The 72,089-nt window shown below is 37.1% G+C and overlaps 1 protein-coding gene and 2 long non-coding RNA genes across 4 annotated transcripts; 1 reads left to right on the plus strand and 2 right to left on the minus strand.

Moving 5' to 3' along the window:
* Window positions 1–28,809: 28,809 nt before the first annotated feature.
* On the minus strand, window positions 28,810–33,194 carry LOC150036862 (uncharacterized). The gene is made up of 2 exons (XR_016529186.1): window positions 32,703–33,194; window positions 28,810–28,998 (listed from the first exon to the last, which is right to left on the minus strand). It is a non-coding gene; the product is annotated as an uncharacterized LOC150036862 (long non-coding RNA).
* Window positions 33,195–37,907: 4,713 nt separating this feature from the next.
* On the minus strand, window positions 37,908–39,823 carry LOC120075941 (uncharacterized). Of its 2 annotated transcripts, XR_005481459.2 has the most exons (3): window positions 39,683–39,823; window positions 39,086–39,290; window positions 37,908–38,590 (listed from the first exon to the last, which is right to left on the minus strand). It is a non-coding gene; the product is annotated as an uncharacterized LOC120075941 (long non-coding RNA). The 2 variants fall into 2 exon arrangements; XR_016529231.1 differs by lacking the exon at window positions 39,683–39,823 and having other exon boundaries at window positions 39,067–39,206.
* LOC120075940 (alpha/beta-Hydrolases superfamily protein) lies at window positions 38,179–40,171 on the plus strand. The gene is made up of 2 exons (XM_039029692.2): window positions 38,179–38,573; window positions 39,168–40,171. Exons 1-2 carry the CDS (start codon window positions 38,179–38,181, stop codon window positions 40,093–40,095), a joined length of 1,323 nt encoding a protein of 440 aa, XP_038885620.1. The 3' UTR covers window positions 40,096–40,171.
* The last annotated feature ends 31,918 nt before the right edge of the window (window positions 40,172–72,089 follow it).

A 72,089-nucleotide genomic window follows, 5' to 3' on the forward strand; every position in this document is an offset into this window, starting at 1 on the left:
TTGCTATGCTACATTTCTTGAGATGACTCGATATGTGATATGACCAGATATTGCTGAGTATGACTAGAGATTGGGTACATATTTGGTTAAGATTTCATATATGAACTCACTTGTCTCTTCGTTTCTTTAATTTTGTTTTCAAGCTTCTAAATGTCGTACAATCTTATGACTCTTATAGATATAAATTGGGGTCAAATTTTTTTATTAACCGATTTCTTTTCAATTCTTGATATTAAATCATATTATCGATATTTATTCTGCCATTTCAAATAAGAACTCTTGTAAAAAGTTAAAAAAAGATTTGCCAATAAGAATTGTGTTATATGTAATTCTTAAATTACCGATTATCTATGAAGAGGAAATAACATTGTAGAGGCTTAATACAAGACCTCACTGGATCACTTGTACTGATACCATCTTCAATCACTTAAGCTAATGGGTGAAAAAAAATTTAATATCATATCTGCAATCTGGGCATCAGCTGGAAGATGAAGTATTCAAATTTTCTTCTGTTGAACTAAGTCTTGACAAAGTAAATGCCAATTTCAACATGTTTAGTACGAGAATGAAGTATAGGATTTTTAGTTAAATGTACAACACTTAGATTATCATACCAAAGAGTTGGAGACTGTCATAACCAAACATGTAAACCAAAAAACAAAGAATGTAGTCAGATTAGTTCTGATGAAGCAAGTGCCAAGCTTCTATACTCAATCAGATATCATTGTTTGGTTCTTTAAAGCCCATAGAATTATATTTCCTTCAAAATATATGCATACTCTAGAGGTGGATTTTCTATCATCTGAATCTGAAGCCCAACCTGCATATGCAAATCCTTGAATATTCAGATCCTTTGGCTTTTTGAATAGTAGACCATGTTCAATAGTTCTTGCCAAATATCTAATAACACGTTTTACAACTTGCCAATGAAATTTATTTGAAGCATGCATAAACTGACATACTTTGTTGACACTGTAGACAATCTTCGATCTTGAAAAAGTCACATATTGTAATGCCCCAACTATACTCCTATATAGTCAAACATCATCAAAACTTTCACCATGGTAAGCTGATAAAATTGACCCACTAATCATTGGAGTAGAAATGGAATTTGCATCTTCCATTTTGGCTTTGTATAATAAATCTGACACATATTTCTTTTGAGAAAGAAATAATCCCCCAGCATTTGGTTATGATACCTCAACACCCAAAAAATATTACAGTTGACCAAGATCTTTAAAAGAGAATTGATTATTCAAGTTGGAAATCAATTTATCAACCATTTGAGATGAACTGCCAGTGATGATAATATCATCTACATATATTATAATATAAAAAAAGACTTAATTTTTCTGTTATACAAGTAAAGACGAGTCTGTTTTGGAGTTAACAAAGCCTAATGAGTGCAAAAAAGAAGTTAATATTTCAGACCAGGCACGTGGAGTCTGTTTCAATCTATATAAAGCTTTCTTCAGTTTACATACCATTGTAGAAGTTGAAAAATCAATCATAACTGGTAATTGGGCCACATAAACATCATGTTCTAGCATTCCATGAAGAAAAGTATTGTTTATATCAACTTTCCTTAACTTCCAACCATAGTACAGTGCCAAAGGGAATAACACTCGAATTGTTATAGGCTTTACCATTGGGCTAAACGTCTCATTATAATCAATATCTGCTACCTGATTATATCCTCGAGCAATCAACCTTGTCTTATATTGAGCTATTGATCCATTTGAGTTCCTCTTTATTTTGAAGACCCATTTGCATCCAATCACCTTCCTATCAGTTGGTAGTGGTTCTGAGGACCATGTATCATTTGCCACTAAAGCTTTATACTCATCAATCATCATTTGTATCCAATGAGAACATTTGGGTGCCTCTTTAATAGTTGGTGGTTCCACTTCAAGATACTCTACTAAAAATATTTTGGTTTAAAAATACCATTCTTCCTTCTCGCGATCATAGGATGCGCATTTACAACCTGAGATGTGTTTGGTAGTGGTGCAGAAGTGGATATTGTTTGGGTTGGTACTCTAAATCTCGTAGGGTCCTATAGTTTGTAATTGTATTATACAAACATCTTATTTAAATATGTGGTGTTTTATTTGACATTTAGTTGCATTAATCCACAAACCAATAAAATAACAACCAAGGTTATCTTGTAGCTTAAACATGTATGTAGAGACATACGGGTGGATCATGTTTAAGTGATAACCTAAATGGTCTGTAGTAGATGAATAAGGCTGGATACCTATCCTGATGACACTACGAGTATGACTCACTTTTATTGGGATTGGTGTTCTAATTCTTCCTGAGCCTCGTTGTTTTGTAAAGATACACATTGTTTAATGAATAAAATAAGTGTTATTTAATTTTGGCATTTACTCATATCCAATAAACAAAGCTCCTTGATCATACCTTAAGTGATAACCTAAATAGGTCTGTAGTATAAGGATTGAGGTGGGATATCTGATCCTGGTGACATTACGGATACGGCCCGCTTTGTAAAAGTTTGCAAGTGTTGTAAACTACTACAGATGGTAGATCTTGACCATTCATGTGGAGATGTGCGAGTGAGGGTGTCCTATATAAAGAATTTGTATAAGACCTAGACCACGAGATGATTAGACTCTGTATATAACGTCGTTGATACTAGAGACTTGCATCTCACCTAAATGACCATAGGTGACACGACCTCAATCCTGAGTGTTTTGGGAACTCCTACCTTTGAGGGCGATCCTTTGATTAGTATGGGTGAGAGTGGCCAGATTGCCAACTCAACATGCCTACCTTTTTGGGGACTTGTCTGATTTGGGTGATGGGAACTCAATCCATAAGATGGAATTCACTCCTTTTCCGAAGCAGGGATAAGTAGAGAGATTTCTCCCTTAAGGGCTGATTCTGGGGCTTGAATATAGTGGCCACAACTTCTCTTTGGAAGAGAAGACTCAGTCATAGTAGGACTATGAATTATGTTCGTTAGAGGGATCAATGGTACTTAAGGAGACAGATGTAACTACAGGGACATAACGGTTATTGGCCCAACTGTATTTACGAGCAATCTGTGAAGGGTTGTCGCACTGCTGATTGATTAAGATAGACACATAATATATCTGTGATAAGGAGAGTTCAGTTGTTGGTCTTTAGTGGAGTGCCTGGCAGTTAACGGATGGTGGATCCCGTGACTAAAGAGTTTAGTCAGTTATTCACGTACCGTTGGAGCTTCGAGCTACAGGTCTATGAGGTCCCTTTAGTAGCTCAATGGATTCAGTTGAGGATCAGTTCTTGATGTTGATTTGAAATGTTCAAATTGACAAAAGGTATTTTAATTATATATGATATAATCGATATGATGTATAAGATACATCTAGTGGAGGATTGATGTAAATGAGATTTACATTAAGTACTATGGAATAGAAAAAGAACTATGGTTTATATATTTCATGAGATGAAATATTAAAAGTATATGTTATAAATATAGTATAATAAGTTGGTTATCATTTATATTTATAATAATATTAATTATTGGATAATTAATTATTTTTCTTTAATGACCAAAGTAGTGGGTGGTTATTGGATTCATGGTAACCGTGAGTTTAAAAAGAAAATGGTTTTCTTATTTTGAAAAGAAGGTTTACAAATGCTAAAAAGTTTTTTTGAGTTTTCTCTCTTGTGCAAAAGAAACTCATAGGGTCGCCAAGTAAATATGAATTTACTAAATGATGGCTGGGCGAGCTAAACGATCATGTAGTAACGAGCTAAACGATCGTGCATTATTTACTAAATGATCGCATAATTTTACAAGACGATCGATTGCCCTAAGTAAACGATCGTGTAGTCTGTAGGCGACATACCGAGCTAAACGATGAGCTAAATGATCGCATAGCTTTATCTAGACGATCGCTTAGCTTTATCTAAACGGTTGAGTATCAACCTATACAATAGGTCTCCACCATTTCCCACTTGCCCAGTCGTGTACGCGATCGGTGTTTCCTCTTTCGTCTGCCTCATACCAAGTCCGAACAGAGCTCACCCTCTGGATTCTCACACCGAGAATACCAAGGTAGCCTTGTTGGTGGTTTCTTACTCAACTCGACACCGGCGAGGTTTTCTGGAGGCCGTTCATAGTGTTATCGAGGCTATTCGTGTTGCAGAGGAGTTCGTAACCGAGGTGATCGTTGAAGATGAGCGCGAAGTGTTCGTGTTGTGTTTTTTGCGTTCGTGTAGATCGAGCATTTGAGGTTGCTGTTGTTCGAGCGGCCGCGCAACGGAGCGTGGAGACGCATATGCAAATGTTCGTACAGTTTTCCCTTTGAGCATTTGTAGTTATTCATGCTGTAATTTATGTATGATTTGTATAACCGTTTATTTGAAGTCGACTGTAAATGTAATATTCATTTATGATTATTATTTGGAATAATCTTGTTCTGCTGCTCATTGAAATCACGAATCCGATTTCCTTCAGTAGAACTTACAATTGTTGTAAAATGCTACAAATGATTTGATCCTGATTATTCATATGGAGATATGTGAGCGAGGATATTCTATACAAATGAGTTTGTATAAGATCAGACCATGAAATGTTTAGTCTTATTATATAACTTCGTTTATAATAGAGACTTACATTTCACCAAGATGACTATAGGTAACATGACCTGAATCCTATGTGAGTTGTAAACTCTTGCCTATGAAGGTGGTCTTTTGATTTGTGTGGGTGAGAGTGGCCAGATCGCCGACTCAACAAGCCTACCATTTTGGGGATCCGTCTGATTGGGGAGTTGGAAACATAGCTACACAAGAAGAAATTCACTCATTCCCCAACGTCAAGGTAATTAGATAAATTACTCCCTTAAGGGTTGATTCCGGGGCTTGAAGTATGTGGTGCCATACCCTCTCCTGGCCCGAGAGGGGTTTGGTCATAGTTGAACTATGATTTATTATTTACTAGAGCGATCAATGGTACTTAAGAAGTTAGATGTAACTATAAGAGCAAAACGGTAATTTTGACCTAGCTGTACTTACGAACAATTTGTGAAGGGTCATCGTGACTAGTTATATCTAATGGACACAGAAATATATCTGTAGTGCGAAGAGTACATCTGCCGATCTTTAGTGGAGTGTCCGACAGTTAACAGATGGTGAATAATTTAATTAAAGGAGTTTAGTTAATAATTCACATACCATTTGAGCTTCAAGCTACAGATCCATGAGGTCCCCTTTGTAGCTCAACGAGAATTAATGAGAATCAATTTTTGGATTAATTTGAATTTTTCAAATTAATTATATGTGATATAATCATTTTAATCTAATTATATATGATATAATTACTATAATGTATTTGGTAGATTATAATATAAGTTTATTAGAGAGGAAATAAATATTTGAATATGATTCAAATATTAATTATGTGAATTGGATTCATATAATTAAATTTAATATAAATGTGATTTATATTAAAAGTCATTGGTGAGAGAGAATTGAAATTATAGGTTATATCTTATTTGATACAAAATAGAAACCATAGGTTATATGTTATATTTGATATAACATATAGTTTAATATATATATTATATAATAAGGTTCTTATATAAATATCTATATTAGTTGATTTATTATTTATTTTTAAAAAATCAATTTTGGGAAACTCCCCATTTTTTCTCTCTACATCGTAAGAGTGAGAGGCAGTTCGTTCATTTTTCTTCTTCCTCCTGGAAATTTTTACATAATCGTTCTGTGAGTTCCAAGATTTCTTTACAATCTTCATCTCCTCTCATCTCTCTCAATTCCCTCTTCCAAAATAGCCAGAGCACACACATAGTCTTGGATTCTCTCCTAGAGAATACAGTGGTTTCCATCGTGGTGATGTCTTTCGGATCGAGGGTTTTACAATTGAAAAACGGTCTTTAAAGGTAAGGGTTTTTGAAACCCATTTTATTTTTACGCAATTTCTTCCAAACATGTTGTATTTTAATTAGACATATAATCTATATGTTTGTTTTCTGTAAAATTGATGTTTTGTAAATTTAGATTTTTAGGTCCGATCTCATTTCTGCTCAAGGACCTTCAATGGTTCCTTTAATTGGTACCAGAGCAGGGGTTTTGGCTCAAAATTTTTCCAAAATTTCGGAATAATTTTACAGTTTCTAGTGGAATTTTTTCATTCTTTATAATTCATATGATGAATGTGTTGGAATTGGTGTCCTAATTCTCCTGGTAGTCTCGTAGTTTGTAAATATTCTATAAACATATTGTTATTAATAAAATAAATGTTATTTTATAAGCTTTTACTCAATCCAATAAACTAAGATCCGAGGTTATTTTATGTAACTTAATCATGTATGTGAAGACATACAAGTGGATCATGCCTTAAGTAATAACCCAAATGGTCTGTAGTATAAGGATAGAGGAAGGATAACTAATCCTGGTGACACTACGAATACGACCTGCTTTTTAGATGTTACAAGTGTTGTAAAATGCTACAAATGGTCTGATCCTGACCATTCATGTGGAGACATGCGAGCGGGGGTATCCTATATAAAGATTTTGTATAAGATCGGACCACGAAATGATTCGTCTCTATATATAACGCCGTTTAGAATTGAGACTTACATTTCACTAGGATGACTATAGGTGACATGACCTTAATCCTGAGTGAGTTAGGAACTCCTGCTCATGAGGGCGGTCCTTTGATTTGTATAGGTGCGGGTGGCTAGATTGCCAACTTAACAAGCCTATATTTTGGGGATTCGTCTGATTCGGGAGCTGGGAACTCAGCTACACAAGACGGAATTCACTCATTCCCCAAAGTAGGGATTAGTAGATAAGTTGCTCCCTTAGGGGCTGATTCCTTGTTTTGAACATAGTGGCCACACCCTCTCTTTGGAAGAGAGGACTTCGTCATAGTAAGACTATGACTTATTGTTCATTAGAGGAATTAGTGGTACTTAAGGAGTTAGATGTAACTATAGGGGCAAAACGGTAAATTGGCCTAGTTGTACTTACGAACGATTTATGAAGGGTCATCACACTGTTGATTAGTTATATCCAATGGACACAAAAATATATTTGTAGTGCGAAGAGTGTAACTGTTGGTCTTTAGTGGAGTGACCAACAGTTAATGGATGATGGATATCGTGATTAAAAAGTTTAGTCAGTTATTCATATACCATTGGAGCTTCAAGCTACAGGTCCATAAGGTCCCTTAGATAGCTTAATGAGTTCAAATTGAGAATCAAATTTTGGGTTAGTTTGAAATGTTCAAATTAACAAAAGGAAATTTAATTATATATGATATAATTAAATTGATTCAATTATATGTAATATAATTGATATGATGTATTTGATACATTATTAATTGGAGGAATTAATATAAATATGATTTATATTAAATACCATAAAATAGAAAAAGAACTATGGTTTATATGTTTCATATGATGAAATATTAAACTATAAGTTATAAATATAATATGGTAAGTTGGTTATTATATTTAGTTATAATATATTAATTATATGACAATTAAGTATTATTTTTCTTTAATAACTGACTTGAGTGGGAGGTTTTGCACAGTTATGGTAACTGTGAGATAAAAAGGAAAATGGTTTTCCAAAATCAGTGGTTGTTGATTCATTGTATCGTTTCACAAAATAAAAGACTATCGAGTAAAATAGTTTTACTAAACGATAGCATCTCACAGCCTAAACAATCAAATATCGAGTTTACTATACGATAGTTACTCCTTACTACACGATCGAGTAGTAAGTCTATACGATAGGCTTCTTCTTCTACACGATCGAGTATCAAGTCTATACGATAGATAGCTTCCTTTTCCCACTTACTCCATCATCTACTTGATCGTCTACCTCATTCATTCCTCTATCCAAAGTCACACACCACAACTCCTGGATTCTCACACCGAAAATACCAAGATAACTCTTATGGTGGTGTTCTTGTTCTGTTCGAGGGTCGAGGATCAAGTTGTATTGATATGATCAAGGATTCTTCAGTTCGTGCTCTTGGTTGTTCTAATTATTGCATTCGAGTTCTTTCTATTGAACGAGTTGCTGAACGATCGAGGGATACTTGAAGAAAGAGTTCTTCAAAGGTTTGCATACTCTATCCCTTATTCAATTAAAGAAGCATGCTTGTAATTTATTATTTATGCTTAATCTGTTCTTGTAAACAGTAATTGTTTGTGTTCTTTCTCAATGAAATTTGGAACGATCCACTTTCACTCATTGGATCTCTATTTAGAGTTCCTTTAGAATGTTGATGAATGTTGTTGGCAATTATGGATGGTTTACGGGATTGGGCATTTAGTTTATTGCTTTGAATTTACAAAATTGTTTTGTGAGAGCCCCTGTTTTGGGGCATAATTTTGCTTACGAGTTTGTACATTTAAGTTTTGAGTCGCTCGTAGTGTTCTCGACCGATTTTTGGAGAAAACAAGGCCAAAATGGAGGCGTTTCGAAGAAGTTCGAAATTGTACAGTAGTGTCGCAACGCTGCGATGCGACAGACGAAAGTCATCCCCGTAGCATCGCGACGCTAGGACACGGGTTCACGACGCTCTGAGACGGAGAGAATGTGTGGTCTGGCCCTAGTTCGCACGTGGTTTGTGGTTTGCTGGTCCGGTTCAGTTCGTGGGTTCACCGATTCGAGTTGGTTGGGTTCTTCCAGACCGGTTCATGGCTGGTTCGAGTTGTACGTGGTGTGGTTCGAGCGGTTCAAGGCTCAGTTCACCTGTTTCGAATCGAATGACTATTATTTGTAATAATTAGTTTTAATTTTGTTTTAGTGTCCAATCTCAGTCCATTAATTGCCTTTAAATTATGCCTGTGATGTATGATTTAAAATTTTATTAGTATATGCCATAATGTATGCCATATAGTATGAAATCCTACCATAGGTTATGCATTTAATCTTATGCATCATTTATATTATGAGTATTACAATATATATAATTGCATGATTTAGTTTTAAAGCATGCTCGTACATCATATAGTATAAATTTATAATATATACATGTATGCATTAATAACATAACATGCATCATTTATATTATAAGAGTTATAATATATAGCATGAATGTATGTTTGAATTATGTTTTTAATAATTTCATTACTTTAGTATATAATTGTTATGTATGTTAGTAATGAATGACATTGCATGAAGCATGACATTACCTTAGGTATTTTATAATTGTTATAATTTACTATAGTATGTCAATGGATACAATGTATGGTTTTAATTTATTTTATTTCCTTATAATTTTTATAACAAAATGAAATTAGAAATTAAAATCAATAAATCAGGATTGCATGCAAACCTTAGGTTAAATTTCATTTTTTAAAATGGTTTTAAAATTGGGGCAATTGCAACTTTAATTAAAAAAAATTGAAAATTGGGCACATGTCCCTAGGTTTTGCTTTTTTGCAAACATGTTAAAAAACTTCCGTCTGAAAATTTGATTGTTATCTGATTTCTATTTGACCGTTATGTGATTGCTATCTGATTTCTTGTGATTGCTATGTGATTGCCACATCTGCAATTACAAAAAGATTGAAGCCATGACTTTGGTTTCTTAAAATGTATTTGGCATACAATGCAATTTCACTTTAAAATTTGAATCATATAGACCTAAGATCACATTTCTAAGAGATTAAAAATTTAGTCTAATCTTTTAATCAGGATTAAATTGATTCTTATTTAAAAGATTAAATTTGTAACAAATGTATCTATAAGGGACCTTTTGTCTAAGGCTAGTTCTGTCTAAGCTGGGGTATTTAAGTTGACAGAAACGTAATACCCCGACCTGGGAACTTACTAGGGACCTTTTGTCTAAGGCTAGTTCTATCTAGGCTGGGGTATTTAAGTTGACGGAAACATAGCACCCCTACCGGAGAACTTACCTGGAAAGGTGAATTAGATAGATTTGTTACAAGCATGAAATTATTAGTTAACATTTGTTAAAGTGTTTAATGAACTTTAATAAAAAAAAAGTTGTTCAACTATCCAAAGAAAATGACAAAAACAATCACTTAGTTAAAATCGGTAGCTTTATTTTCCTAAGTTAATTAACCCTAGGAAAAACGATGAGTGGGAGGAAAATGGGTAGATGATACTTCATTTTATTCTCTTCATATTTCTCCCTACAAGTTCACACTGTGAGATCTATACTTGGCCTCGAGGCACCTTAAGTGTCCCCCTACGGATGGTGTTTGTATAGATGAATATCAAGGTGAATGAAGAGAGTATTTATTGTAAGTGGAGCGGACGTGTGACAATGCATCCCTCGGTCTCTCTCATTAGTTTGAAGTAAAGTCTCATGCATGGCCTCGTGGCACCTTGAGTGTCCCCCTACGAGTGGCATTTTTGCATGATGCTTTATTCAAACTTCAAAAATGAATAAAGGTTACTTTAGTTTTTGTCCCAATCAGTTTTTTCTTACAGTTGGTTCGTTAGGGTGAAACTTTAGAATCTAAAATAAGGGGTTACAGTTACAAGAAATGTTAAGTGAGTTTAACAATTTTTGGACCGAAAGATGGTGACTGATAGTTACAGTAATAAGGAGTTGTTTTGTCTGTCGGTTGAGATAGTCTTATTTCAGTGAAGGGGCACCTGATCACCCTACAGTGGTTTTTGGTCTGTCTCACTAAAGCATCATTGCAAAATAGATGTCACTTAGGGTATATTAGATTATTTTGCTAAAATTGATTGATTTTTCTAAGTGGTTTAATACAAATATACTAATATAAATAATTTATATGGTTTCAGCAAATTAATTCATAATGACTTCCGTGACTTTTAATTTACTCGTTGTCGACAAACTTACAGGCGATAATTACACGACTTGGAAATATACAATCAACACTATACTGATCATTGATGATCTCTGTTTTGTCCTAATGGAGGAGTGTCCTCTCATTCTAGCTCCAAATACTAATCGAAATGTTCGAGAAGCATATGAGCGATGGACACAGGAAAACAAGAGCCCAAGCGTATATTTTGGCAAGCCTTTTTAAAGTCTTGGCCAATAAGCATGAGCTCATGCTCACGACCCGTGAGATCATGGAGTCTCTGAGGAGAATGTTCGGACAATCGTCCGCACAGCTCAGGCACATTGCTCTCAAATACATCTTCAATGTCTGTATGCAAGAAGGGGCATCTGTTAGAGAACATGTTCTCAACATGATGGTCCACTTCAATGTGGCGGAGATGGATGAGCCTGTTATCGATGAAGCCAGTCAGGTTAGCTTTATCCTGGAAACTTTACCTGAAAGTTTCCTACAATTTTGTAGCAATGCTGTTATGAACAAGATTGAGAATCAATATTTGGATTAATTTGAATTGTTCAAATTAATTGAGGGAATTAATTATATGTGATATAATTATTTTAATCTAATTATATATGATATAATTACTATAATGTATTTGATACATTATAATATAAAGTTTATTAGAGAGGAAATAAATATTTGAATATGATTCAAATATTAATATGTGAATTAGATTCATATAATTAAATTTAATATAATTGGATTTATATGAAAAGTCATTGATGAGAGAGAATTGAAACTATAGGTTATATTGTATTTGATATAATATAGAAACCATAGGTTATATGTTATATTTGATATAACATATAGTTTAATATATATATTATATAATAAGGTAGTTATTATATAAATATATATGTTAATTGGTTTATTAAAAAAATTATTTTTATTTATTTTTTAATAAATCAATTTTGGGAGGGAGTTGTAACTCCCTCCCCCTTTTTTCTCTCTACATCATGAGAGTGGGAGGCATCTCGTTCATTCTTCTTCTTTCTCATGGAAATTGATAGAAATGTTCTATGAGTTCCAAGATTTCTTTACAATCTTCATCTCCTTTCATCTCTCTCAATTACCTCTTACAAAATAGCTAGAGCACACACAAACTCCTGAATTCTCACTTAGAGAATATAGTGGTTTCCATCATGGTGGTGTCTTTCAGATCGAGGGTTTTACAATTGAAGAACGTTCTTCAAAGATAAGACTTTCTGAAACTCATTTTATTTTTCTGCAATTTATTCCAAGTATGTTGTTTTTAATTAGATGCATAATTTGTATGTTTGTTTTCTGTAAAATTAATGTTCTGTAAATTTTGATTTTTGGGTCCGATCCCATTTTCGTCATCAATGATTCCTTCAAGAATATATCCTCATTATTGTTAGGATCGGACAGAGATTGATTTGGCATGGGAGGAAGTGTTTAGAGAGGACGATTGAGGAAGAGATGTAAAGGAAAAGCTGGATGATGAAGTATGAGATATAACTTGTGAAGGAATGAGATTAAGATGAGCTAAAGAAGATGAAAGACTTTCAATATTTCATTTGTACAAGGTGTAATAGGACGCAAAGGAGCTGTTGTTGTTTGATTTGATAGGTTAGGATTGATTGAAGAAGAAACAGGTACATTTGGCTGAGTAGATATAGGCTGATAACACTGCAAGATAGATAAATGTTGAGTAATAGAACATGTATTTGAGGTTGACTAATTTGGTTGAAAAATTTGAAAGGCTGGAAATTGAATTTCATCAAATAGTACATGTCTAGATACATACATTCTACCACTTTTAGATAAACATTTATATCCCAAGAAGAGATAAGGAACTAAACGAGGATCTAGTTTATGTTTGTTATAGGATCTCAATGAGGGATAACATAGACACCCAAAAGTTTTTAGAAAGGAGTAGTTTGGTTTAGTTCAAAAAATCTTTTCTAAGGAAGATATATTTTATTGGACTAATGCAAGGAGTCTATTTATCAAATAGACTGCAAGAGAAAAAGCATCATCCCAAAGATCTAAGTTTAACCAAAAATGGGATAGTAAAGCTAAATCAATTTCTACAATGTGTCTATGTTATCTTTCTACAAGACTGAAAAAGCGTTAAACAGAAAGCATTAACAAGTATTGTAACAACAAAATTCTAACAATAATAAAGATAAATGAACTTGGGAGTTGGTAACCCAGATCGGTTATAAACCACCTTCGTCTAGGGGGCTGTGTGCCCAGGAAAGAGAATCCACTAATAATGATGAGTTAAGTAATTTACAATGTAGTACTTATCTATAATACACAAATTACTATAGTGTCTTCGTAGAGCTCAACTCCCAGATCACCTAGGCTCCTCCTAGATGTGAAACTCCCTCTTAAATGTACTTTGATTCCCTTTAAGCTTGATATTAGTGATGAGACTCCTCTCACTACGATATCTTCCTCTTAGGTTAGTGAACTCCTTTCATTGATGAATTTTAGGATCTCCCTTAAATGGAGAACTTTCTTCTTTGAAGCTGAGTCTTAGGTTCCCCCTAAGACTGAGAATACCTTCTCTGGTAACTAGGGTTTAGGCTCCCTTTAAGTCGTGATAATCTTCAAGATGTTGTAATCAACAGATAAAAAACTTGTACAATAGAATGGTGAGCAAACGAGCAAGAACACGATGTATAATAGTTTGGCCGAAGTACAACAGTAGTCCTGCTCTCAATAACCAAATTGGTATAATAAACACTCTCCACACATTTAAAATCTTACCGAAACACCCTTTTTAATAGACGATCCAAAAAAGAAAACATCTCCCAAATAGGAGGAAAAAAAAAGTCGTGCCGCAATAAAGAAAAATATCGGACAAAACCAATCTGCAAAAAATTTCTAGATTAGGAAAAAAATATTATGATATCTAAACCCGACGTTAAGACTTTTGATGCAACAACTACAAAAACCAAGGCTTTGAAAAATATAAAGCCAATTATAATGAAATCTCCAACAAAATCCCCCTTTGGCTTATATTTTTATGGCTGAATAAAACTAACAAAAGTTAGTAAGTCTGAAATATCAAGAACAAAGTCTTAACAAACATAGTAACAACAAGTTCAGTCAAAATAGCCAAAATAAAACAACATAGTCTTCAAAAAATAAAAAAAACATAGACACAACATCAAAAACAAATCAATAAGTCATCAATAAGGAACCACTAAACCAGAAACTCCAAACAATAAAAGAACCATAACCATCATAACCATTATCAACAACATCCAACATTATCTCCCTCTTTCTGGCTTAAAAACGAAGACTAAGCATGAGAACAAGATGCCTCAGCAGGACGTGTCAAGGTTGCACGTATTGTTTATAACAACCTTGCCACAACTTCTCTTTGGTTCTGTTGCTTTAGTAGCTTATCATCAATCTCTTTGAGTTCAGTAGATAGATGTTGTAGAACACGACTTCCAAAAGAAGATTATATGAACCCCTGACTCATTCCATCAACTTAGGTTGCTGTAGAAGGAGCAGCAAGGACAAGCACGTGAAAGTTTTGGAGAAGATTTGAATGAAATTTGTGTAAGAGCAGGGCCAATAGCTTCGTCAGGACCAATAAAATCCGATTTTTGCGCCAACAAAACACCACATATCAACCGAGGATAGCAGATGTGTAGTTTTAAGGCTTGTGACCCAATGTGCCTTTTGATCTGATTGAGTGCAAAGGTCCCAAAATCAATTGGAACACCAGTACCAATCTGGAATAACAAAGTAACAAGAGAAACTAATAACCCAAACTTGTGAGAAGAGGGACACCAGTTGAAGATCCCAACTTTGTGAAGAACAACATACTTGGAGCTCAAGATTGTAGTAGATAGTTGCCCTTTCTTAGGCAAGCTTTCTCCAGGAAGGCTATTTCTCAAGAATACCGACAGACACTGTTTGATTGAATAACTTATTAATCAGATTAGTAGTGAAGACAAATGGATGACAATGAACCTTTTGAAAATCTGGACTAGTTGGATCATCATGTTGGGATTGGTGTCCTAATTCTCTTTGAGTCTCGTAGTTTGTAAACTTTGTACATATTGTTATGAATAAAATAAGAGTTATTTTATTTGCATTTACTCATATCTAATAAGCAAAGTTCTGTGGTTATTGTATGTAAACTTAAGCATGTATATAAGATTTACAAGTGAATCATGCCTTAAGTAATAACCTAAAAGGTCTGTAGTATACGAATTAAGGAGGGATACCTTATCCTAGTGACACATGGATATGGTTCGCTTTGTAAAGTTTTATAAGTATAATGAAGTACTACAGATGGTCTGATCTTGACCATTCATGTGGAGACATCCGAGCAGGGGTGTCCTATACAAAGAGTTTGTATAAGACCAGACCACGAGATGATTCGTCTCTTTCGCCGTTGATACTTGAGACTTACATCTCACTATAATGACCATAGGTGATATGACCTTAATCTTGAGTATTTTGGGAACTCCTACTTATGAGGGCGGTCCTTTGATTAGTATGGGTGAGAGTCGCCAGATTGCCAACTCAACAAGCCTACCTTTTTGGGTATTTGTTTGATTGGGAAGCTGGGAACTCAGTTACACAAGACTGAATTCACTCCTTCCCCGAAGCAGGGGTAAGTAGATAGATTGCTCCCTTAAAAGTTGATTCCGGGTCTTGAACATAGTGGCCACATCCTCTCTTTGGAAGAGAAGACCCAGTCATAGTAGAACTATGACTTATTGTTCATTAAAGGAATCAGTGGTACTTAAGGAGTTATATGTAACTATAGGGGGAAAATAGTAAATTGGCCCAACTATACTTACGAGCGATCTGTCAAGGGTTATCACATTGTTGATTGGTTGATATGGACACAAAAATATATCTGTAGTGAGAATAGTATAGCTGTCGGTCTTTAGTGGAGTGCTCGACAGTTAACGAATGGTGGATCTCATGACTAAAGAGTTTAGTCAGTTATTCACGTACCGTTGGAGCTTCAAGCTACAGGTCCATAAGGTCCCCTTGGCAGCTCAATGGATTCAAGTTGAGAATCAATTCTTGGGATTAGTTTGAAGTGTTAAAATTAACAAGAGGATATATGATATAATTGGTGTGATGTATGAGATACATCAAGTGGAGGATTAATGTAAATATGATTTACATTAAGTACCATAAAATAGAAAAAGATCTATGGTTTATATGTTTCATGAGATGAAATATTAAAACTATAGGTTATAAATATAATATGGTAAGTTGGTTATCATATTTATTTATAATATATTAATTATATGATAATTAATTTCTTTTTCTCTAATAACTGGTTAAGTGGGAGGTTATTGGTGGTTTTATGGTAACCGTGAGATAAAAGGAAAAATATTTTCCTAATTAGAAGTTGTTCCATTCGGATAATACTCACGGATAAGCTATCATGAAAGAGTTTCACTAAGTAATAGTAGTGTAGAGACTAAACGATCGTGAGGCTTTGACTATATGGTAGTCATTCAGCTAATCGTAGCTACACGGTCGCATGGCTAAGTTTATACGATAGGCTGCCATTGACTACACGATTAAGCATTTCGTCTATACGATAGACAACTACTTATCTCCCACTTGCTCGATCGTCTACACGATCGTTGTCCTCCAGTCTCTTCCTCAAGCCAAGTTCATACAGAGTCCACAACTTCTGGATTCTCATACCGAGAATACCAAGGTAATCATTGTGGCGGTGTTCTCACTCACTTCGTGAATCGAGTGTGACTCGATTGGTTTTGAGGAGAAATTGGTCGATCATTGTGTTCATGCTGTGTACCGGTCATTGCGTTTGAGTGTTGCTGTTCTTGGACGCTTGGAGATTGATCGAGGGATTCGTGAAGAATGTTTCTTCAAAGGTATGCATCCTCTATCTCTTGTATCATCCTAAAGCATGCTGTAATTTCATTTTATGCATGACCTGTTAGTTTTCGTTTTGAGACTGTGATTGTTGAGGATGATGCCCTAAACTCTCGTGTTCTATAGTTTGTAAACACAGTTTTGAACATTGGATATTTTTATTTGCTTTGCCACAAACCAATAAATTAAAATCCATGGCTGTCATTATGTAACTTATGCATGTATGTGGAGATATACAAGTGGATCATGTCTTAATTCATTACCAAAATGGTCTGTAGTATTGGATATCAGAGGGAAACCTTATCCTCGTAACGCTACGGATGCAACCCGCTTTGTAGAATAGTTACAAGTGTTGTGACTTGCTACAGATGGTTTGATCCTGATCATTCATGCAGGGACATGCGAGCGGGGGCAACCTATAGAAAGAGTTTGTATAAGACCTAACCACGAAGTGTTAACGTCTCGTTATATAACGTCGTTCATGACAGAGACTTCACTTCACTAAGATGACCATAGGTAACATGACCTCAATTCTAAGTGAATTGGGAACTCCTGCTTTTGAGGGTGGTCCTTTGATTTGAATGGGTGCGAGTGGCCAGTTCGCCGACTTAAACATACCACTTTGGGGATTTTTCTGATTTGGGAGCTGGGAACTCAGCTACAAAAGATGGAATTCACTCCTTTCTCGAAGCATGGGTAAGTAGATAGATTACTCCCTTAAGGGCTGATGCCGGGACTTGAACGATGTGGCGCCATATACCTTCTCTTGGCCCGAGAGGTGTCCATACATAATAGGACTATGTTGTATTGTTCATTATAGGGATCAGTGGTACTTAAGGAGTTAGATGTAACTACAGATGCAAAATGATAAATTGGCCCAGTTGTACTTACGAGGATCTATGAAGGGTGATCGTACTATTGATTGGTTATATCCGATGGACACGGAAATATATCTGTGGTAAGAAGAGTTCAGTTGTCGATCTTTAGTAGAATACCTGGTAGTTAATGGATGGTGGATCTCATGGCTAAAGAGTTTAGTCAGCTATTCACGTACCGTTGGAGCTTCGAGCCATAGGTCCATAAGGTCCTCTTGGTAGCTCAATGGATTCAAGTCGAGAATCAGCTTTTGGGTCAGTTTGAAATGTTCAAATTGACAAGAGGGAGTTTGATTATATATGATATGATTGAACTGGTTAATTATATATGATATGATTGACTTTATGTATGAGATACATTAATTGGAGGAAAATTGAATATATATATGATTTATATCTAGTAGAGGAGAAAACACTATGGTTTATATGTGATATTAAACTATAGGTTAATGAATATAATATGATTATATTTATTATTTTCATTGGAAAATTATGGGATAATTGGTCGCCGTTTTCTCCGTAACCGTGTGTTAATTGGAGGTTTGATTCAGTTTTCATAACTGAAGAATAAAATGGAAATCGTTTTCATTTTGCAAAAGATCACATAATTCGCTCAAGCAAAGAGTATACTGTCAAGCATTTAGCTAACCGAGAGATTATATGATAGCTTGAAGTTACTACACGATCGTATACACGTGCGCATCTTCTAAACGATCGCTACGTTTTACAAAATGATTTTCTAGCACCGAGCATTTACTAAACGATCGTCTATACGATCGCAGCCTTTTTACTGCACGATCATGTACCTTCTTCTAAACGATCAAACATTGTCTTCATATCCTCCTTCCCTCTTACCAAATTCCAACAGAGCCCACTATTTGGATTCTCACATCGAGAATACCGAGGGTTCTAAGTGGTGGTGTCATCCCCATTGTTGCAGTGTTCGTGTTAAGGCTGTTCGTGCGTAAACGACCGGGTGTTAGTGAACGATTTCCTGACGTTCCAACGAGAGCGAGAGCACTAGTTTTCTTGGGGAGAACAAGATTTTATGTGGAGAAAAGTTCTTCAACTAGTATGTTTTCTGTTCTTTTGTTAATTTTTGTTTGAAAGCATGCCAGTAATTTTTAGTATATTGCATAACTTATCTGCTAAATTGTAAATGTGGAAATTCTGTCACAATGTATTTGGAACGATCCGCTTCCGCTCAGAGATACTCTTGTATAATTGTTCTCACTATCTGAAGGAAAATGAGGCAGCCAAGGCTAACGCCAAGACAAACAAAGGTAAATATGATTTACTGGTATTATAAACTTGTTTAGTGGAGAATGATGATTCTGTCTAGATAATTGATTCGGGCGCCACTAATCATGTTTGTTCTTCTTTTCAGGGGATTAGATCCTGGCGGCAGTTGGAGGCTAATGAGATGATGATGCGAGTAGGCACCGGGCACATCGTCTCTGCTGTGGCAGTGGGAGGAATCCAGTTGACTTTATAGAATAGATATCTTGTTTTAAAAGATGTATTTGTAGTTCCTGAGTTGAAAAGGAACTTAATTTCTGTAAAGTGCTTGTTACAATGTAAATATACTCTTTAGTTTAATGTGGATAAAGTTCTTATTCATTAAGATGGAGTAGAAATTTGTACAAAACTGGAAAATAACTTGTATATGCTAAGACCGTTAACCTTAAGTTCCCTCCATAACATGGAGAAAAGTTCTTCAACTAGTTTGTAACGACCCAACCCCCTAGGACGCAAGTTAGGCCGTTACAAAACACATGCATGCATGGAACTTAAAACGACATCCTTTTATAATGAAATAAATGCTAAATAAATATGTTGAACTCAAAATACCTTCATTAAATTTAACAGACGATAGGGTGCCTATAAATTATAAATGATAATAAATAGGTCTGAAAACAAATCGAAATAGTAAGTTTCGAACATCAAATTGAAAGTTGAAAAACATGGAAAGAAATCTAAATATCATGAACGGAAGCATTAAAGCTGGTCCCAATGTCTCGTTCAAGGATTCCTCTTGTCATTCGCCAATACGTCCTTGCCCTTACCTGAAACATAAAGATGAGAAAGGGTGAGTATAAAATACTTAGTAAGTAACCCCACTACTAGGGTTGACCTAGGCATCTATATCCTCTAGATGCCTACCTCTGGTAGAACATAAAAATTGCTCTAGTCCTCATGGGACACATATATACATGCAAAACTGGTTTCTATCCTACTGTAGTTAAGTATGCCCACTACCTCTGGTGAATCCCGAAGGAAACACAATACCTGGTGAATCCTGAAGGAAACACAATATCTGGTGAATCCTGAAGGAAATACAATATCTAGCGAATCCTGAAGGAAACATAATCTGGTGAATCCCGAAGGAAACACAATCTAGTGAATCATAAAGGAAATACAATCTGGATAATCCCGAAGGAAACACAATATCTGGTGAATCCCGAAGGAAATACAATATTTGGTGAATCTCAGAAGAAAGCATAATTTGGTGATTCCCGAAAGAAACACAATATCTGGTGAATCCTGAAGGAAACAATATCTGGTGAATCCCGATGGAAACACAATCTGGTGAATTCAGAAGGAAACACAATCTGATGAATCCCGAAGGAAACACAATATCTGGTGAATCCCGAAGAAAACACAATCTGGTGAATCTAGAAGGAAACACAATCTAGTGAATCCTGAAGGTAACACAATTTGGTGAATCTCGAAGGAAACACAATACCTAGTGGGCATCTAACTAATCGGTAAAGACACTATCACAGTCTCAACATCACAATTATTACAATATGATTTTATAATATACATATACACCTCAACATCATGGCTATACAACATGCATATATGCCTCTATATCCTCATATCAAATACACCCTCAGTGAATCAAGTATCACCTCTTACTAGCATGCAAGTCTCTACGTGCACAAATAATTCTTTCAAATTCTCATATAAGAACATATATCGGTCATATTATACTATCCATCTATCATGTTATCGTTCTGTCATAACATTCATCTATCATGCTGGCATATATCTAGTGTCTGGCCCGTGGACAATTCCAGTAGTAAGATTACTTACTTTGATATTAGGTTGAACCAAAAAGCAATTGAATCTTTGTGAAATTCTTGAATCCTTAATCGAGCCAATTATTTGAGCAACTAACTCTCTTCTAATCTTCACAATCTTTGAATTAAGTCCCAGTACATAAACTAAAATAAAATTTAACCTTTAGGTTCACACCTAAGCGTTTAATCACGCCAAAATCAGCAACAAAACTTAATAACTTAATTCATATAAATTACATTCAAACTGAACAAGTCACAAAGCCACAAATCTTATCAAAATTCTTACCGAAATAACCTTAACTCTGCTTGACAACATGCTAACGACCTTTTAAACTCCTTCCAACTTTCAAATTCAACCTCTAAAATCATGATTGAAATGATAATTAAACACGTTATTTATTGAGTATTCAAGATCCTCAACAAAACCATGAACTCTCTTCTTATCCTAAAACTACAAACCTCACGATGACGTTCGACAGAGGACAACGACTGGAAGAGAGGAGGATCAACGATGAGCAGATCCGGCGACGTGAAGGTCAGAGCGGCACGGTTGCAACTTGACGAAGGAAATGATGTGGACATCGGCGGTGCGGCAGCCGAAATTCATCTAAACTAGAGAGAGTGAGAAAGTGGAGGTTTGAAAATTCCATATTTCTTTTCTTTTTAATTCTCCACCACACAAATACACACACACACACACACACATATATATATTTCCTTTCCTTAATAAATATGTCATATCAAACTCAAATCTTTCACCTCTTCTCCAATTAATTAAATAAACCTAAAAATAAATTCACCAAGTTTAAATCACTTCTTTCCAAAAATTCTAAATCCCAAAATTAAATTCTAACTTTCCAAATTAACTTGAATCTAAATTTACAAATATTTTTAAGTACTTGATTTAATTACTTCCAAATAAACCAATTATCTTTTCCTAATTCTTTACTTAAATTTTGGATCCAAGTTCTAAAATTAAAGAGGGTAAAATCTTAAAAGCACAATTTCCTCTTTTCCCTTTTAAATTTCACAAAAACTCAAAATTTCTTATACAAATAATTCAATTATCCCTTCCAATTAATTTAAAACTCACACTAAAAAAATCCACATTAACCAATAAAACTTCTTCAACTGTAACAATTTGTTTCCAAATTCCAAAGATTAGGAAACTAAAACTCAGCAATTTGAGATAATTCACTTAAATTTTCCTAAAAAAATCGGGATGTTACATGGTATGTTTTCTGTTCTCTTATTAATTTTTGTTTGAAAGCATGCCGGTAATTTTTAGTACATTGCATAACTTGTCTGCTTGATTGTAAATGTGAAAATTCTGTCACAATGTATTTGGAAGGATCTACTTCCGCTCAGAGGTACTCTTGTATAAGAGTTCCTTCAGTAATTGTTTATATTCAACTCGAATGGAATTTGGAACAATCTTTTTCGTTACTCATGGAAATCCTCATGCTTGATTTCCTTCACATCAAAATCTGGAGAAAGATTGAAAATAAATTCTCGAACAAGTTGACGATAGAAAAGTCCCAAATTTAACACAGTCCTATTTAGTTGAGCTTGTAAGATCAGATTGACTTGGTCAAAACATTCATGAATTTGGTCAAATAGTTCCTTTTCATTAACAATCTTCCTTTGAATCACATATTTTCACAGGCTGGCTCCCAACTAGTGTGAAAGGACACACCATTTAAAGGAGTAGAAGACACGTTCAAGGAAGTAGGTCTGAAGGTGGCAGCTTTCTGTCCACGGGTCTGATAGAAGCACTGGTAGCTCGACTAGGAGGAGAATTATTATTATCAGAAGGTTTCTTCAAAACACTATCCTCGGGACAATCATAAATATCCTTAGACTTCTCTTGATCAAATTCAGACCTGGTTGTCTCAAAGGAATCATCACAGCCACTTTTAACAACTTCAGATTTCTTGGACAAGTTCTGAAAAAGGTATATTATCATCTGAATCAAATTCCTCATCTTTCTAACAAACATCTCCCTTCTCAATACTAGTTTCAGGAGACATGTGATTAGCAGTTGGACGAACACCAACATCCACAGATTCACCAGTGTGAGGCACCACAGGAACACTTTCCTTTCCACCATCCTCAACCCCCTAATCAGCCACAGCAGCTGTCTCAGGAATGAAGGAACTCTTATACAAGAGTGCCTATGAGCGGAAGTGGATTTTTCCCATTTCATTATGACGGAATTACCACACATACATTCTAACATACAGATATGCAATGTAAACATTAATTACTGGCATGCTTTAACAACACGATACAAAAGATCGAGAGACTTACCAGTTGAAGATAGTCTTCACAAGAACTCGGTCCAACGGAAGCAAACTCCTCATGCTTCTTATCATCCAGTAAGAAATCGCTTAACAGCACCATGGTCATCTACACGATCAGCAACGCATGAACAAGAAGCAATCGGGGATGACACCCCCATTCATAGCCCTCGGTATTCTCGGAGTGAGAATTCAAAGGGTGGACTTTGATGGAATCGGTAAAGGGGAGGAGGAAAAGTGATCGTGCAATACGAACAAGCAAGTGGGAGAAAGTAATGACTATTATATAGTCGGGTGTTTGTTGTTTAGGTCGGGGTACAAGACCGTGTAGGTATAGCTAAGCGATCGTTTAGTTCTGCTCGGCGCACTAGGCGATCGTATAGAAAACGTAAGCGACCATTTAGAAATTGCGGGCGATCGTTTAGTACACAGGTGTTCTATCATTTAGGAAGACAGGCACTATCGTATAGGCTCTCAATGCTGTGCGATCGATTATTTTGTCACCGTGAGCAATTTTTTGGATCCCCTAGAAAATGAAAACTATTTTCATTTTTATTCTTCAGTTACAAGAACTAAATCGAACTTCCCACTTTCGCACGAATCCGGAGAAAAACTCGGCCAATTATCACATAACCGTCCAATTAATTAATTGATTAATATAATCATATTATATTCTTAACCTATAGTTTGATATCATATATCTTCTATAGTGTTTTCTCGTCTACTTGATATAAATCATATTTATATCCAATTTCCTCCAAAATAATGTATCTCATACATTTAGTCAATCATATTATATATAATTAAACAGTTCAATTATATCACCCTCTTGTCAATTTGAACATTTCAAACTGGCCCAAAAACCGACTTTTATCCAAGCTACCAAGGGGACCTTATAAACCTATGGTTCAAAGCTCCAATCGTACGTGAATAGCTGACTAAACTCTTTAGCCACAAGATCCACCATCCATTAGCTACCAGGCATTCCACTAAAGACCGACAGTTGAACTCTTCTTACCACAGATATATTTTTTTGTCCATCGGATATAACCAATCATGAGTACAATAACCCTTCACAGATGCTCGTAAGTACGGGTGGGCTAAATTACTATTTTGCCACTGTAGTTACATTTAACTCCTTAAGTACCACTAATCTCTTTAATGAACAATACAACATAGTCCAACTATGTGTGAACACCTCTCTGCCCAAGAGAAGGTGTGTGGCACCACATCGGTCAAATACTGGAATCAACTCTTAAGGGAGCTATCTATATACTTGCCCCTGCATCGGGGAAGGAGTGAATTCCATCTTGTGTAGCTGAGTTCCCAGCTCTCAAATCAGACGAATCCCCAAAGTGGTAGGTTTGAGTCAGTGGCCTGGCCACTCGCACCCATGCAAATCAAAGAACCGCCCTCAATGGCAGGAGTTCCCAACTCACTCAAGATTGAGGTCATGTTCCGTATGGTCATCCTAGTGGAGTGAAGTCTCTGTCATGAACAGTGTTATATAATGAGACGTTAACACTTCGTAGTTAGGTCTTATACAAACTCTTTGTATAGGACGCCCTCGCTCGCATGTTTCCTACATGGATTATCAGGATTAGACCATCTGTGACAAGTCACAACACTTATAACTATTCCACAAAGCGGGTCGCATCCATAGTTACCAGGATAAGGTCTCCCTCCTATATCCATATACTACAGACCATTTTGGTTATCTCTTAAGACATGATCCACTTGTATGTCGGCACATACATGCTTAAGTTACATAAAGACAACCAGGGATTTTAGATTTATTGGTTTGTGGTAAAGCAAATAAAACATTCAATTGAGAAAAATCAAGAAGTGAAGTAAATATCATATATTATACATCACAAGCATTCGTACAAACTATTTACAAACTACATGACAGGAGACTTTAGGGCATCAACCTCAATAAGGAGAGACACCTGAACCCTCTTCAACAGGGTTTTCAACAACTGTATTCACATTTTCAGATACAATTTCAGGTTCATTGCAAATGGGTAAAGAAGAAATAGAGACTAGCGTTTTAGAAACAACTCTGTCAACAAAATCATTTAAAGCATTAACATCAGAGTCAGACAGTAGTACATTTTCTGCAACAATCAAACCAGAGCCGAAAACAGTATAAGATATATTATCTAAACCATAAATAGGTTTTTTTTATCAATCATAGCCCTATCCTCAGACTCTTTATCTTCAGTTTGTTCAGGGACAGACTCACTAGAGACAACCCTAGGGTTATTAGGTAAAATTATGAACTCATGCATGCTTTTAGGAGAGCCGTCAGAAGAACACTTTTCCTTTTTAGGATAAATTTCATTACCCTCACCAACCATATTAGTCAAAGTTCGATGATGTACTTACTTTTTCTTTTCCCTTCGTCTTACTAGGTTGTCCTGCACTTGAACGCCTGTGTTTAGCCATCAGAGAAGGAACACCAACTTTACTCTTTGCAGTAGATAGGCCACGAACATGAAAACGAACACCATACTTGTTCATGGAAACCAGAGGAGGATCCTTTTCAACATCCTTTTTCTATTTTGCTTTCTCTTTGTAGCACACCATCTTTTCACCAGACGTTTGTGTGTCTGTTCTAGTATTGACCATAAGGGAAACAAATATACCAAGCACCAGTAAATAACTGCTTTGTGATGGTTGAATACAGAAGACAAACACAAAATTGAAAGAACTATCACGATCAGATCGAAAGTAATTCAAATTTGAAAGATAATTTGAAATCCAGGAACATTTAGACTTCTTCACCCAGTTACCAACCTTAATTGATATGATTTGATCATTTATTAACCACTTCACCTTCCACGCTTGATGAGCCACAAAAATTTGAACAACAACCCAATATTATAGTCGCTAATCCTTTAGAATGCACAGCCCAAAGGCAGTATTCAGAACCTTCGTGAAGATGTCAGCTAATTGTTATTTTGTGTTGACATGCACTAACAAAATCTTCTTACTTTCTACAAGATCATGAATGAAGCGATGTCTGATGTCCATATGTTTAGTTCGACTGTGTTGAACAGGATTCTTTAATATATCTATTGCACTCAAGTTGTTACAATAAAGAGTCATGACATCTTGTGAAACATCATACTCTTGTAACATGTATTTCATCCAAATCAATTGTGTACAACTACTCCTTGTAGCAATATATTTAGCCTTAGTTGTAGACAAGGAGACACTATTTTGCTTCTTGCTGAACCATGAGATTAGATTATTTCCAAGAAAAAAAAAACACCCTCCAGAAGTACTCTTTCTATCCTCTGAACTTCCAACTCAATCAACATCACAATAGCCAACCAGAGAGCTATTAGTGTCAAATGAGTATAGTAGACCATATCCACTTGTCCCATTTATGTACTTGATTATCCTTTTGGTGCTCAGTAAATGACCGTCTTTGGACATGATTGATACCGTGCACACATACCAACAGCAAAAGCTATATCTGGTCTACTAGCTGTTAAGTAGAGCAAGCTTCTAATAATGCTTCTATATAGACTCTCATCAATTGTGTTCCCACCAATGAAGAAAAGGGGAAGTATGAAGGTTTTATTGTGGGAAAAAAAATTTAAAATCATGTCTCCATCCAATAGTTTTTTTATGATAAATTGATTTTTTGTAAGTTTGCGGATGTTTTCAGGTATGATATGTTTTTAAAATGTTTTATGTAAGGGCCAGGTTTACGATAGAATCGAACAAAAGGGTTTTTTCTGAACTAAGGATCAGACCAACTATGTTCCAAAAATATTATGTTTTTAAAAGTTATGCACGAATGTTTGCTTGGACAGTTTTTAGTTTCAGTTTCAGTTTCCAATTACCAGTTTCCAGTTCAAGCATGAGATTTATGTTTTAAATTTAGTCACTCATTGGGCTACTAGCTCACCCCATTTTTTTTAAATGTGTTCCTTTCCAGGTAGCGGTCATGTCCCCAGAGGTTAACTGCGCTGCTGCTCTGCCACTTAAAGATTAATTGAAGGAAACTTAGGTGGATACTTTGTAAATATTTGTACACATGTCATGGATTATTGGAATAAAAGCACTTAGCTCCTTGCTAACAAAGAGGAAAATAAAGGTTGATAATAGGCCACCTTGCCTAATTCCCCTAGAAGCATGAATTCTTCTTCTTGGTCTGCCATTTGTGAAAATTAAGAATCTTAGATTATCTACACAATTCATTATCAAAGAGATCCACCTAGAGCCAAAGTTTTTGCCTTTCAAAACTTTCTTGAGGTAACCCCAATCCACTCTATCGAAATCTTTTCTAGATCAAGCTTTACAATCCACCATTTTTTCTTCTTGGAATGATAATCCTCCACAGCTTCATTAACAATAAGCACGGGGTCGAGGATTTTCCTTCCTCCTATAAAAGCATTTTTTGCGTAAGGGCAATTATACTAGGCATTATATTTTTTAGGCGCTTGGTTAACACTTTTGCAACTATCTTATATATAAGAGTGGTTAGGCTAATAGGCCTAAAATCCTTTACTAAACTAAAACAACGTCCTCATTTTTCTAAATCAAACATATGAAATTTTCTTTGATACAAGAGTTTAGCTTCCCATTTTCATAGAATTCCTAAAAAAGAATTAAGAAATTTCCACTAAATTTTCCCCAGAATTTGATTAGAAAAAAACTATGCTTTAAAACCATCTGACCTAAGAGTTTTATTCTTCCCCAATGACTTCTATGCACTTTTAATCTCAACTTGAGTGAGTCTAGCCATGAGCAATATATTTTGGTCTCTTGTTAGAATAAGCCACTACAAATTAAGGGGAATGGATTTTACTGCATTTGCCTCGTAATAGAGAGAGTTGTAGAAACCCAAGATGAGAGATTCAATTTCCCGAAAAGATCTAGTTCGATTTCCTTGATCATTTATCAACTCTAAAATCGGATTTTTTTTTTCTTTTTTGCTGCTAAGAAATGATGGAAGAACTTGGAATTCTTATCTCCCAAGTTTAACCAATTTAACTTATTCTTTTGCATTAAGTTCCTTTCCTCAATGTAGTATAAAGATAATAAATCTTGTTGTATTATTGCTAGCCTAATACATTCAGGTCCATTAGTAGTTTTGGACCAGATTCTATTAGCTTTATCTTCTTTGTTGGGCTTGTATACTCGTAATAATTTGCAGAAGAAGATTGGATCAAATGTTATTTGCCTTAAGCCCATTTGAGCGGGAAGAAGCTGAGTTGGAAGAATAGAATCTTCCTCCACTAAAACCATTACATATGCCATGTGTGCATTGGGTCTTTAAGCGTGTAAAATCACTTGAAATCTATTAGAAAATACATAAAGCAATTTGTATGAAGGATAATGACTCACTGAAGGGAATTTTGAGGGAGAATATAAACCAATTCATTCTCCTCTTCTTCTTCGAGTAACAAGCACTGTGAAATTCTTTTCAAGATTGTTATTCTTCATCTGGTGTTGTAGAAAAAAGAGAGTGAGTGATATACTCTATAATCTTTCATCTACAACCTCGATTCTTCTCTATATCTTTATTATGAAATCAGTAAAGGATATAAAAAAGGCCTTCTACAGTGGATGTAAATTCCTTTTTATGGGATTGAACCACTATAAATTTTGTGTGTTGAGTTATTTGCCCTTATTTCATCTTCTTGCTATTCATTTTCTTTTATCTCTATTTTCACCTAAAAGCTTATTAAGCTTAGAAAAGAGATAATAGTTTTGTCACAGCCCACCCCAGACTAACCTCCGAGCCTGGGAAAGGGCGTGATCGCAACAGTTATCAACCCTTTCGTTGACACTTACTGCCTAAAAACTCTTGCGGAAATAACTCGGATATCAGTGTACAAATTCAAAAATCAACTGATTAAGTAGGCCCATTTTATTACAAAAATATAACATTTATACAACTCCAAGACTTAATTTCAAGTTTACAACGACAATTGTAAAACCCTCCAGAAGTGTAACTATGGTACGTGGCAAACCTTGTCCTTAGCAGCACCCGGAACTCCTCACCTTTCGCCACCTAGGGGGGGTGTAAAACATAAAACATGATAAAATATGAGCTATAAAGCCCAGTGAGTGGTGCCTTTAGATAAACAAATAACTTTGTCAATAGAAATATACTTTTGGGAAAGCAATGCATAGTCAACAAGAACATTACCACAAGTTCAATATTATTTTCCAACCAAACTACTGGACAATCCCCAGCTCGACCGCTGGTTAAAACAATCAACCCCAGCTTGACCGTTGGTTATCACATAATAAAAACATCCCTAGTACTTTCACACATATACTAAGACAACAACAATTCCTGTGGAAACTTTCCCTGTACCCTACTATCCCGCCAATGTGCACATCGACTATTTTCCCGCTAGCTATGCTTAGGTAACTTGACTATATTTCTTGTTGGTCGTCACCGACTATTATTTTCTACCGACCGAAGTCGACTATATTTTCCCGTCAAGTACCCTTTTCAAGCATGCTAACTATATATCCCGGGTACAATTTCAGTTTCCAAAACAAACGTACAAGCAATATATCAACAAGTATAGTAATAAGATAAACATATATCCCCGATCATACCAATTTAACATTATCCCCTATATATATTTACCTATATATAGAAATTATATCAATAATACAACACACAATAACCCCTCACCTTGGTTGGTTAGGAACTTTCCTTTCCGAAGTTCCTTAGGTTTCCTTGGTTCCCTTTTGAACCCTAAATTCCATATTCAATTATCAGCTTATATTAATCATAGTTTCAGAACTTAGTTTAAGATAATTCCTTCTGAAAACATATTCTGAATGTCTCAGGAAGCTTACCATAAAATCTTAGCTTAGAACTCCTCGCGGTTTAGCCGAAATCTTCAAAACATCAATACTGGCCCAGCTTACTCGACAGCCTGACCCTTCTGGCTTTGAAATCACATCAAACGCATGAGTATTCTGGGAGAACTCCTCGTTCAAAATTGATGCTACTTCCTGTCTTTTCTGCTCGACAGCATCTCCCCTCTTGGAACTTCTTGACCAACGCATGATCTTGCTACCAACGCATGGTCTTCTCCCAATTAGTCCTCACACACTCTTCTTTATGTCCTTTGAATAGAATTTATGTTTTCATTTGAAATCCTTGGCCCTATTTATAGGCGTCCAAGATTGCTCCACGGCCGACACCTCCTATTTGGCTGCATGTCCAAGTGTTTTTTCTTCACACCATCAATGCATTCTTACATCAGCGTAAGCCAAAGTGTCTTCTTCTCCTTTCATCAATGCATAGCCTTCATCCTTTACATGTTTTCTTATGCATCCACCTAATTTGCTTAAGGTTTAAGAATTCCTCCTAACAAGCCACATGTTCGGATGACATACTTCATATGAGTTCATCCTTCTTATGCATCCACAAACCCTTGGATGTTCAATGCATAGTTGGCCATCAACGCATAGTAGGCCATCAACACATAGAAACCCTTGGTTCCCCTTGGTTTTCAACACAGCACCATCGCAACCCAACTCACTCAGTCATCGCAAACCTTAACCAATGCAAGGGCCAACCACCATATGTCCAACCTAGCCCATCGCATGGCCTTTGTCCAACACATCCATCGTGCAAGCCATCGTCAACCTCCAACGCATAGCAAGGTCGCACGGCCTCGACATATAGGATGGTTTCTTAGCATCAATTGCATAGCTCGCTCGTCATCAACGCATCGCTCGCATGAGTCACTTGGCATGGGCAATTGGCCGGCAACTTGGCATCGACGCATCACTTGGCATGGTAGCTTGGCATCAATGCATCGCTTGGCACGGCAGCTTAGCATCGCTTGTAGGGCTCGCTCGGTCGCTCGATGCATGGGTGCTAGCATCGACGCATGGGCTCGCTCAGCATGGGCGCTTAGCATCACTCGCAGGGCTCGCTCAGCCGCTCGACACATGGGCGTTGTGCATCAACGCATGCCACCCTCCAGTGCATGCCCTACCCGCATCCTCGCTTACCCTTGCGTTCATATGCCTTATGCACAGCCAACCCTCGTGCCATCCAACCTTCCAACGCATCACTTTTAACTTTCTTCCTTCAGTCGTATAGACGCATACCACCCTTCCAATGCATCCCTCACATCCAACTCATCCATCATCCAACACATCCAACGTATCCATCAATTAGTTTATGCTTAGCCAATTTTCCCAAGTTTTTCCCCAAAAGTCAAGCTTCCAGATTCACACTTTTTCTTCTCCCTTTGCCCAAGTAATCTCTCCAAGATCTTATGGCCAACGCATAGTAATGCCTAGTCCAACACTTAGTCAATTTTTCATCAATTTAAGCTTAACTCAAAACTACTCAAGGAAAATCTATTTAACACTTAGAAATTTCCTCCTCTTCAACATAGGATTTAACTTTCACTTAGTTAATTTCCACCTGCTTAAGTAAGGAAAATGAAAATTTGGGTTTCACAAGTTTGGTATTAGAGCCCTATGTATTTAGACGCCTGGATTGAAGTCGAAACTGGAGTCCATGACCACGAAGTTTCAGATCGATCGTTTTTTATGGAAAGCCCTTATATGCATGAATAAGTTTGATGCATGCATAAATATAACTCTTATATTATATGATGCATGGGCATGCTCTCAAGTAATTTAATCATGCAAACTACTATATCATAACTCTTACAATATAGAGATGATGCATGACCAATGTATAACCTAAGGTGGGATTTCAACTATATGACATATAATAAAGCATACATCTCATGTACATTCACAAAATTAATTGACCGGGATGATTAGCCTAAAAAACCGAAAATAAATTCTATCTATTACATAAAACTATCGAGCAAACTGGTTCACACGCGAACCGGGTCTTGGACTGCTCGGACGAAGACTTCTTCCTGATCGTTTAGTAAATTGGGCGAGTAACTACGATAGCTTAGCTACGATCAAGTACCTTTGACTATGCCATGAAACATGAAAACTACTCGATCGTTTAGCACACTAAATTTAAACAGCGCAAGTCTAAACAATCGTCTAGACGACTACTATACTATAAGGCATGATCATCTAGATAATAGAATAACAAGTGCTCGATAACATCTACCCTGCGATCGTGTAGTCAGTGACTATATGATGAAGCATGCTGACCTACATAATCGTTTAGTACGCATGTGTCTACCTTGCTACCGAGTATCCCATACTCAACGATCACTTACCCCATCGTTTACACAATCTGACCAATGTTTGGTCTTCTTCTTCCTCGAAGTAAAATGCATCACCATACCTCGAAGCTTCATCACGAGCGACTCAAACTGATTTAAACGCTTTGAATTACAGACTCGATAGCAAGTTAATATGCTAAAAAACACAAGGGCCCTTACAATTAACTTTGAAAATGTAAAAGAATTCAACAACCAGAGGAAATCGTCCCAGAAGCTCCATTAATCCACACCCATAAACATATTTAACACTTAAACAGAATGCATACATGCTTTACCCACCAATAGTGTAAAAGCAATTCTATACATTAATGGATTTGGAATATCAGAACCTGGCTCTGATACCAATTGAAAGAACTCTTATCAAAGAGAACCCATAAGTGGAAGCACGATCGATCCAAATCCATTGTGACAGAATTAAAGGCATTCACAAACAAACATAACAGTTATGCAACATTGAACAAATTACAGCATGCTTTAGAAATTAAAAAAAAAAAAAAAAGAACAAGAGACATACCTTTGAAGAACTTTTCTTCTACGGATCTCTCGCAGTCGTGAAGAACTTGGATAACATTATCTCGCTCTCGCCCATATCACCAACCCAATCGTCTGGTCAATTTCTCGTTGTCGCTTAGATCACGAATAAACTTCTCCACGAACAAACACCCTCTTAGACACCACCACTCGGTGACCTTAGTATTTTCGGAATGAGAATCTAGGAGGTGTGGGCTCTGTTGGATTTGGTAGAAGGATGGAGGAAACAACGATCGAACTATACGACCAAACAAGTGGGAGAAGGAACTGTTTATCGCGTAGACTTGTATGCTTGATCGTAGTAAAACTCATCAGGTACACGATCGTTTAGAAAAACAGGCTTGATCGTTTAGAGAATCTCACTAGGCTAGTAAATTAATTTACACGATCGTTTAGTCAAAGGTGTTTTACACGATCATTTAGGCTCTCACTTAGAAGGCTATCACATAGTCTCTAATCCACTAAAATGAAAACATTTTTCATTTTATCCTTCAGTTATGAAAACTGATCATAACCTCCCACTTTCATGCATAGTTAAAGGAGAAAACTACTCACAATTATTATATAATTTTTTTAATTATAAATAAATATAATAACTAACTTATCATATTATATTTATAACTTATAGTTTTAATATCACATCATATATAACATTTAAACCATATTTCCTTTCTCCTTTATTCAATATAAATCATATTTATATCAAATTCCTCCAATTAATTTATCTCATACATCATATCAACTACATCACATATAATTGAACCAGATTAATTATATCATATATAATCAAACTCCCTCTTGTCAATTTGAACACTTCAAACTAACCCAAAAACTGATTCTCGACTTGAATCCATTGAGCTACCAAAGGGACCTTATGGACCTGTAGCTTAAAGCTCCAACGGTACGTGAATAGCTGACTAAACTCTTTAATCACGAGATCCACCATCCATTAACTTTCGGGCACTCCCCTAAAGACCGACAGCTGTACTCTTCTCACCACATATATATTTCTGTGTCCATCGGATATAACCATTCAACAGTATGGCTTTGAACAGAATATTGACGAGCCTTGTGTTTACAAGAAGATCATCAATTCTACAATAGCATTCTTAGTTTTATATGTTGACGATATTCTACTCATTGGAAATGAAGTAGGTTACCTAACTGACATCAAGAAATGGCTAGAAATGCAGTTCCAAATGAAAGATTTAGGAAATGCGCAGTATGTTCTCGGGATTCAGATTATTCGGAACTGCAAGAACAGAACACTAGCCATGTCTCAAGCAACTTATATAGACAAAATATTGTCTAGGTATAAGATGCAGAATTCCAAAAGAGGTCTGTTACCTTACAGATATGGAATTCATTTGTCAAAGGATCAATGTCCTAAGACACCTCAAGAGGTTGAGGATATGAGACGCATTCCCTATGCTTCCGCAGTAGGGAGCTTGATGTATGCAATATTATGTACTAGACCTGACATATGCTATGCAGTAGGGATAGTCAATAGGTATCAGTCCAATCTTAGATATGATCATTGGACTGCCATTAAGAATATCCTCAAGTATATTAGGAGAACGAGGAACTACATGCTCATGTATGGTACTGAGGATTTGATTCTTACTAGATACATTGACTCTTATTTTCAAACCGATAAAGATACAAGAAAATCTACATCGGGATCACTGTTCATTTTGAATTGAGGAGCAATAGTGTGGAAAAGTGTGAAGCAAAACTGTATTGCAGACTCCACAATGGAAGCTGAATACATAGCTGTGTGTGAAGCAACAAAGGAAGTAGTATGGTTGAGGAAATTCTTGACAGATTTGGAAGTCGTTCCAAATATGCATCTGCCTATCACCCTATATTATGATAATAATGGTGCAGTTGCAAATTCAAGAGAACCAAGAAGCCACACGGCAAGCATATTGAGCACAAATACCATCTGATCCGATAGATTATACATCGTGGAGACATTGTAGTAACCCAGATATCTTCTGAGCAAAACATTGCTGATCCTTTTTACAAAGGCCCTCACGGCTAAAGTGTCTGAAGGTCACCTACAAAGTCTAGGTCTACGAAGTTTGTAAACTAGGACAAGTGGAAGAACTTTTGGGTATATGCCCTAGTTTATTATATTCATATGTTTATTGTACTCATATGTTTCTCACTTAAATTCAACATTGTGATGCTCCACTAGAAGTTTTAGTCCAAGTGGGAGTTTGTTGAATTTTATGTCTTAAAACTCGTAGTTTGTAAATTAATAAACATATTCTGTTTTGTTTTTCGATAAAGTTGTTATTAAAATTGTAATCTTGAATCCAATAAACTAAGGTCCTGAGGCTATTTAATGTAGTTTGAACTTTATGTAGTGACATAAATGTGGATTAAGTTCAAATATAGCCAAAATGGTTTATAGTGTATGAATAAGGTTGGGCGCCTTATTCTGGGGACACTATGGATGCAACCCACTTTGTAGTTAATACAAACGATGTGATCCTGAATCGTTCATATAGAGATATGTGAGTAGGGGCATCCTATGCAATGAGTTTGCATAAGACTGAACCATGAAATAGTCACTTTTTACGTTCTAAATACCGTTGTATGTACAAACCTGACTATTTCGTTAATTGATGACCTAGGTAACTTAATCTTAATCCTGAGCTAACTATGAACTCCTGTTCACTCGGAATTATCCTTACATCTACATAGGTGAGGGCAGCTCATCATCGCTAGCCCAATAAGCCTCCCATTTCAGGGGTAAGATCAGGTGGATAGCTGGGAACATAGGGTACAAGATGGAATTCATTCCTACCTGTTATAGGGATAGTAGATAGGCCGTTCCCTTTAGTACTGAATCTAGGTCTTGAACAAGGGGCCCCACTCTCTCCTTGGCTCGAGAGGGTTCGGTTTATAGGTTAGATCTTAAACCAATTGTTCATTAGAGGATCAGTGGAACTTAAGGAACAAGATGTAGTCGTGGGGGTAAAACGGTTTTTATAACCCAGCCGAGATTACGAACAACCTGTGAAGGATTAGCTTACTAGTCATGGTTATATCAAATGGACACAAATATATCTATAGTGAAGGGAGCGCAACTACGGGACTATAGTGGAATAACCCGTTAGTTAATGAATGTTGATTAGCTCCGTCTAAAGAGTTTAGCTAGCTAATCTTGGATCATTGGAGCCCATGATCTGTAGGTCCATTAGGTTCCCCTACTAGCTCATATGGAATAAACTTAGAACAGTATGATAGAATAATTCGAATTGTTCAAATTAGGTGAAGAGAGAGAAACCGACAAGTATATGTGATATAGTGATCGGGGTTTTCAGTTTAAAGATACAGCTTTAATATTTAAATGTGATTTAAATATCAAGAATATGAATACGTTCATATTCGGAAGCTCGGAAATAATAGAAATGGTCAAAGATGTAAAAAGTCAAAGAGATGACTTTTGACTTTGAAAAGTCAAACTTTGATCGACCTTATATTCAAATGTGATTTGAATTTTGAGAAAATGAATGCAGATTCATGCTTGGGAGGTCAAAATTAGTCAACACGAAAAAAAAACATAAAAAGTCAAAATGTTGACTTTTTGGTCAAAGTTTGACTTTGACAAAAGGACTATTTTGCTGTTTGACTAAAGTTAGTGGGAAAATCCAAACTTTTGTTGGATAATTCCACTAACAAAATAGTGGGCTAGGTGTTGGCTTATAGTGGAGACATTAAGCTCACTTAGATAGTGGATTCTAGATGTTGGGTTTTTTTGGATTTGTTTCATGCAATTGTTGCATGGCTTTTTTCTATAAATTGGACTTTCAATGATGAAAATGGTGCGAGCTTGGCCAAGAGAGAAACTGATAGTCTCTAGATATTTGTTTTAACTACAGTGTAATTACGAATATTTCTCAATTGCAATGTCAGAGGATAGTTTAGACTTTTATAAATTTACTTATTTTTTATTTTTAATTCGTTTGGTCATTTTTACGAATAAAATATTGATTTGTTATTTTGTTAGTCTTGAAATAAAAAAGTGCCTACTTCGAGGATGCAATGAACTTCCCCCAACCGCTGAACCAAGTTCATACAGTGTGATAAATATAATAAAGTTTAAAACACACTAAAATATTTTTATATATATTGAATTAAAAACAACAACATACATATGTAGAGTGTTACCATTTAGTGTAGGCATGTGTGAGATGGTTGACAGAACCTCACTGACAGATCGTTTAGTCTGCACTTCGAAATTCATTTTAGTCAAAACTTCTTCTTCAAAAAGGGATAAAATTTATAAGGCGGATAAGGAAATCTACTCCAACCAATCCTAAGCACCACGAGAGGATAGCGTTGTAAAATTTCTCCATGTTTCTTGGACTAGGGCCATTAAGACTTTGCACGCCTTGTTTTTAAAGAATGACTAAAAAAAAAATTATAAAAATATTAATTAAAATTCAACTCTCAAACTTATATAATTGTAAAAAGTAGAACCATTTTGTATAAGTTTAAAGGTTTAATTTTCATCATTTAGGGTTTAATTTCTCTATTATAAGTTTAAGGGTCCAATTTTTACAAAGTTTTTAAGATCCAATTTTTACAATTATAAATTCGATGGTATAATAGCAACTACCGCCATACTTTTGGATTATTTTCACCATTTGCCTAACAAAAATGTGCCTACCCTCGTCTCTACTAGCTCTCTAGTTCTAATAGTTTCTCTAGTGGTGGGCCATGGGATGGATTTTGGATGGGAGATTCTATAGAAAAAAACATCTTAAAATAATATATATCAATTCTAATTTAAGAGGATTTGATAGTAAATATCATAATCTAAGTATAAATGCAACACAATAATTTCATACACCTTCCTTACAATCCAATCGAGATTTCCTCCTCTTTAAAAAACCAAAATATCAATTATCAATCTCAATCGACATCTTCTCAACAACACTTATAACTTGAGAATTTCTCATTGTTGTGCATTTTTTTTTTTTTAATTATTCCTTATGACTTTCCATATTCTTTTCACGTCGATTGGTACATACATTGGTTAAAATATAGGAGCAATTGTAAATATAACAATCATACTCAATATATATATAGATATAAAACAATGCAAAAGAATTTACAAATATAGTAAAATTAAAATTCAGTTCTTAATGATAGACGATATCACTAATAGGAGTCCATCAATAGAGTCTATCACCGATAGATTTTGCTATATTTGTAATTATTTGAAATGTTGCTGCACCAAAGTCCTATTCATTACAATTATACACGAAATTATATTGGGTCAAGGCCCACAATGATGGGGATTGCTATCGTTGGACTTTCCTTAGAGAAAGTAAACTATTGTGCACCACAAATGGAGAAGTGATACGTCATCGAGTTCATAAAAACCATGGGTGGAATAATTATGGAGATGAAAGACAATTTTACAGTGACATGGAAAGAAGATGAAGATGAAGGGTGGGTTGAAGATCATGGCCATAGTTTCAATGGCTATGGTGCATCAGCTGTACATGTGTGAATCAAGCAACTCCCTCCACCCTCTCATCCTCATCCCCGGAGCTGGAGGGAACCAATTGGAAGCTCGCCTCACCAGAGACTACAAATCCTCCACCTTATTTTGCAGCCGATGGAATCCAATCATGAAGGACTCACAAGGTTGGTTCAGGCTCTGGTTCAGCCCCACTGTTCTGTTGGCTCCTTACACAGATTGCTTTGCTCGGCGAATGACCCTTCATTATGACAAAGATTTGGATGATTACAGAAATGAAATTGGCGTTCAAACAAGAGTCGATCAGTTTGGATCAGTCCAGTCTCTTCTCTACCTCGATCCCAATCTCAAGTAAGTTTCTTTCTAATCTATGAGCACAAACACAAACACAAATACAAGATACGATTAGGTACAACGATGCGTCAATTTCTAAAACAAATCAGAATACAGACACAATATGATAAAAAAATCTAGATATATATAAATTCAACTTAAAGATATTTGATGCAATCCATTCGAAAGCATAAAATATTAAGTTAATGGCAATAATACAAAGTACAATACAAACACCGAAATACAATACATATGGCAGCAAAATAGAATGGTTAATAGAAAACAATACAAAAGGTTGGTGGCACATTGGAGTTAGATCAATTAGGTTTGAAGAAAATTAGAAGGGAATGGATGAAGATAAATGAAGAACTTTTAGTTTTAGGCTGGCGCAATAAGCTTTTTTAATAGGTTGCTGAGTTCTGGTGAGGACATGCATATCCAATAATTAAAAAGAAAAAAAATGTATATCAAATACGTATCTAGGAAGTAATATCATAAACTTATTCTCTACCTCACATTTCTAATATTACCATTTGTGTGGGAAAAGGTGGATTATGTGTGTTTTGAAAGATTCCAGCTACTTGTGGTTAGTTGCCTTTGTTCTTTTGGCAGGAAGATCACAGCATATATGGCCCCGCTGGTGGATTCTTTAGAAGCAATTGGGTATGTTAGAGACAAGACCTTGTTTGGAGCACCCTATGATTTTCGATATGGTTTGGCTCCAGAAGGCCATCCCTGCGAAGTGGGTTCCAAGTTCCTTAAGGATCTAAAAGAATTAGTGGAGAAAGCAAGCAATTCAAATGGAGGAAAATCAGTAATACTCATGACTCATAGCCTAGGGGGACTCTTCGCCCTCCAATTTCTCAATCGAAACTCACCCACTTGGCGTAGGCATTTCATCAAACACCTTGTGGCCTTGTCTACACCATGGGGTGGATCAGTGGAGGGGATGCGCACATTCGCATCAGGGAACACCCTCGGCGTCCCATTAGTGAATCCATTGCGCGTTAGAACAGAGCAACGGAGTTCTGAGAGCAATCTATGGCTATTACCCAACCCCACAATCTACGAACACAATACCCCGATAGTGATTACTCAGAATTCTAATTACACAGTGGATGAAATACCTCGTTTTCTCAAGGATATTGGATTTGAGGAAGGCATTTATCCCTACGAATCTCGGATTTTGCCTCTCATGGAACAATTTCAAGCACCTGGTGTGGATTTAACTTGTGTAATTGGAGGGGGTGTGAAAACGCCGGAGACTCTGTTATACGGTGAAAAGGGGTTCGATGAACAGCCGGAAATGGGATATGGAGATGGAGATGGGACGGTGAATATGGTGAGCTTGCGGGCACTTGAGAAATTATGGGCGGAGGAGAAGAATCAAACGCTCGAAACGATTGAACTTTCTGGCGTTTCTCATAAATCCATTTTGGAAAACAGAGATGCTTTGGATGTAATAATTAGAGAGATTTCTCGCATAAATTCTATGGCCTATCGGCTGCGGGCCTGCGGCCATACACATGTTGAGGCTTGAGATTTGAAAATCTATACAAACAAACATTTTTCTTTTTAATTTAAAAAATAACATAAAATAAGCCTATTTTGTTAAATTATATTTTATCCCATTCTATTCTTTATACAACAATTTAGGGATGGAATATTTGAATTTCCGACCACTATATTATTACTACATACATTAAAACATAGTTCTCGTAAATTAGAGTATAAATTTAGTTTTTGACTTTTGTGTATATGTAAAATACTAATATCTTGAAACCAAATTAAGGAGCATATGACATTAGGCAAAATCATAATCAACTTTCATTATCGACCTACTTATTTTCATGGTAGCTTAATAACAATCTAATGCCATAAGTTTAGTTAAATTACAATCTTTTTAATTGAACATCTAATTTAACATGCATCGATGATCAATCAATGTAAAAGAAGCACTATAATATTGAAAAATCATCAATTCCACGATAACCATACAAACATTAAGAATTAACTTAAATTCATAAATAAACTCATCAATAACTAATAAGCTTAGCCACTCATTATTGTAGTTTAACAAGCATAAAGAGAAAAGAAAGTGAAAAGACAAAGGAAAAATTTAATGTTGAAGCAATTCTCCATCGTCAAAAAACACTAACCAAGCCTGAATTCACACCTCGGGGCCACGGCACCACCCTGAATCACCCTCTCGAGTCAGAGCACCGTGACCCCCGGTTGGGCTTTTCTTTTGCCTTATTTTCTTCCTACTTTGAAGAATTAACCCCTTCTTGATTTTATTGGGCAAAAAATTGATATTTTTTCACTTCGTAGACCCTTAATCCTCGTTCTCTTGCTTAAATTCTACGTTTACTAGCAAACGACATCAAAACTAATAATATTCAGTAAAAAAACCCTAAATAAAAAGTAAAGAAAGTACTTTCCGAATGCTTTTCAACTTTATAACTTGTTCTCGAGGATGATTTATCTCAAGGATTTCGCGGTTTATTCTCGAGATTGATTTGTCTCGAGAACCTTACAAATTGTTGTCGAGGTTGATTTATCTTTAGAATTTTGCAACTTGTTGTTGAGATTAAATTGTCTTGTGGACTTTGTAACTTCTTGTTGAGGTTTGTTTGTTTCGAGGACTTTGCAACTATTTCTCAAGAATTTGGAAAGTATCCTGCTTTCTATATTCTTTCTAGATTTTTTCTAGAGACTTCTGCCTTGGATCGCTTATGGGGTTTTTTACTCCAAGAACTTTTAGAAGTTTTATGATCTTTTTAAAGTCTTTTGGGGCTTAGTCTTTAGATTTTCAGGAGAGCAAAAAGTTGATCTTTGAAGCTTTAGTTGATCTTTGGAGCTTCGATTTTAGGAGCTCGAGAGCTTCGGTCTTTCAAATTAGAAAGTTTCACAGCTTTGGTTTTTAACGCTTCAATCTTTAGAAGCTTTAGAGCTTCGGAGCTTTAATCTTCAATTCTTCCAACTTCTTCGAATGAGGGTAAGACCTATATTTATAGAGGTTTTTATGGCCCTCGCATAAGCTTGGGCCCATCTGCTTTTGAGCCCAAATTGGGCTTAGATTTGGACTTGGACCCAATATCTTCTTTGGCCCAAAGTTCCTTATGGGCTTTAAATTGGATTGGACTTTGAACCCGAGCAATATTAATTACTTGACCTGTTGCAATTTATTATTTCAGGTCTAATCATATCTCTAGCCAAATTTATTGAGCGTGGTCCAAACTTAATTGAATTCAACAAGCATATCATTATGATTAGATGACCAGAAAGGAGACTCATGACATTTTTTTAGTTTTTTATTTATTTGTCTCTAAATTTTAATTTAGGGGCACAATAATTTTTTATTGGCCCTAAATTCAGTAAAATGAACTTTCATTGTGATAATGTGGCAACTTGTGACTATCGAAAATCTCTCATTTAACACAAGGTTCTATTAAACACCATCAATTCAATTAATGAAAGCTAATGGGTATATATTACACAAAAGGTTAAAATATCATATTAAATAAAGTTCAAAACATTTAGAAATATGTCATGTTATAATTCAATTCAATTTTTAAAAAATTAAAATATTTATTATGTAATATATTATAAATTAGGTTAAGTTCTAAATTCAGTCCCTATAATTTGGATAAAGTTAAAAGTTAGTCTATGTGGTTTTAAAATTTAGATTTTAGTTCATATGGTTTAATATAACTTCATATATAGTCTCTATAGTTTGTTAAATCCTTTTAAATCCCTACCATAGGACTATTTATGAAGCTTTTATCAAATCATAAGGGGTAAATTCTAATTAATCATAGGACCTAAATTCTAACTTCTTCTAAACTATAGAGATAAAAAATTCTCAATTTATCCTATAAATTATATATTATTGCAAAATAATATTTTTATAATTTTTTTTAACATAAACTATGTTCATAAATAAATTATTAATAGTTTATTATCAACTAATATTTAGTGGGTAACTACAACTAGTTTGCAATTGTTTAATTAGAATCCAATTTCTTAATTCTGCTACCAAACACATATCTGAAAACATGAAATATAACTCTGTTTTCATTAACTCATTGTTTTCAAATTCTCTACCAAGCAGACCCTTAATTTATTATTTTTTTTTTATTGAAATCGACTCCCAAGTCCCTTGTTAATGCTATTCATGCTAACAACTTATATGATTCTCCTCGTGGCATTATTTTGGAAGAGATTAGATGGTGGATGGTTAAAACTCTTGTTCGTTGGTTTAAATTTATTCCTAGGAATATAACTGTATGGCTCATATGTTAGCAAGGTGCGCTTTGTCACATGTAAAGGGTGTTGATAACTTGTGGTAGTGAGTTATTTTGGCACCTAAAATTGGACTAATATTAACCTCAATGCATTAGAAAAAATCAAAGTTGTAAACAATTCTTGTAGCAATACTATATAAAGACCATGCATCAAAATTCTGCTGCAGCATTATGCTACAGCACCAATAAGATTTTGTTCTTATTTTCTTCTCTTCTTTTCCATAGTGTTTGATATTTATGTAAATCTTACTAAAATTAGGAAAACCATTTCACTTTTATCTCATGGTTACCATGAATCTAATAACCACTCACTCAATTGGTTATTAAAGAAAAAAGAATTAATTATCCAATAATTAATATTATTATAAATATAAATGATAACCAACTTATCATACTATATTTATAACCTATAGTTTTAATATTTCATCTCATGAAACATATAAACCAGTTCTTTTTCTATTCCATGGTACTTAATGTAAATCTCATTTACATCAATCCTCCACTAGATGTATCTCATACATCATAACAATTATATCATATATAATCAAAATACCTCTTGTTGATTTGAACATTTCAAATCAACACCAAGAACTGATCGTCAACTGAATCCATTGAGCTACTAAGGGGACCTTATGGACCTGTAGCTCGAAGCTTCAACAGTACGTGAATAACTGACTAAACTCTTTAGTCACGGGATCCACCATCCTTAACTGCCAGGCACTCCACTAAAGACCGACAGCTGAACTCTCCTTATCACAAATATATTATGTGTCCATCTTAACCAATCAGCAGTGCGACAACCCTTCACAGATCGCTCGTAAGTACAGCTGGGCTAATAACTGTTATGCCCCTGTAATTACATCTGTCTCCTTACGTACCATTGATCCTTCTAATGAACATAAGTCATAGTCCTACTATGAGTGAGTCTTCTCTTCCAAAGAGAAGCTGTGGCCACTATGTTCAAGTCCCGGAATCAGCTTTTAAGGGAGCAATCTCTCTACTTATCCCTGCTTCAGGAAAGGAGTGAATTCCATCTTGTGGATTAAGTCTCCAACTCCCAGATCAGACAAGTCCCTAAAAAGGTAGGCATGTTGAGTTGGCAATCTGGCCACTGATAACTTGTAGAAATACAAGTTATTTATCCTGCCTTATTTAGATATTGCGGCCAAAAGAGAAGGAATATGCGTCGATTGTATGAAAAGTAGCTCAAAAATACAATAATTAAGAATTATCGCAATTACACCCACTAACATCATCAAGATGGTAGAAGTGGATATTTTTACTCTGTTTTGCAGGAAACCAAGTCACCGCTTGCTATCAAGGCTCAACGAGAAACTGATCAACGTATCTCTGTCACATTGCATCCGTCAATCAACAATGAAAAGACGATTAACGCAATGACGGCGCAATGCGATAGTCGATCCAGATCTGAATTTCAACCGCATACGGTAATAAAAACAACACCGTATGCGAGCAACCGATCGAAATATGCAGCTGAGCAATGCAAATGCGGAGGATTGTGACACATGTACAACTAACCGTTGTGCATATTTGACGATCTGATTACATAACAGAAGGAATATTTATTCCTCCATCTTCGAAATTTCCATAACAAGAAGTGAGGTGCACAAGCCAAGAGTCAAAGCTTTTCATCTATAAATACCCCCATAGAATTCAGAGAAGATATATTGGATACGGGTATAACTAATACAAGGGTTAATTAATGCTGGATTATTGAGAGAAAGACTGAGCTGAGTACTGATCGGAAGAAATCCGGGAAGAGAAGAGACAAGGCCGAGAGGTGAGTCTCAGTGCGAATCCGCCAGATCCCGATCTTGAAGCTCTGTGCCTAGATCCCTGCTACCGGTTGAGCAAGCCTGAGAGGGAAGCTCATCCATCCGTTCACTCCATCCACGCCGGCAAGCAAATCTCCATCCAGATCGGTGCTAAGACGTTGGCGCTTATTTGTATTTGTTTCTAACTCTATTTCATCAAGTGTATTTCATCTTCTTAATCTCTTCATTCACAAATCATGTATCAGATGCTAAATAGTCTTATTGAATGTCTCGATCATTTCCATTCCCACTCCCCTGTCTATTTTTGTTCCTCAATCAATCGTTTTCTCCATGAAGTTTTCTTAATACCTTGGTAATTAATATGGATTAAACGAGTAACTTAATCTGTGCTAAAGAGATAAATGCGTTTAGCTAAGGCATGTTAGACGGTATCTTCACCTGTGAGAGCAGAAGTGAAGATGTCATTCTGATCTGTCGAGAAAAGGTTAGAAGAATGCGTTAACTAAAGCGAGTAGTGCTTCTAGAGATGGAAGCAACCTTGCGTTCATTACGTTCATCCCTGTTTCACCCTAGAGATATGGGAATGTGGCCGATCATCGAGAGGTGTACGCTTAGGGAAAAGTAGAATAGTACTTATATCTATAACGCAATTAAGGAATTTGCGCTGTTTATATTAGTTATCTTTTCTGTTTCTGCTTCGTACATAAGACTTATCACCGCATTACATGATCTTTGCATAATCTTCACAGCCAGCCTTGACCTCAGTATCTTGTATCATGAAACATGTATCTTGTATCATCTTAGCTTATATTTACTTGAACGCAATTTATGTTATTATCGCATTTTTACCGCTTTACTTTACTTTATCGCATGTTTAATTTCTTATACACAAATTATTTTATAAATTGAAAAACCTCTGGTCGCATATATCAAAAACATAACGCAATAACCTAAAACAGTCCCTGTGTTCGACCTCGGATTACACCGAGAAACTTACGTGAAATTATACTTGGTTTCAACGTAAGGAAACTTGTGACAACGCACAACATACTACAAGAACATTCGTTAATAATGCACATCTAGAAGTAGTATCACATATCATCGCATAAAATCTATGTCATCAAGTTGATGGTATGGACTTGCATTATAGTACAAAACCTGCGTTTACAAGTTTATGGCACCGTTACCGGGGATTGGTTAATGGTTATTGTTTGAATATGTTTGTGGTATTTTGCAGGACAGATATCTTTGTACTGGTTGTTCAACGCAAAGAGTAGTCTGATGGCTTATGAATGCTGGAGTGATCCAGAAATTCTAAGTGGACCCAGAGATCAAGTGTATTATTCGCACAAGAGTTCATCAGGGTCGAATTAAGTGGTGAAGAAGCATGGCTAATAATAACGAGGCTCCCGTAGGGAATCAAAGGGAAAATGGGCCAGCGCAAGGCTTCATATTTCTTGATGCTGATCATGACGTCCCAATGAGAGACTATGAGGCACCGGATTTCTATATATTCTCACCACAAGACAAACGGTTGAGGAGAATGTAAGCGTTGAAATAAAACCAATTATGCTGCAGATGATTCAGAATATGGGTCAATTTAGAGGATTACAAGGAGAAGACCCACATGCGTATTTGACGAATTTTGTAGACATGTGCAGCGCATTCTCCATGCATGATGTGACTCAAGAAAGACTTAAGTTATATCTTTTCCCGTATACACTGCGGGATGAAGCAAAGAGGTTGGCTCAGTCATTAGAGCCAAATGAGATTAAAGCATGGGAACAGTTGGTTGATAGGTTCATGAACAGATTCTTCCCTCCAACTGTCAACGGAAGGAGACGGAGGGATGTGATGAATTTTGAGCAAAAGGGTTATGAAACCTTAAGCACCGCATGGGTGCGATTCCGATAGTTAGTGAAGAGTTGTCCGCATATCGGGATTCTCGATAATATTCTGATGAAAACCTTTTACAATGGCTTAGACCAATCAACGCAAGCAGTTATCGATGCCTCCGCAGAAGGAGGATTAATGAACAGATCATATACGGAAGCAAAGAATATCTTGGATCGCATCTCGCGACATTCTGATGAATGGATTGATATCGGGCTTAAGGTAAGAGGTCTAGAGCAAGAAATAGTAGAAAGTGTCGATGTGTCAACTAATACAATGAGCGCACTGGTCGATCAAATGACCACTGTGACCTCACTCCTCCAAACGGTGGCTAACCAATAGAGAACTCTTTCTCAAGGATCAGCGCAAGTTGATGCAGTGACTCACATGGCCGCGATGAATTGCGTCCAATATGGAGAGGGACATCCATTAAAAGTCTACCCATGGAATCAACAACCCATATATTCTGTCTACGATGAATCGGTTGGCAACATCTACAACCCTGGTTGGTGGGATCACCCAACTTCAATTTAGGACGGGAATCACAACCAGAGGAGCCATAGTTTCTATCAGAACAGTTATCACGGGGATAGAAGCAACCCTCCGGTCTTCATTACTCCAGACTGTAACCCAGGTAATTCTCAAGGATACCACCCTGTGTAACACCCCACACCTTTTTATTTATTTATTATTAATATAAAACTTTTCCCCTTTTCAGTATTTGTCCTTAGTTGAAGGGCATGTTTGGAATTCCGAATTTAAAGTATGAATGCGAGGATTTAAGTGTTGTCATGGAATTTATTCACAAACTTTTCAATTTTCAAATGCAATTTAAAAAGTTATGGCAGGAATTAATTATTTTTGGAAAAAGGAAAGGGATTAAATAGTGTAAAGTAGGTTAAAGAAAGGATTTAATTAAAAATATACTATTTTCCTTTTTATTATTATTATTATTTTTATTATTTTATTTTTATTAGTTTTTCTTTAAAAATAAAAAGGGCACCCCCCCATCTTCATCCTGAGCCGCTCCTCACAGCCGTCCCTCACAGTCGCCGCCCCTCACGTCCGTCGCCAATCACGAATCACAGCTGCCCAGATCGGATGCTGAACGTCCGCCGCCAGCCACGAATCCCAACCGCTCGCATCCCTTTCTCTCTCGGCGACCCAAACTGCGTGACCTCTCCCTTCTCAGTCGTGTGTCCACGCCTTGCCTCGTCGCTGGCCCTTCGCACGCCTCTGCTCACGCTGTGACGGTCGTCGTTGACTCTTAGCCGTCCGTGGGTGCCAAATCGAAGATCGTGGGTTCGACGTCGTTGCTGATTCGTCTTGTCGTCTGACATTGCTTCTTCGTTCGGCGTCGCTTCTTCGTCTAACGCCGCCCAGCTCTTACCGTTGTCATGGTTGTTGTCACACCTATTTTGGGTAAGTTATGGCAGGAATTAATTACTTTTGGAAAAAGGAAAGGGATTAAATAGTATAAAGTGGGTTAAGGAAAGATTTATTATTATTATTATTATTATTATTTTATTTTTATTAGTTTTTCTTTAAAAATAAAAAGGGCACCCCCCCATCTTCATCCCGAGCCACTTCTCACAGCCACCGCCCCTCACGTCCGCCGCCAGTCACGAATCACAGCTGCTCAGATCGAACGCTGAATGTCCGCCGCCAGCCACGAATCCCAGCCACTCGCATCCCTTTCTCTCTCGGCGACCCAAACCCCGCGACCTCTCCCTTCTCAGTCGTGTGTCCATGCCTCGCCTCGCCACTAGCCCTTCGCACTGGGGCTTCGCACGCCTCTGCTCACGCCATGACGGTCGTCGTCGACTCTCAGCCATCTGCGGGTGCCAGGTCAAAGATCGTGGGTTCGACGTCGTTGCTGATTCGTCCTTTCGTACGACGTCGCTTCTTCGTCCAACGCCGCCCAGCTCCTACCGTCGTCGCAGTTGCTGTCACATCTCTTTTGGGTAAGATTCTTAGTTTTAGGTGTTTTCCTGGGGGTTTGAGTGTGGTTTGTTTTGGAATAATTTTGGATTAAAATCCGTTAAGTTTGGACTTGTAGAAGCGTTATTTTGAGGATCTTGAGGACGTTGCTCATCGAGGAGGAGACTGATTTTTCGTCAGGAATTGTTAAGTTTGGGTGAGTAGTTGGGCTGTTTGTCTTTTGGGTTAAGGGTACCTATAAGAAAATTAAGTTACTAATTTGGGACTAAAATCATGTTCAGATTAGCGTTTTGGTATGAGTTCTAAAATCTGCTACGAGGAAATTTTGGAGTCGAAATCTTGCGAGTTTCGTTTGGGTAAGTTTTGGTGACCATCTGATTTAAATTTTTATGTTGGGTCCTGATTCCAAAGACTGAAATTTAGTATTATGTCTGTATTAGGGGACTTAATTCAAGGTTTATTTTGTTGAAGAGCATTAGCTTGGATTAATATCTGAACTTAACTTCGAGGTAAGTAATCTTATCACTGGAACTGCCCACAGGCCAGGCTCTAGTTGTATGCTCATATGCTAGCATGATAAGTGTATGTTATGGTAAATGTTAGCATGTTGATTGACAGTATGACTTGAATCGAAGTATGTTCTGGCACAAATTCTTATTTATTTACATGCACACCTGAGTGCTTAATCGTTAGTATGTGATAGTATGTGTTTTCATATGTCGATGTCTAATCTGCTGGCGTTGAGGCATACTTGTATGTTGTGGCTTTATGATATAAGTTATACATGGATGATGTATAATATGTTGTTAAGAATTATGGGTATGTGATACAGCCATGGTGTTAAGGATTTTTTTTTTTATGTATGCTTTAGAACCGTACCATGTTGAATTTTAGCACGTTAGAACTGTGTGAATATCCTTATTGATTAGTTAGATGCCCACCAGTTTGTGTTCCTTTCGGGATTCACCAGTTTTGTGTTTCCTTCGGGATTCACCAGTTTGTGTTTCCTTCAGGATTCACCAGTTTTGTGTTTCCTTCGGGATTCACCAGTTTTGTGGGCATACTTAACTACAATAGGATAGGACTCAGTCTTTTATATGTTACATGCATTTATGTGTCATATGTGGGTATCTAGAGCATATAGATGCCTAGCCTGACCCCAGTGGTGGGGTTACTTACTGAGTATTTCATACTCATTCTTTCTTATGTTGATGTTTCAGGTAAGGATAGAGATGCACCGACGATGGTGCAACGAAATTCGTGATCGGGCCACTGGGATTACTTTTTACGCTTCTGTATCATGAGTTTAGAGTTCCTTTCATGTTTCCCTTAATATTTAGTTTTGATGTTTGAAACTTAGTATTAAGAATTGTTTTTCATATGCACTTATTAACCTTTATGATTTATGGGTACCCTACTATTTTTTTTAACAATTGCATTTATTAAATGTCTTTTGAACATCTCTTGTTTTTAATTAGCATTTATTTCAAATAACTGAGTGTCGTTTTAAATTATTTGCATGCATTTATTTTAGTAACAGCCTTACCTAGGTCCTAGGGGGTCGGGTCGTTACACCCTATGACCAACCGTTCTTATACGATACCTCTTGCAGCACCTCGACTCTGAAGACATCGTTAAAACATTACATTGAAAAGAGTGAGGCAATGAGACAATCGAAGCTGACTCCCTTAAAGAATTAGAAGAGTAGATAGATCAGTTTACGAGGGAATTAAAGAAGAAAGCGTCTGATACGCGGCACAGCAACCCAAGAGCATCGGGGAAGCGAGGTAAAGAATAATGTCACGCAGTGACATTGAGAAGTGGCAAAACAACAGCCCCTATGCCATCAATACCAGATACGACAACAACACCAGTAGATTTGACTGTTGATGATGATCAATCAACTAATAGTGGAAAAATTACCAGTTCAGAAGCAAGTTCACCTACAAAATATAAAGCTCCTCAAGGCTTGAATTCTCAACTAATGCAACCTTCAGATAATGAAACACAGCAAGAACAGGACCTCAACAAACAGTCAACGCAACAAGAAGTAAGGCGGGATCCTCCACCTTTCCCATCCAGGCTGAAGAAGAAAGACGATAGTAAGCAATTTCAAAGGTTATTGGACATTCTCCGACAGTTACACATTAACATTCCCCTAAGAGAAGCACTAGAGCAGATGTCGAGTTATGTAAAATTTCTCAAGGATATCCTTGCCAATAAAAGAAAGATCGGGAAAAATGAAACAGTTGCACTAATATATGAATGCAGCACACTGTTTCAAAACAATATCCCCGCTAAAATGAAGGACCCTGGGAGTTTTACATTACCCTGCACGATAGAAGGGAAGATGGTCGGGAACGCACTATGCGATTTAGGGGCAAGCATAAATCTAATGCCCTTGTCGATTTTTAAGAAGTTGGATATCAGCAACGCAAGACCAATTACGATCACTTTACAGTTGCCCGATAAATCAATAAAGCATCTTAAGGGCAAGATAGAGGATGTACTCGTGCAAGTGGACAAGTTTATCTTTCTGGCAGATTTTGTCATATTGGATTACGAAGCAGACAAAGAAGTCCCTATCATCTTGGGTCGCCCATTTCTCGCAACGGTGCGAGCACTGATCGATGTGCAGAAAGGGGAATTGACCATCAGGGTCGACGATCAGGAAGTAAAATTCAACATGTTCAATGCATTGAAATACCCCGGTGACATGGAAAACTGCCAATATATTGAGGAACTATAGGAAGAACGTTGGCACGAACCCCTGAAGGAGCTGGAGGAAGAAGATCTTGAAATCGACACAATGTTGGAGGAGGACTGTGCCGCAATTCATAATGAATCAAATTTTGAACTGCTCAAGTTATCTGAACAGACCTCGCAACGCATTAAGACATCTTTGGAAGAGCCACCTGTGCTAGAGTTAAAGCCATTGCCCGTGCACCTTAAGTATGCTTACTTAGAAAGTAACAACACGTTACCGGTTATCATTTATGCATCTCTGAGTAAAGAGAAAGAAGAGGCGCTCATACAGATCCTAAGAAATAATGCAAAGGCCTTAAGATGGACCTTGGAGGACATTCGAGGAATCAGTCCCTCGTATTGTATGCACAAGATTCTTCTGGAAGAAGGAAAGACAGGATCAGTAGAAAGGCAATGTCGCATGAACCCGGCTATGAGGGAGATCGTAAAGAAGGAAATAGTGAAGTGGCTGGACGTAGGAGTCATCTACCCGATATCTGATAGCAGCTGGGTAAGCCCAGTGCAGTGTGTTCCAAAGAAAGGGGAGATGACAGTTGTCACTAATGACAAGAACGAATTAATTCCCATAAGAATGACTACAGGGTGGAGAATTTGCATGGATTATCGCAAGTTAAACTTGGCGACTAAAAAGGACCACTTTCCACTCCCGTTCATTGATCCGATGCTAGACAGACTTGCGGGGAATGAATTTTTCTGTTTTCTTGACGGCTATTCAGGGTACAATCAAATAGCAATTGTGCCGGAAGATCAGGATAAGACAACATTCACGTGCCCATTTGGTACGTTTGCATTTCGATGCATGCCATTTGGACTCTGCAATGCACTAGGCACTTTCCAACGATGCATGATGGCAATATTCTCAGATTACTTGGAGAAGTCAGTCGAGGTATTCATGGATGATTTTTCAATCTTCGGCAATAATTACGACTCCTGCCTATCTAACCTTGAAAAGGTCTTAAAGAGATGCGTGGCAACAATTCTTGTTTTGAACTGGGGAAAATGCCACTTTATGGTGGAAGAAGGAATAGTTCTGGGTCACAAAATCTCTAAAGCAGGATTGGAAGTTGATCAGGCAAAAATTGACGCAATTTTCAAGTTACCCCAACCAGTGAACGTGAAAACACTTAGGAGCTTTCTGGGACACGTTGAGTTTTATAGAAGATTTATTCTCAACTTCTCCTAGATCACAAGGCCCCTAAGTGCGCTCCTTAAAGCTGACCGAGAATATAATTTTGATGATGCGTGTATCAAAGCATTCAACACATTGAAAAATGCGCTCATCACTGCACCTATTTTGATTGCACCGGACTGGACGCAATCGTTTGCGTTAATGTGCGACGCTAGCGGATATGCTGTGGGTGCAGTATTAAGTTAGCGCAAGGACAAGGTATTGCATCCTATTTATTATACGAGTAAAACATTGAATGATGCGTAGGAGAACTATACAACCACAGAGAAGGAAATGCTCGCAGTGGTATTTACACTGGAGAAGTTCCAACAATACTTAATCGAAAAAAACATTGTGGTGTATACGGATCACTCCGCAATCAAGTATTTGATGACAAAGAAAGATGCAAAACCAAGGCTTATACGGTGAGTATTGTTACTACAAGAGTTTGACCTAGAGATCAAAGACCGAAAGGGCACCGAGAACTAAGTCGCGGATCATTTATCAAGATTGGAGAATTACGAGGTTTAAGGGAAGGAAAAAGATATTGAAGAACGATTCCCCAATGAGCTGCTGATGACAGTAGGCATTAATGTTTCCTGGTATGCGGACATCGTGAATTTCATTGTTTGCGGTCAAATACCAGATGACTATACTTACCAGCAGAAGAAGAAGCTAAGACATGATGTCAAATTTTATTTCTGGGACGACCCATTCCTATATCGACTTGGTCCTGATCATATATTACGTTGATGCGTTCTTGAGCACGAAGTCAAGCACATTCTGGAGATGTGTATTGAGTCCCTTTATGGAGGACACTTTGGGGGCAGTGGACTGCCACAAAGGTTCTATAGTGTGGCTATTTCTGGCCAACACTATTCAAGGATGCCCAAGCCCACGTTGTGTAATGCGACAGATGTCAGAGAACGGGGAATATGTCAAAGAGAAATGAAATGCCATTGACATCAATCTTAGAAGTGGAATTATTTGATATTTGGGGAATTGACTTCATGGGCCCGTTTCCACCATCAGAAGGTCATTACTATATCCTGGTCGCGTTGATTACGTGTCAAAATGGGTTGATGTCATCGCATGCGCTAAGAATGTTGCGACCACAGTGGCGAAGTTTCTGAAGAAAAACATTTTTGCTCAATATGGGATGCTACGGGCCTTAATCAGCGATGAGGGATCTCACTTTATCAACCGCATAATTGCCAGCCTGTTGACTAAATTTAACGTCAGCCATCGAGTTGCAACTGCTTATCACCCACAGACTAATGGGCAGGCAGAGATTTCTAACTGAGAAATCAAAACTATCTTGGAGAAGGTAGTCAATACTTCGAGGAAGGATTGGTCACCCAAGCTTGATGAAGCACTGTGGGCATACATAACTGCATATAAAACAGCAATTGGCATGTCCCCGTATGCCTTGGTCTTTGGAAAGGCTTATCATCTGCTACTCGAATTGGAACATAAAGTGATGTGGGCATGCAAAAAATTGAAGTTTGATTTAGCAAAAGCGGGGAAAGTCTGGAAGCTATAATTGAATCAGTTGGTTAAATGGCGAAGGGACGCCTATGAAAATGCCAAGATCTATAAGGAGAAAACCAAAAAGTGGCATGATGACCGCATAAATGACCGGACATTCACCGAAGGTCAACAGGTATTATTATTTAACGCTCGTTTGCGATAGTTCCCAGGAAAGTTGAAGTCTCGCTGATCTGGGCCGTTCAAAATCAAGACTTTCTTTCCTCACGACACAGTGGAACTAACAACTTTAGATGGGAACAACGCTTTCAAAGTCAATGGTCAATGGATTAAGTCTTATTATGGAGGCGACTTCGAATAACGCATGGACACCATTGACTTGGGCAAGCAGGATTAAAACGATTACGGGGGAAACGATTGCAGTAATTCTGAGAACTTCTTTCAATCAGCATCCCTATCTATGTTTACGTGCTTTCTTTACAGTTTTCTTTTACTGCTTCCTAAATCTCATTATTTACTATTTTTAGAAGTAGCATTCAATGCTTTCTGTAATTTAATTTAATTTAATTTTTCATGTCATGTTTAAATTCTTTTAATTTGTATACATTAGTAGCGTTGTTCTTTAATTTCTGTGAATGATTGGATGAAACATTAGACACCGCAAAGTCTTTTCGACTTGCGTTTTTTATGACGTAAAAAGAAGAAAAATTGGTATATAACGCGATGATGGGTGCATTGTGTGTTAACAAAAGACACCTTGCGTCCATTAGACCCAACTGCATTACGTTGAGGGGTGTGTTGCGCACGTATGTGTTCTTTGCTTGTCCTAGGCTAAATGCACTATGTTGAGTAGTGTTGCGCTGATAGCAATATCGTGCGCCCGATCCTCCAGAAACGTGTTTAATTAAGGGGTGTGTTACGGGAGTGCATGCATTGTTGCCCGTCCTCAGCAAAAATGTATTTGCGTTATTAGAAGCGCGGTGTTAATTTTTAGCATGCACCCATCTGAATCAAATTCAAAAGGTTAATTAAATTCTTTGATTCTTTGTATAGGCAACAATTTTTGTATTGCGTTAATTTTTAATTATTTGTATACTTTGTTAATATTCAATACAATCAAAGTAAATATTCTCTTCTCTTTGCCTGTGCCTTTTTCTTTATCATCCTTTGTCAATATTTGCGATGTTTTGATCTTTTACTTTTGCGTTATTTGTTGCGCTGCCATGATGTAATATATGTTTATACTTAGAAACATTTTCCATACTTTGTAAATTCTGACAGACACTTAGTTAATACTTAGTTTAGCAGTACTTTACCTTTTATCTTTCAAAGTTCTGCTCAAACCTTCTTTTTGATATTTTTATTCTAAGTGTTTGTCTAGTCTATCCAAACAACGCAATGAGGACCTTACTCATCTTTAAATTTCGGGGTGGGGAAGGTCTAAGCAGATAAGATCAAGAATATGTGATCTTCAAGTAAATGCGTTCATATGTCATTCCCAAAAAGAAAATACAAAAAACAATTATACAAAACTCCAATGTCAACGCAAAGGAAAACTTCAAAAATGTCTCAACCTGATAAGAGTTTAGTTGTAAAAGGAGCCTGCTCGTAGTTGGATGTTCGTATGACACCCGTAGAAGCAAGCCAAAACGAAGGTGGGTTTCCAAGAACAACGGAATATGAAAAAAAATAAAAGAGTGTAAGAGACAACTCCTCGAATACCATGAGTTAAAGTTGAAATTAGCACACAACCGTAGTTGGATGTTCGTATGACACCCGTGGGAAGAAACCAAAACAAAGAGTGTAATCATGACCAACAGTCTCTAATAAATAACGCAAAGTTTGACCACTGCATATAGATATATCAAGTTGTTTTGACAAAGAAGAGATAAACGTTCTATTTTAAAAACTAGAAAAACATCATTGAGCAAAATTTTGTTATATAGAAGAATAAAGTAGGGCTTTGTTAAGAATTAGCAAGGATAGAAGGAAATTGCATTGTTAAGAAATGTGCCTAACTGTAACATTTAGAGTAGCCAATCGACGCAAAAATATAGGAGCAGAATTTAGCTTTATTGCCTTAATAGAAGATATGCTTGAGGACAAGCATATATCTAAATTTGGGGGTGTGATAACTTGTAGAAATACAAGTTATTTATGCTGCCTTATTTAGATATTGCGGCCAAAAAAGAAGGAATAAACGTCGATTATATGAAAAGTAGCTCAGAAATACAATAACGATGAATTATCGCAATTACACCCACTAACATCGTCAAGATGGTAGAAGAGGATATTTTTACTCTGTTTTGCAGAAAACCAAGTCACCGCTTGCGATCAAGGCTCAACGAGAAACTAAACAACGCATCTCTATCACATTATGCCCATCAATCAATAATGAAGAGACGATTAACACAATGACGGCGCAATGCGACAGTCGATCCAGAGCTGAATTTCAACCGCATACGGTAATAAAAACAATATCGCATGCGAGCAACCGATCGAAAGATGCAACTGAGCAGCGCAAATGAGGAGGATTGTGACACGTGTACAACTAACCGTTGTGCATATTTGACGGTCTAATTGCATAACAGAAGGAATATTTATTCCTACATCTTCAGAATTTCCATAACAAGAAGTGGGGACCACAAGCCAAGAGTCAAAGCTTTTCATCTATAAATACCCCCTAGAATTCAGAGGCGATATACTGGATATGGGTATAATTGATACGAGGGCTAATTAACGCTGGATTATTGAGAGAAAGGCTGAGCTAAGTACTGATCGGAAGAAATCCGGGAAGAGAAAAGACAAGGCCGAGAGGTGAGTCTCAGTGCGAATCTGCCAGATCCCCGCTGTGAAGCTCTGTGCCTAGATCCCTGCTACCGGTTGAGCAATCCTGAGAGGGAAGCTTATCCATCCGTTCACTCCATCCACACCGGCAAGTAAATCTCCATCCAGATCGACACTAAGACGTTGGCGCTTATTTGTATTTGTTTCTAACTCTATTTCATCAAGTGTATTTCATCTTCTTAATCTTTTCATTCACAAATCATGTATTAGACGCGTTTTAATGAATGTCTCGATCATTTCCATTCCCACTCCTCTGTCTATTTCCGTTCCTCAATCAATCGTTTTCTCCATGAAGTTTTCTTAATACCTTGGTAATTAATATGGATTAAACAAGTAACTTAATCTGTGCTAAAGAGATAAATGCGTTTAGCTAAGGCATGCTAGACGGCATCTTCACCTGTGAGAGCAAAAGTGAAGATGTCATTCTGATCTGTCGAGAAAAGGTTAGAAGAATGCGTTAACTAAAACGAGTAGTACTTCCAGAGATGGAAGCAACCTTGCGTTCATTACGTTCATCCCTGTTTCACCCCAGAGATGTGGGAACGTGGCCGATCACCGAGAGGTGTACGCCAAGGGAAAAGCGGAACAGTACTTATATCTTTAACGCAATTAAGGAACTTGCGCTGTTTATATTAGTTATCTTCTCTGTTTCTGCTTCATACATAAGGCTTGTCACCGCATTACACGATCTTTGCATAATCTTCACAGCCAGCCTTGACCTCAGTATATTGTATCACGAAGCCTGTATCTTGTATCATCTTAGCTTAGATTTACTTTAACACAATTTATGTTATTATCGCATTTTTACCGCTTTACTTTACTTTATCGCATGTTTAATTTCTTGTACACAAATTCTTTTATAAATTGAAAAACCACTAGTCTCATATATCACAAACATAACGCAAGAACCTAAAACAATCCCTGTGTTCGACCTCGGATCACACCGAGAAACTTGCGGTAAAATTATACTTGGTTTCAACACAAGGAAACTTGTGACAACGCACAGCATACTACAAGAACATTCGTTAATAACGCATATCTAGAAGTAGTATCACATATCATCGCATAAAATCTATGTCATCAAGTTGATGGTATGGACTTGCATCATAGTACAAAACCTGCGTTTACAGCCACTCTCACCCATACTAATCAAAAGGCCGCCCTCAAAGGCAGAAGTTACCAAAACACTCAGGATTGAGGTCGTGTCACCTATGGTCATTTAGGTGAGATGTAAGACTCAAGTATCAATAGCGTTATATACAGAGTCTAATCATCTCGTGGTCCAGTTCTTATACAAACTCTTTGTATAGGACACCCCCGCTCGCATGTCTCCACATGAATGGTTAGGATCTACCATCTATAGTATTTTACAACACTTGAAAAACTCTACAAAGCGGGTCGTATCCGTAGTGTCACCAGGATCAGGTATCCCACCTTAATCCTTATACGACAGACCTATTTAGGTTATCACTTAAGGCATGATCCACTTGTATATTACATATACATGATAAAGTTCATATAAGATAACCAAAAAGCTTTGTTTATTGGATATGAGTAAATGCCATAATTAAATAACACTTATTTTATTCATTAAACAATATGTTTCTTTACAAAACAACGAGACTCTGGGAGAATTAAGACACCAATCCCAACAATCTCCCACTTGTCCTAATGACTCGAGAGACTAATGTACAATACAATATAAAAATGTACAATAGACAATAAATTGGGGCATACCCCAGTATCATCTCCCACTTGCCCTAGACAAGATATCGCATGTCCCACAGACCCAAACTCTCCAAGTGACCCTCGAACACTTTAGTCGTGAGGGCCTTTGTAAAAGGATCAGCAACGTTGTGCTCCGATGCGATCTTCGTGACTATCACATCATCGCGATGCACAATCGCCTTGATCAGGTGATATTTCCGTTCTATGTGCTTACCCCGACAATGACTTTAAGGCTCCTTCAAATTTTCCACAGCCCCGTTGTTATCACAATACAGTGTGATCGGCAAATCCATATTTGGAACAACTTCCAAATCGAAAAGGAACTTCCTCAGCCAAACAGCCTTGTTAGCTGCTTCACAATCCGCTACGTATTCGGCTTCCATAGTGGAGTCTGCAATGCATCCTTGCTTGACGCTTCGCCAGACTACAACCTCTATATTCAGAGTAAACACTGACCCTGATGTCGATTTGCGAGAATCTCGATCGATCTGAAAGTCAGAGTCTGTGTATCCTGTAAGGATTAGATCCTTATCTCCATACACAAGCATGTAGTCCTTCGTTCTCTGAAGAAACTTGAGGATCATCTTGACCGCCGTCAAGTGATCAAATCCTAGATTGGACTGATACCGATTGATAATCCCTACTGCATAGAAAACGTCGGGTCCGGTACACAACATTGCACACATCAAGCTTCCTACAGCAGAAACATAGGGAATCCGTCTCATCTCCTCAACCTCTTGAGGTGTCTTAGGACATTGATCCTTAGACAGAATGATTCCATGCCTGAAGGGTAACAAACCCTTCTTGGAATCTTACATCCTGTACCCGATCAACATTTGATCAAATGTACGATGTCTGAGATAGGGCTAACCATTTGGTCTTATGATCCCGAATGATCTGGATCCCGAGAACATACTATGCCTTACCCAAATCTTTCATTTAGAACTGGGCAGCTAGCCACTTCTTAATGTCAGTCAGATACCCTACATCATTCCCAATGAGTAGGATATCATGTAGGGTATCATCCACATACAGTACCAGGAAAGCTACTGAGTTGTTGATGGTCTTCTTGTAAACACAAGGCACATTAACGTTTTGGTCAAAGCCAAACGACTTGACAACAGTGTTAAATCTGATGGTCCAAGATCTAGATGCTTGTTTCAGCCCATAAATAGACCTATTAAGCTTGCAAACTCTTTGCTCTTGATCTGGAACTATGAACCTCTCTGGTTGAGTCATATAGATGGTCTTCTCAAGATTACCATTAAGAAAGGTAATCTTGATGTCCATTTTCCATATTTCATAATCATAAAATGTGGCTATGGATAGGAGAATCCTGATAGACTTTAGCATGACAACAAGCGAGAAAGTTTCCTCATAGTCAACTCCCTCAACTTAGATATAACCCTTTGCCACGAGTCTAGCCTTAAAGGTTTGCACCTTTCCATCTACACCTCTCTTTCGCTTATAGATCCACTTACACCCAATAGGTCTTACCCCATCAGGTGGATCAACAAGCTCTCAGATGTTATTGAAGTACGTAGACTCCATTTCCTGGTTCATGGCCTTAACCCATTCATCTTTGTCAACATCCTCCATTGCTTTCTTAAAAGACAACGGATTCTCAACCCTATCATTCGTAATGACGTTTTGAGCTTCAGTCAAATCAATGTAGCGATCCGATGGGTTCATAACCCTCCCTGTAACGACCTAACCCCCTAGGACTTAAGTTAGGCCATTACTAAATACATGCATGCATGGAACTAAAAACGACACTCGGTTATGGCGAAATAAATGCTAATTAAATAAGGTAAGTTCAAAAGACTTTCATTAAATTCAAATATTAAAACAATAGTAGGGTACCCATAAATCATAAAGGACAATAAATAAGTCTAAAAAAAATTCTTAAATGTAAGTTTTAAACATCAAAACTAAAAGTTAAGAGAAATATGAAATGAATTTTAAATCTCATGATACGGAAGCGTAAAAACTAGTCCCAGTGGCTCGATCACGAATTCTGCTTGTCCATCGCTGGTGCATCTCTACCCTTACCTGAAACAACAATATGAGAAAGAATGAGTATAAAATACTCAGTAAGTAATTTCACTACTAGGGTCAGGTTGGGTGTCTATGTCCTCTAGATACCCACCTCTGGTGAAACATATAAACTGCTCTAGTCCTCATGGGACACATATACACATGAATCAAGAAGGAGACAGAGTCCTATCCTACTGTAGTTAAACATGCCCACTACCTCTAGTGAATCTCGAATGAGACACAAACTGGTGAATCCCGAAGGAAGCGCAAACTGGTGAATCTCGAAAGAGACACAAACTGGTGAATCCCAAAGGAAACACAAACTGGTGAATCCCGAAGGAAACACAAACTGATGAATCCCGAAGGAAACATAAACTGGTGAATCCCGAAGGAAATATAAATCTAATGGGCATCTAACTAATCAGTAAGGACATTTGCACAGTTTCAACATCATAATCATCACTGTACGAATCTATGGCATACATATAAACCTCAACATCATGGCTCTACAACATACACATATACCTCAACATCATGGTTCTATAACATACATGTATACCTCAACATCATCAGATCAAATACAACCATGGAAGCACATACCATCTCATACTAGCATTCAAGTGTCTATGTGCATAAATAAATAATTTAGATCTCGTAACAGAACATACTTTAATCATGTTATACTATCAATCTTTCATGCTGTCCTTCTGCCATAACCTTCATTTAACATGCTAGCATCCATCTAATGCCTGGCCCGTGGGCAGTTCCAGTAGTAAGATTACTTACCTTAAATTACGCCTAAGTGGCAAGCAATTTAATCTTTCTCCTTGCTTAGATGAATCTTGAATCAAGCCCAAAGTATAGCTTGTTCCAAAACTGCCTTCGATCTCTCAAACAAATGCCTATATCTAGGCAATTTAATAATAATGGTTAGAACTTAAAAACCCAATAACTATATTTTAATTTAATCCTTTGAAGGCTTAATATACTTACCAAAACATTGCTTAGTCCAAAATAGTTTCGAACTTAAGTTCGTTTGCGAACCCAACTTAATGGGTATTAATAAATGGAAGCCAAAACTTGATGGATAATAAAAATCTTCAAGAAAACCCATAAAAGTAACACCATCTTAGGTAGACGGAACGACGATTAAGTGTCACGGCTGTGCAGATGCGAGCGGCTGGGATTCTGCAGAGGCGCGGTGCGCGGCGGATGCTTAGCGTCCGATCTGGGCGGCTGCTAGGGTCTCGGCTAGAGGAAGAAGAAATTGAAAGGGGGGTGCCAGCGGGTGCGTGGGGAAGGAAATGAGGGTGGGGTTTGACTTTTTATAAAAAAAACAATAATAATAAAACAAAAAAGGAAATAAATATAATTACATTTAATTCCTTTCCATTTTATACTATTAAATTCCTTTCGTTTCAAAAGGAAATTAATTCCTGCCATAAATTTCCAATTTGAATAATTTCACGCCAATAATTAAATTCCCGCACTACACTTGAAGTCCAAAATTCCAAAAATGCCCTCCAACTATTAACAATTACTGAAATTCCAAATAATAAAGTTACTGAAATTACATTATTACTAAAAAATGTGCGGGGTGTTACACTCCCACTATGTTGAGGCAGTCTCAACTCTTGAGCTGGTTAACTAGACGTTCCGACCTCAACAACTCTTGTTGATCTGCGGCCTATACAACAACTCTTGTTGAATCCTCAACAGTCTCAGTCTCACTAGAGATTTCACGTAAAATGAGCTTACTTCGTGGCTTATGATCCCTCATGTGATCTTCTTCCAAGAAGATAGCATTAGTGGAAATAAACATTTTGCTCTCACTCGGATCATAGAAGTATCCTCCTCTCGTTTCCTTGGGGTAGCCCACAAAGAGGCAAACCTTTGAACGTGGTTCCAACTTCTTTGGGTTAGTCGCTAGCACATATGCTGGACAGTTCTAAATCTTGAAGTGGTGTAAACTACCTTTACGGCCTCTCCATAACTCAAAAGGTGTTTTAGAAACACTTTTCGAGGGAACGTTGTTCAGGATATAACATGCAGTCTGCACTGCATAACCCCAAACCAAGTCTGGAAGATGAGCATAACTCATCATAGACCAAACCATGTCCAACAAGGTCCTGTTTCACCTTTTTGATACACCATTCTGCTGAGGTGTACCAGCGGCCGAGAGTTAGGACGCAATCCCATGTTCTATCATATAGTTATGGAATTGGAGGTCCATATACTCTCCATCACAATCAAATCGTAGTGTTTTTATCTTCTTACCTAACAAGTTTTCAACTTCAGTCTTATACTCCTTGAACTTGTCAAGGGCTTTAAACTTACGTTGCATTAGGAAGAGATACCCAAACCTTGAATAATCATCTATGAAAGAGATAAAATATCCATACCCACCTCAAGCTCTAACTTCATCGGACCGGAAAGGTCTGAATGTACAAGCTCCAAGGATGCCTTGGCTCTGTAATCTTTTCCAGTAAAAGGTCGTTTGGTCATCTTACCTTCGAGGCATGATTCACATACCGACAAAGAGTTTTCTTCTAAACTCTTTAGAAGTCCACTTTTCACCAACTTCTAAATCATATTGAGGTTGGTGTGACCTAATCTAAAATGCCAAAGATGGACGTTTTCCTTTGGAGAAATCTTTGGTCTTTTAGCTATTGTTGCAGTACTGAATATTTCAGTGTTAAACAAGGCTTTTATGACTAACGACCTTAGTACATATAAGGAGACGGTGTAGCCTTGTTCAATGAGATAAGAAACCGAGATTAAGTTCTTCTTAATATGAGAAACTACAAAAACATTATCCAGTAACAAATAACGTTTCTTGTCAACAAATAACTTCAATCTGCCTACAACAACAACTAAAAAAACCTCACCAGTACCGACTCGAAAAGTCATCTCTCGCTGTGGCAACGTTTGCCAGGAACTAAATCCTTGGTAAGAGGAACTGACATGATTGGTAGCACCTGAATCAAGGATCCAGGCAGAATCATCATTCTCTAACAGACATATCTCCAAGACCAATAAATCATATTTACTGTCTTGTCTCCTCTTTTGAAGAGTAGTGGGATCGAGGTCGTTTACCACGAAATTTGTTTCACATGATTCTTTCCACTGTAAGTAATCGGTCATTTAAATACTTTAAAGGAAATACTAACGAGTTGCTGAAAAGAAAAAACACATTGACCTACGTTAGGTTTTAAACAAATACCCGTTGTAAAACAAAACAACATCCAATAAGGTTTTAGCAAAACTAACATGAACCTCGTGTGACATCTAGTTTCGCAATGACGCTTCAAAGATTTAGGACAAAAGCCACCAAAGGGAGGTTAATTACCCTTCCTCTGAATTGAGAAGTTCTCAACCAATCATTAATACCAGAATAACTCTTGCTCCTATAACGACTAGCCATCATTAATTTGGTCAAGAGATCATTAACTTAATAATCTCCTGTAAGTGTGACTCGCCATTTTAAGCCCTAGAGGTCCATCCCAAAAGGCCAATCCGAAGGGAAAAAAATCCGATTGGGGAAAAACCTAAAGCGACCTTATCCATTTCTAGAGTTCACCTTGATATTGACCAACGACACAAAACCCATTTGAAGGGGGACGCTCCAAAGGCAACACGAGGGAGTACAGAATGATCTCACAGTGTGAACCAATGACAGAGACCATAGGACGTGTTGACACACAACCTTCACCCACTTATTATATACACTCTCTCCATTCACCTTGATATTGACTCATGCAAACACCATCCGAAGGGGAATTCATTCTGGGCACCACGAGGCCAAGCATGAATCTCACGATGTGAACATACAGGGAGAAACATGAGTGGAATCATAGACATATCTGATACGCCTCTTCCTCCCACTGAATATTTTATAACCTAGGGTTTAGCTTACTTAGAAAAAACATGGCTAAGGATTTTAACTAAGTGACTTTTAGGTTTGCCCAAGAGTAACATTTACCTTGGATAGTGGAACAACTTTTGATCATCATCCATAAAATTCTTTAACGGAATCTTTGACCAAATCGTCGTATGCTTGTTGAAAATCTATTTAATTCACCTTTCCAGGTAGGTTCCCAGGTAAGGGTGTTACATTTCCGTCAACTTAAGAACCCAGGCCTAGCCAGAACCCACCTTAGATAGGTTTACAACAAATTTAATCTTTTATTCAACCAATTTAATCCTATTAAACCGATTTTAAAAGATTTATCTAGGTTACTAAACTCTTTAGAACTACTTGAACTTAGGTCTATCTCAATCCAATTTTAGAACCCTTTTAAAAAATGGAGTTCACCCTAAGTCCGCATGCAACTCTGAATTATTGATTTTAGGTCTAATTTCCTTTATAACACTTATAAACGCAAACAACCACAATGCTAAGCTAACACATGCAAGGCATTCATAATACTTATAAACAGCCTAAGTGTCATGCTCAATGCATTGTCCATTCATTGCTACTTCTTTTTATATAACGCTTATACAAAACAGCAATAAAAACAAGCAAAACATGCTTCCATTCACTAGACTATAATATTTATAATAAAAGGATGATGTATGAGAATGCTCACTGCATGCAAAATATAACTCTTATATTTTATGATGTATATGCATGCTTTTAAGTAATTTCTTCATGCAATATTATAACATTTATAATACATGATGCATGAACAATTGCACAACCTAAGGTGGATTTTTAACTATATGACAAACACTTTGGCATTTAAGTACTATATATCACATGTATAAACAACCAATGTTGATGACCCGGGTAAAATTGCCTTAAAAACACAAAAGGAAAGCTAACTATTACAAAGACAAGGAGTCTCCGGTTCAACAGGTGAACCGGGTCTTGAACCGTTCGGGCAAAGCATTGCTTCTCCAACCATTGTGTACCAAGCACCTCACGATCGTTTAGCTAAAGCTATGCGATCGTCTAGCAAAAGCTATGCAATCGTTTAGCTTATCGTTTAGCTCGGTGTCTGTCGCCTACAAACACTACACGATCGTTTACTTTGGGCAAGCGATTGTCTAGTAAAAGCTATGCGATCGTTTAGCTCACCACTGCACGATCATTTAGCTCGTCCAAGCTATCGTTTAGTAAATCTATATTTACTTGACGACTATCGTGAGATCCTTTTTGCAAGAGAGAAATCTGAAAAAAAAAAAATAATGAAAACTTTTCAATAGTTTATAAATCTTACTAAAATTAGGAAAACCATCTTCCTTTTATCTCACGGTTACCATGAATCCAATAACCACCCACTCAATTGGTTATTAAAGGAAAATAATTAATTATCCAATAATTAATATTATTATAAATATAAATGATAACCAACTTATCATACTATATTTATAACCTATAGTTTTAATATTTCATCTCATGAAACATATAAACCATAGGTCTTTTTCTATTTCATGGCACTTAATGTAAATCTCATTTACATCAATCCTCCACTAGATGTATCTCATACATCACACCGATTATATCATATATAGTCAAAATATCTCTTGTAATTTGAACATTTCAAATCAACAGCAAAAACTGATCTTCAACTGAATCCATTGAGCTAGCAAGGGACCTTATGGACCTATAGCTCGAAGCTCCAATGATACGTGAATAAATGACTAAACTCTTTAGTCACAGGATCCACCATCCTTAACTGCCAGACACTCCACTAAAGACCGACAGCTGAACTCTCCTTACTATAGATATATTATGTGTCCATCTTAACCAATCAGCAGTGCGACAACCCTTCACAGATCGCTTATAAATACAGCTGGGCCAATAAGCCAATAACCGTTATGCCCCTGTAGTTACATCTGTTTTCTTAAGTACCACTGATCCCTCTAATGAACATAAGTCATAGTCCTACTATGACTGAGTCTTCTCTTCCAAAGAGAAGTTATGGCCACTATGTTCAAGCCCTAAAATTAGCCCTTCAAGGAGCAATCTCTCTACTTATCCCTGCTTCGGGAAAGGAGTGAATTCCATCTTGTGGATTGAGTTCCTAACTCTCAGATCAGACAAGTCCCTAAAAAGGTAGGCATGTTGAGTTGGCAATCTGGCCATTCTCACCTATATTAATCAAAGGACCGCCCTCAAAGGCAGGAGTTCCCAAAACACTCAAGATTGAGGTTGTGTCACCTATAGTCATTTAGGTGAGATATAAGTTTCAAGTATCAACGGCATTATATACAGAGTCTAATCATCTCGTGGTCCAGGTCTTATACAAACTCTTTGTATAGGACACCTCTGCTCGCACGTCTCCACATGAATGGTCAGGATCTACCATCTGTAGTAGTTTACGACACTTGCAAACCTCTACAAAGCGGGCCGTATCCATAGTGTCACCAGGATCAGGTATCCCACTTGAGTTCTTATACTACATACCTATTTAGGTTATCACTTAAGGCATGATCCACTTCTATATCACATATACATGCTTAAGTTCACATAAGATAACCAAGGAGCTTTGTTTATTAGATATGAGTAAATGCCAGAATTAAATAACACTTATTTTATTCATTAAACAATGTGTATCTTTACAAAACAATGAGACTCCGGGAGAATTAGGACACCAATCCAAACAATTTATTCTTATGAACTTTATATGCATGATATTTCTTATAGATTTTAAAATGAGTTAAGTTCTCTTCAAGGCTTGATTTATGTCCCTAAATTGTAACCATCCTTATGTTTTAGCCTAAGCTTTGAATCTTTTTCTCGAGAGTTCATGTTTAAATTGCTTTATCCGTTTAATGAGTCGACACAAAGTTGTAACATGTTTTAGACACCAAAAGGTTCGAAATATGTGCAAATACTCAAGTTGAGTAAGAGTGAATATAATTTAACTAGGTTGTTATTAGGAATGATGCAAGAACTTGTAAACATTTAGAAAGAAAGGGAGTGAACGCATTGAGTTAACATAGATGACCCTCAAACTAATTCGATGTTCTACATCGCATCAAAAGATGGGTGTAGTAGGTTTTCTCACTTAAATTTGTTGAGTTGTATGTCCTAAAACTCGCAATTTGTAATGTTAAACATATTCTATTATCAATAAAGATGCTATTAACGTTTATGTTGGGATTGGTGTCCTAATTCTCCCGGAGTCTCATAGTTTGTAATATGTACACATTGTTATGAATAAAATAAGCGTTATTTTATTTGGCATTTACTCATATCCAATAAACAAAGCTTCATGATTATTGTATGTAAACTTAAGCATGTATATGAGATATACAAGTGGACCATGCCTTAAGTGATAACCTAAATAGGTCTGTACTATAAGGATTAAGGAGGGATACCTGATCCTAGAGACATTACGGATACAGCCCACTTTGTAGACGCTTGCAAATGTTGTGAACTACTATAGATGGTAGATCTTAACCATTCATGTGGAGACATGCGAGCGGGGGTGTCTTATACAAAGAGTTTGTATAAGACCGGACCACGAGATGACTAGTCTCTGTATATAATGTCGTTTATACTTGAGACTTACATCTCACCTAAACGACCATAGGTGACATGACCTCAATCCTGAGTGTTTTGGGAACTCCTGCCTTTGAGGGCGGTTCTGTTGGGGATGATGCCTTAAACTCTCGTGTCCTGTAGTTTGTAAATACAGTTTTGAACAAACCCTTGTGATGTATAATATATGATATTTTCTTCACTTATTGTCAATGAACATTGGATGTTTTATTTGCTTTACCACAAACCAATAAACTAAGATCTCTGGTTGTCATTTGTAACTTAAGCATGTATGTGGATGAAGGAAAGTGAACATGAGGATTTCCATGAGCAGCAGAAAGATCTTACCACAAACCAATAAACTCAGATCTCATACGGAGGAGCGCCCTCCTATTCAACCTTCTAACGTCGCTCGAAATGTTTGGAGGCTTATGAGTGCTGGACACGGACGAACAAGAAGGCCCGAGCCTATATCTTGGCCAGTCTTAATGACGTGTTAGCCGAGAAGCATGAGCCCATGGTCTCAGCACGTGAGATCATGGAGTTCCTGCAGGGATGTTCGGATAACCGTCTTCATAGCTCAAGCACGAGGCTTTTAAACACATCTTCAACTCCAAAATGGAGAAAGACACCTCTATTCGTGAACACGTGCTTAACATGATGGTCCACTTCAATGTGGTAGAGATGGATAGGTCTAGGATCGATAAAGGCAACTAGGTTAGCTTATCCTGCATTTGTTGCCGGAAAGCTTCCTGCATTTATCAGCAATGCGATTCTGAACAAAATGGACTATACCCTTACAACTCTCCTCAACGAGTTACAGACATATCAATCCTTACTAAAAAGTAGGGAGAAGAGTGGAGGTAAGGCAAACGTTGCCTCATCTTAAAGGATGTTCCATCGAGGTTCGACCTCTGGAACAAAGTCCGCATCTTCTACTTCTAACACTAGAAAATGGAAGAAGAAGAAGGGTGATAAGGGGAAAGGGAAGGCTCCTGCTAACCTGCCACCTGTCGCCCAGCGGAATAAGCGTCTAACGCCGATTGATAAGGAAAAGTGTTTCCACTGCAACCAAGATGGACACTGGAAGAGGAATTATCCTCGCTGGCTCAAGGAGAAGAAGGCGGCCAAGGCTAAGTCCAAACAAGATAAATATGATTTACTAGTTTTGTAAACTTGCTTAGTGGAGAATGATGATTATACCTGGGTTATTGATTCGGGCACCACTAATCATGTTTGCTCTTCTTTTCAGGGATTAGATCCTAGCGGTAACTGGAGGCTGGTGAGATGACGATGCAAGTAGGTGATGACGGGCATAAATGCACGTCATCTTAGGCCTTTTATTTAGAATTATGAGGATTGTTAAGTGAAATATGTGGCGAATATGATAGGAATTCATGAGAAAATGAGTTTGCGTCGTTCGGCATTAAGAATCTTAGCTAACCCACTATTATGCGTTATTATACGTTCAATTGTCTATCTTTGTAGCTAACGCAGGAAGCGGACGCATACGCAGAAGCCAGGCTATCGCAAAGACGGCCACATGCGGAGAATTTCTCCATCGCAAAGGCGAACACATACGTTCGACGCATGGATGTTGCAGCCATCAACTGCATGCGTCCATCACATAGAAGTTGCGGTCGTCAAGCGAAATGCGGCCATCGCATAAAAGTTGTAGTCATCAAGCGAATGCGTTGATCGCATAAGTGTTGCAGCTACAGAAGAATAACCATAATAAAGGGATGATCGCAAGGTTGGTAGAACCTAATGGTACATCAGAAACCAATCACGAATGCATATATTGAGAGTATCAAAAAGGTGATGTTGACATCCCACCTACCATGCCGCGAGTAGCAGAGACTCAGAAAAGGACCATCGTACCGCGAATGTCAGAATCAAAGCAGGTCCATTAATATTACCGGTGATTCAGCTCTATAAATAGAGGCCGGTGAGCAGAATTTCATTTCATCCAAGGTTCTTCGCCCGAGGCTCGCCTTAGGGCGAATCCTTGTGATCCAGACGAAAGCTTGAGAGTTCTTCATCTTCTTCATCCATTCCGAGTGATGACCGGAGCCTTCGCCGGAGTTAGATCTCGAGAGAGTCAGCTCTACCACCCTTCCATGGCACCACCAGAAGCCTTGACACACATCTGCTGGAAGCAAGACATTACTTCTAGCTCGCCTTTCCATTTCTCTTCTTTTCTTTTATTGTATTGTATTACATTTTGGCTTAAGAAATTAATACATTTTGTGATCAATGCATTTCTGTATTTTCCTTCGACTCCATCTCCATCTTCATTTACTTAGCATCTTTAACTTTCATTGCATCACTTAGTGAGACTGTTAGAGTATCGCATATTTAATCATGTGGCATAGGAATATGAAGTATGTAGCAAACCATCAGGAGGTGTGCGTTGTGTGAGTGTTGTGAGAAAACCTTATTTGCTTAGTGTGAAGTTGTAGCAATGCTTGTCTATGAGTAAAGTCAGCAACAACCAACTGCCCAGGAGGGTAAGTGGTTGGTCACATTAAGCAATATAAGCAAGTGTTCACTAGAGATAGGAATAATCTTACGTCAGCCAAGCTTATGTGGTTACCATGTCTTATGAGCACGTCATTCATCATTTAGGCATTCTTGAGAGAGTAGTCTAAAAACTAGATCTAAGACTCGTGAGAGGAGATCGGATCGCATAAGCAAGAATGGGAAACTTAGAGATAAGCTCCGTTTGCTATTACACAGCGTATACACCCTACGGAGAGGATGATGCATGCGTCCAAGAAGTAGGATACGGTGGTATGTGGTCATCTTGTTTATGTATGGGAGTACATGAGCAGGAATAGAGACTTAAGAATAAGGCCTCTCGACACTTCGCATATACATCGCATGCGTCTTAGAATTAGGCACAAGAGTATGTAACATGATCGCATAGCTTACGTTGGTTGAGGTTGCCCTTGCAGTCAATCTTAAGGGTTGCAATGAAGACATCCTCACATTTTATCTATTTTTCCATGCATTTTACTACTCGTCAACAGTTGTCGTGTCTCTACCTCTCATTCATTCTTCCGCTGCTTTGTCTATTAGTTAGAAGTATGAGTAGTTTATAACTTAAAACCCCTCATCATTCTTTTATTCATCTGCCACAAACACATCATCGCATGCATTTAGCTACAAGTCCCTGAGTTCAACCTCGGATCACCGGAGAAACTTGCTTTCTCGTTATACTTGGCAAGAGCGCAAGAAAACTTGTGACAGGAACGTATGGTCATCGCATACATTTGTAATCGCATATTGCATAGTCCAACACATGACCACCGACGCATGAGAACTAACGCATAACTTAAGACATGTATCGCATAATTGCGTTCACCACCTTAATTTTAATCATCAGTAGGCACCGGGCACGTCGTCTCAATTGTGGCAATGGAAGGAATCCAGTTGACTTTACAAAAGAAATTTCTTATTTTACAAGATGTATTTGTAGTTATTGAGTTGAAAAAGAACTTAATTTTTGTAAAGTGATTGTTACAGTGTAAATATACTCTTGAATTTAATGTGAATAAAGTGTTTATTCATAAATATGGAGTTGAGAGTTGTACAGCAAAACTGAAAAGTAACTTGTATGTGCTAAGGCCATTAGCATTAAGTTCCCTCCATAACATAGAGAAGTTTAAAACTATCGTAACTCAAAATAAACGGCAACGAGTTTCTCCAAAAGAAAATGCCCAACTTTGGAACCTTCGATTAGGACAGATCAATCTCAATAGGATTGAGAGGTTGGTGAAGAATGGCTTTCTAAGTGAGTTAGAGGAAAATTCTTTACCGGTGTGCGAATCTTGCCTTGAGGGTAAGATGAATAAAAGACCTTTTACTCAAAAAGGTTATCGATCCAAAGAATCTCTAGATTTAGTGCATTATGACCTCTGTGCTCCTATGAATGTACGAGCCAGGGGAGGTTATGAATATTTTATCAGTTTTACCGATGATTACTCTAGGTATGGGTATGTTTATTTGATGCAACAGAAGTTTAAATCCTTTGAAAAGTTCAGAGAGTTCAAGGTTGAAGTTGAAAAT

The sequence above is a fragment of the Benincasa hispida genome, chromosome 4, assembly GCF_027475165.1.
Source record: "Benincasa hispida cultivar pf3 chromosome 4, pf3_genome.v1.1, whole genome shotgun sequence".
NCBI classification, from domain to species: domain Eukaryota; kingdom Viridiplantae; phylum Streptophyta; class Magnoliopsida; order Cucurbitales; family Cucurbitaceae; genus Benincasa; species Benincasa hispida.

What these genes read in the sequence shown, in the direction of transcription:
- LOC120075940 (XM_039029692.2), top strand. Translation starts at nt 38,179, where the DNA reads ATGAAGATGAAGGGTGGGTTGAAGATCATGGCCATAGTTTCAATGGCT. An exon ending in TACCTCGATCCCAATCTCAA is followed by an intron (nt 38,574 to 39,167) that starts GTAAGTTTCTTT and finishes TTCTTTTGGCAG; the next exon opens with GAAGATCACAGCATATATGG.